The following is a 72,089-nucleotide window of genomic DNA, read 5'->3' as shown; positions in this document are numbered from 1 at the left end:
TTTACGCACCATAGGAATCAATGAAGAAATACTCTAAAAATGCATATAAAATCAGGCAATGCGTTTATCAATGCCTCGTCCTGGTTGTAGGTTGAGGTCATCGGTGGGCCTTGTGGACAAGCTAGAGAAGTTCGGGCAGCTCCCGGTTTCGGTGGGACCAGCTGTAGAAAGTCTTTGGAGCTGGTGCAAGGCCAATGCAGGGGACCACTTGGAAAAGCACTGCACAGGTAGACTTCAAGGTGAGTCCGGTGGGTCCCCTTGGAATGTCAAGGTTGCAAGCGTTGGGGGACCCATAGAACACAGCGGGATCTTCCTTGCAGGGCACAGGGCGGCCAGGTGCAGAGAGAAACGGTGAGCCAAGAGCTGTGTGCAAAGGTGCTCTTGGAAGCAGGAGGTAGATCACTTTGAGGGTTGCTTGCAGGTCAGCAGGGTCACTCTGGTCCGAGGTCCTGGTGTTTTCTGAAGTCCCTTGACTGGGACTTCCTCCTGGAGCTTTTGCTGTCTGGAGTGGACTGTCCTTCTGGGTGTCCAACATTGGGGGTCCTGTACCACTGGCTATTGCACGGTTCATCCACTTGAGGTTGCAGTGCCAGCAAATTTAGCACACATTCAGGGTTCGCCCTCGAGGTCTTCCGGGTAAAATTTGGTCTGGTTGTGTTGTCCAGTTTCTTGCTCAGTAGCTGGTCAGTGTGAATTTGGACTTTACATGCTTTTGGGTCTTTGAAGCAAAAGAGTGATGCCTTCACTCTGAAGGGAGCTCTTTGGTAATTTTTAGAGTCTGTACAATGTCCGAGCAACCCCTCAGCGGCGATTGTCAAGTCCTGGGTGCAGCAGGCAGGGTTTGGCGCCTTTTGCTTGATGCAGCAGGACTTCAGTTCTCGAACCTTTGGGTCTTCTTTGTTGCTGGTCTTCTTGTGTCCTTGGAATCTGAATCTCCGGTCTAGTGGTGCCCACTAAATAATGTATTTAGTGAGCATTTAGGGGAGTACCTAGTAGTGACCAATGGGTCATCTAACTTAGGGTGGCTACACTCACTATGTGACTACTTCTTGTGGGCAGAGGTCACTTCCCTATCCCTGATAGGCTATTTTTCTACCATGCAAGTTGGAGTTAAATGAAATGGAGGGGTCATCTCGCATGCACAAGCTAGTGGTGGCCACTCCTCCTATCCGTTGTTTGTTTTCCTGCCATTATTCCCACCAAAAGTGAGAGTTTGCATCAGGAACGGACATCTGCTGCTAGCAGCAGGCCTGGGGGTCGGGTTTTGAATGTAGTAAGCCCTTTGAAGTTCGCTATCAGGGCAGTGTACATTCCAGAGGAGGGAGTGCCTCCACCCAGGAAGGGCTTTGTTCTGGGACCCAGAGAATAGGAGCTTTGACCACAGGGTTCCAGATTGTTGTCTGGTGGTGGCAGGCTGGTTGTGATTGGCCAGCAACCATGCCAGTGTTAGCTTTGCAGGTACATTTTGCGATACATCCAATACTAGTACCAGATTGGATTTATCATTCGGATTTGTTTGATACCAAATAACCCAGGGTTCAGAGTAGCCATCATGAAGCTGTGAAACTTGCACTGATGGGTGTCCAGCACATGCATTTAAAATGGCTGCTCTGTTCACTATGTCCCGGATTTGGCAAGGACACAGTAGGGGCATATTGCCGATGCATCTATGCCCACACATACAGTATAGTGCAGCCTGCCTTAGGGGTGGAAGGCCTGCCAGAGGGGTGACTTACCTGTATTGCATGCAGTGTGTAGTAGACAGGGCACGCAGGCTGTGTGCCATGTCGAGTTTGCATTTTAGGACTGCACCAGGACACTCACAGTGCTGGATGCATCTGGATGCATGCCCCATGAGGATGGCACAATCTGTGCTTCTTCCCTCAGGGGCTTACCCTTAGTTCCCCATTCCCTGCATACCATTTACTAGGGACTTATCGTGGCAGCTAAAGGTATTACCAATTGTATCACTACTGTTGCAATTTTAAGGAAAGAACACTGGCACTGGGGACCTGGTTAGCAGGATCCCAATGCTCCCAGTCCAAGTTGCATCCAGAAACCAGGCAAAAAGTGTGGGGGTACTGCAAAGGGTACCAGTTTCCCACAGTTGATAACTGAAAGTACCGTCTTTTAAAATATAAGTGTTTGTCATGTATCTTGGAGTTCGGTGATGCAAAGGTGCAATTTCTGCGTAAGTCAGTCAATTCTTCCTTTGCGTAAACCTTTTTTTCTTGAAAATAAGCATGCATAGGGATTTTTCAGAAGAACTTGTCTACTTCTATTGGAGAAAGAGCATAGCCCAATGCCTATGTGGTTCGTCCTCACACAAACTTTCTGTGTGACTTTCTATCTCCCCTCACCCTCCACATCCCCCCCACACCCCAAGGGAGAAGATGGGGGAAAACACCTGCAATCTACTCCTAGGGTGGGACAGAAAGACTATTGTGTCTGGGGGAGCACTGGCCCAGGCCCACTGGGGGCGCTCCCACGCAAACTTGTCCATTGGTATCTAGTGGGGTGGCACCCTCCTTTAGGATCCCTCACTGATGGTAATCCACAAGCAGGGATCCCCTAGGGAGAAAGAGCATCGGAGAGGGGACATTGTCCCCTCTCCAGCGCCCCCTTTCCCATGGTGGTCGGAGCTCGGGGGCAGAATTATACCCCCGGCACCAATCAAAAGTGAAAGCGGTGTTTACTTTCATTATTTTTTGTTGCTGTGACATTAGTGCGTTTGGCACAGTGCACATCACAACAAAACAAAGTTAATCAAACTTGAAACATGAAGGAAACATTTCCCTCACGTCTCAACTTTGATTTTTAAAAAGACAATAATTTTGGTGTTTTAACTAGAAACATTTTTTTCGGTACAGTGGACGACCCCTTTGACATACATCACACAGTGAAGGTAGTGTGTGGATGTCAACAGGTCATCCACCTCACTAAAGCAGTTAGTGACCAGACAGTTCTCACTCTGTTCTTAGGTTGTACCCCTTGTTTCATACTGGCTAACCGCAGATAAAAACTAATAATTGTGGCAATCTCCATATTGAGAAGGTCAATGGCCACATCAGAGCAGATGAGAAGGCACATGTTTAATCTGCTACATTCAACCTTTCACAGTACCGAAACTCAGATATTTACATGAAGAGATTAGTCAAAGACTCTCCAAGATATATTTAACGCTTCTTTCTGTAGCTTGACTGAGCTCACAACCCACACAGGAATAAACAAACCCAATAAACACACTCAACACTGTACTAAAATATGCAGGTAAACATTGGCAACTGTGACAAAATATATTCTAAAATAAAGTTCTATTATAAGGGCCCATTAATGTTTATGGAGATAAAAAAAAAATCAGGAGAAATCAATGTGCCATTATTGGTCTTTTTAGCAGAAGCCAGGTCATGAGGGAGGCTAGGTCAAAACATGACTTGCTAAGTATGTGGCACAGTTTTGGCCTGCCAACAATAGTTACCTATTTCGATCAGTTCAATAAAGCAGAAGCAAGTCATTAGTAATATTCAGTGAAGTTTAATTTGAAATGCTGAACTTGATTAGAAGGAAGCTGAAGTGAAATAACATACTGAAGTAAAACAGCACCAACCAAATAAAAAATGAGAGCCGCAGAACAAGGGTCTCTGCCAGCTGGTTTCACAGAGGAAGGTTTTCTCTCAAGTGGAAGCTGGTCGCAGGGGGAACTTGATAAGGGCTCTACATCTGTAGAAAAATGAGACTGGGGTATACCGATTCACTCTTGAGATAATGAATACAGTTAGCTGTTCCAAACACTGCCGGAGGCTGAACCAGGGTGAACATTTATTTGTGGAGTGAAAGAGTGTGTCATGCAAGATGCTAGAGCTATAGGTATCTGGAAACAGACATACTTTCACTTGCACAGTACTTATCATAGCTCTGAAAATGGCTGGTGCCAACTTGGTACATCTCTGTATTCCTGGCACAAAGCCTCAAAGTAAATAATAGAACGCTTCTTAGGGCACTGAAGTAGATCTCGCAAAAGTACTACAAGACAACAAATCTTCACAACCTTTGCAGCAGAAATTCTCACTCTCCTGAGGGGATATTTAGACTTCCAGCACACAGACAAGTCCAAGAGCTTCAAAATTTGCTACAAAGGTGGTCTCACCCTTCTTGGTGACTGAATGGTAGAACAGACCTGGCCTAGTCTGGAAGAAAAGTGAGCCCTCTCAGAAACTTTTTGACAAGTCAACTCTTGACATGCCTAGGCTTAATCAAATTAATTAAATTGTTTCTCGCCAAAAAGGGGATAGTCAGGTTTGTTCCTACAAAGCACACTAGACATGTCTGTCTTCTAGAATCCTTCCACATCCGCATGGTACAGCAAATATAACTCCAATTTACTTGGGTCTCAATTATACTCGACAAAGCTTTGTAAACTTAGGTCTAAACAGCTGTTTTTGGAATCCTTCTCCTGAATGAAATTATTTCTTTCTGTAAACACGAGGAACCTTTCTTATTCCACCCCTAGGGCGGACAATGAAAGACCATCCCACAAACAAATCTGGTATACAAGTTAGTCGGTGTCAGATACAGAGAAAAATGAAATGTCTCTGCATTTAAAAGGCTTGGAATACAAATGAACTGAGGTTACATTCTGATACCCACACCAATGGTTAAAGGAAAAGGTAACTTTTGGAAATGGCCCTTTCTCCAGGGTTTTCCCAGTCTTTTTGGCTTTTGACCTCCTGTTTTGATCCTGTGCTGAACTTCGTTTTTGCTCGCTTTAGAACTCTGGGCACTTTGCCAGTGGTAACCAGTGCTGAAGTTCAAGTGCTCCCTGTCTAAATGGTATTGGTGATTGGTTTATCCATGATTGGATATTTGATTTACTAGAAAGGCCCTGGTAAAGTGCACTATGTGTGCCCAGGGTCTGTAATCAAATGCTACTAGTGGGCCTACAGCACTGATTGTGCCACCCATAGGAGTAGCCCTGTAAATATGTCTCAGACCTGCCACTGCAGTGTCTGTGTGTGCAGTTTTGAACTGTGAGTTCGACCTGCCAAGTGCACCCACTTGCCAGGCCCAAACCGCCCCTTTTACTACATGTAAGTTACCCATAAGGAGGGCCTATAGCAGCCCCATGGGCAGGGTGCAGTGTATTTAAAAGGTAGGACATGTAATTGTGTGTTCCACATGTCCTGACAGTGAAATACTGCTAAATCTGGTTTTCACTATTGCAAGGCCTATCTCTCCCATAGGTTAAAATGGGGATTGCCTTGAACGATCTTTCAAGTGTACTTTCCCATTGGGAGCAGATAGAGATATGGAGTTTGGGGACTCTGAACTCACAACTTAAAAATACATATTTTGGTAAAGTTGGGTTTTAAATTGTAAGTTTGAAAATGCCACTTTTAGAAAGTGGCAATTTTCTCGCTTAACCATTCTGTGCCTCTGCCAGGCTGTGGAATACACATCTGGGTCAGGATAACAGTTGGGCTATTTGTGAGTTCACCCTAGACAGTCACACAAAGGGAGCTGAGGTGTGCCCAGCATATCCTGATGGGTGTTCCTGGGCTAGAGCGGTGGGAGGAGCTGACACTTGGACCTGAATAGGGCTGTGCCTGTCCTTACACAAAGCAATCTCCAACCCCCTGGAGTGTATCTGGGGCCAAGGCAGGAAAGGCAGGGTCTTGTGCACTACAAAGACTTTCCTTTGAAGTTTGCCTACTTCAAAGGCAGAAATAAGTATAAGCACCGGACCTCCGAAATCACAAGTTTAGAATCCTTTTGGACAAAGGACATTCTGCCAGGAGGAAGAGCTGGATGCTGGTAGGAGGGAGTTCCACTCTTCCTGTTGCTTTGCTGTGCTGGCCTGCAGCTTCTATCCTGGGTCTGAAAGGACTGGACTTTGCTTTCTACATCCTGCTTCCAAAGGTTCTCCAAGGGCTTGGACTGAGCTTGTCGCCTATTAAGAAGTCTCAGGGACATCAAAGACTTAGGGTCTCATTTTGACAATGGCGGTAAGTGCCGCCTACAGCCGCGGCGACGGGCGCCAAAACACCGTTGCCGTGGCTAACAGCCGTCCACCAGATCATGACCACAGCTGGATTTCTGCCACAAGCAGGGCAGAAATCCGGCTGTGGCCGTGCTGGCGGACGGTGTTAAGGTGGTGCTGCTACCACCAGCAGCACCACGCCAGTAGACCGCCGCCAGCCGTATTATGAAAGATAATACGGCCTGGTGGTGTTCTGCTGGCGGCCGCTGCTGGCGGTAGCAGCGCCCCATCCTGTCCCCCTGCCGGAAGAGCCCCTGGATCCAGGGAAGTCGGGATTCCGACAGGGGAGGGGGATGGGGGTGTTGTGGGGGTGTGTGCATGAATGTGTGAGTGTCTGCGTGAATGCGAATGTATGTGTAGTGTTGTTTGCGTGCGTGTGCATGTGTGAGAATACGTGTATGAATGAATATGTGAATGCGTGACTGCGTGTCAGTGTGAATCTGGTACGGATGTGTGTGTGAATGAATGGATGCATGTGTGTATGAATGCATGTATGACTGTGTGAGTGAATGTGTGTATGCGTGGTGTGTGTCTGCGTGTATGTGTGTATGGGGATGGGGGATTGAAAGAGGGGAGCGTGGATGGAGGGTGGGTGGGGGGCGTCTGGGGAGTGTTAGGGCGGTTGGGCCTCCTAACAGTGACAGGGAGGGAATTCCCTGTCACTGGTAGGGCCTACTGCCACGGTTTTCGTGGCGTGACAAACGCCACGGAAACCATGGCGGTAGGCAGGGCCAAAATGCCTGAGGCAGTACAATAGCGGCTGCCGGGCTGGAGCTTGCTCTCTCCAGCCCGGCAGCTGCTACCGCCATGGCGGATGGTGTGGTACATTGGCGGTTGGCTTCAGCCAACCCGCCTATGTCATAATGTGGCAGTATGTACCACCAGCCTGTTGGCTGTACTACCGCTACATTAGCCCTGACCGCAGGGTTCATAATGACCCCCTAAATCTGCCAGCACCTGGGCTCTGTTGCTGAGAGTCCTGACTTGCCAAGTGGTGCCAAATTCAGTTCCTGGGCCCTTGGGAGTGAGTTATGGTGCAACCAAGAAAAAAACAAGCACATCGACTCTACAGCAACTTTGGAACCGGCGCCGCTGTCCAACTCTGTGCCGCTGCCTGCACTGAACCTGTGGTCCCCAATGAGTGCAAAGACTGCGACTGATTCCACAGGCCCATTGCTGTTGCAGCGTCTCAAAAGTCCTGCCACAGTGTGAATCCAGAGTGCTGTGTCACTGACGTCTGTGGCACCCGGCTCAGTGCAGCACCTGTGGCCCTGTGCTGTGATCGCAACACCATGAAGTTGACGCCTCATGTCTTGACCTGCTGGATTCATCAACCCCTCTGAATCGTAAGGGACCAATGCCTCACCACTGATGCTACATCACCTCCCCTGCAACCGTAAGGAACCGACACCTCACCTCCCCTGCCATGCATTAAGAAACCAATGCCCCGGTAGCAGTAAGAAACCAATGCGGCACCAGCTCCAGCGATGCCTCACCTCCTCGACTCCGTGCAACGTCTTTGTTTCCTCGTTTTCCAAGATAATGTACCTGGGGTCCATGCCACTCCATCACTGACCCACACTCCCTCGCGAGTGGCGTTGTACTGTTGAAAACAACTTCGTCAAGACGTCATGATAGTCCCAGTTAGAGCTTTGTGTCAATATTTTAAAATGTGTATCTTTGATTGTGTATGTTGGATTTTTGTAATTTTGGACTTGTTTTACTCAGATAAATATTGGCTATTTTTCTGAACTGGTGTGGAGTACTTTTGTAGTGTTTTCACTGTGTTACTGTATGTGTGTACAAATGCTTTACACATTACCTTCGAGATAAGCCTGACTACTCATGCCAAGCTACCAAGAGGGTGAGTAGGGGTTATCTTAGTTGTGTGGCTCCCTTACCCTGACTAGAGTGAGGGTCCCTACTTGGGCAGGGTGCACACCACTGCTAACTAGAGACTCAATTTCTAAAAGTAACATTTAAAAAACACCATATTCTGCTGAGGTAAAAATGCTAGTTAGAATGTCAGCCTTCCCCTGAAACGTCCTTTTCATTTTCACAATTAGAAGACATACAAAAATAGCCTGTGACATACCTGAGAAAGGCATGAATAAACGGTGGTGCTTGTCTTTCACTGTACGCATTAATATGATGAGGACAGCAAGAGAAGGTGAACTTACAGGGAGGCCTATATTGATAAAGGGAGGCTTACATTATGAAGACACTAATCTACCTAGTGATCAATTACTGTGTATTGTATTAAGTACTGGTACAATTTCTATTAGCTATTAATCACAATCTCCAGTTCATATACCATAGCTTTAAATTTTCAATCATAACATACATTTGACTAAGTTATTAAATCCTTAAGATTTCATCAGACTTTATTGCTTGTTTTCACTACATAGTAAAATTATAATACATACTATCCACAAATGGTCCCATATTTCTGATTCATATAAGTGCTTACCTTCAGAAAAAAATATAAAAACTGTCTGTATAATAACATGAATTCTCTGCCTTCACACTTAAACTATGTATATCCTGCCTGGAAATAAAAACACCTTCATTGGTCAATCAAATATTTAAAAAGCACCTTAAACACTGTCCCATCAAGTCTGTCAAATACTTGATGAAAATAAACTGGTGTTATTTAATAGTAATATGTAACAAATTATATTTATAATGCACGGGAGTCTTCAATCCCTGTATAAAAGCCTGTGTCTAGTTGCCTTATTACAGTCAAGATGTGACATATCTTGGCACCTGTAATAACACAATGATGTAGTTCCTCGCAGTAATAAATTACCACAGTTGAGTTGTGACATCACAATGCCAGCTGCCAGAGTCAACACAGGATAACTACAGCTGCAGTTTAAACAACGAAAATGAGAACTGATGAGAACTGGCTTTTTGCTCTTCAGATCCGTTTTCTTAAAATGAACAGTGATTCACAGAAAGGAGATATTTATGTCAATATGTTTTGTATTATGAACATTGTAGGTCATTACATAAAACATAGAATCTATTTGCATGTTTCTACACATTCTGCGCTACAACATGTTTAAACAATCTGATGTACATTAAACCAATTTTTTTTGTACCAAAATATAACATTCTTTTTGCTGTGCTTAATTTTGCACTATAGATTCTGCTCTCATTGTTCATATATGGAACAATATTATCTGTTTCTTATGAAAGAGTAAGATAACAAGGATTTCAGCATTTTGTGGAATAGGTGATGGTGTGACCATGTTTTATATGGAATGCAATATTTTCTGCCATAAGTTAAAAGGGTATTGCCCTTGTAAAGGAATTCCAAAATTCCTATAATTTAAAGCAGGTGGTACTTTATCCAATAAATATTGTCTTAAAGATGTAATGTTAAAAGAAAACATTCTATGTGCCTGGATACTCTTCATACAGAAGCCAATACAAAACACCAAGAGGAATAATCACTATATTGTACACATGGAAGACTGACACCCTTTCTTGACAAAATTCTCAAAGTGACCCGTCTCCCTCAGGAACTGGCCCTCTTTGAGCACTTTTATTGAACAAGTGCTTTAAGTGGAATCTAAATATCGCCGTAGGACCTTGCATAAAACAGGATGAGCAGTACCGGAAATGGGAAAAAAAATACTGTGGGATCCCATAAATTGGAGGGACAATGGGTGGCAGCAAAAAGAGTGTGAAGTAATGAGAAGGAGAGCCATGAAGAGATGAGTCGGACAGTCAGTTTATCTATTTTTTTTAAACTCTGCCTCAAAGAAACAGGCAACAAGGACACATGTGACAGTAAATAAGTTTTGCCTTACCCAATTAACAGGCTGCATTTTAAAATACCTTATTGGGCGGAGGCATCTGCTGTAAAGATCTTTTGTTCCTAGTAATATTTAGGTGTATAATAATACAGTAGGGTAACTCTGGTAGTTAATGTACTTGCTGGAGAGATCTGTGTGCGGCCCAGTCATAGATGAGACTCATCATGAAATATCATAGAGGGATGATCTTCCTCCTGCAGAGCATAACATGTACCATGGAGGTCACTTTGTATTTTATGTAAATAGCTGATTGGGTTACTGCTTTTGCCCCAGAGATGCTTGTTTTACCTGCAAGTCATAAGCTACAATCCTTGTTTTAGTGAGCTATGATTCTGCACCAAGGAGCTGCATACAACATATAAGATATAAGGTTAGAACTTTGTTTTTTTCTCAATCTTTTGTTTTTAGTGCAGGCAACACCAATCGTTGTGTACTGTAGACTCCACGCATGTTTTAAATCGTAACTTTGTGTTTCTGTAGATCAAGGGCTCTTAACATGTAATGCCTAGCAGTATGTTGTAACAGTTAGATTTACCCACTTTTATGATTCATTCCCTCTCTATTTGTATGAGATGTAAAGCATTTTGACATCCTACATAGCTATATAATAAATGAAATAAATACAAATAAATTATTTATTTGGTGCTATATAGATAGTTATTAGTGTAATTAGTTATAGATGTAAATAGATCTGACATTCTTACATTGCAGGCATATTCGTTACATACAGGGGTTGGAAATGCCAATATTCTGCCTCAAATCTATAGTTTATCTTTTAAGCACTGCTGCAGTGAAAAGGTGAGCTTCTCTGTTTCCTTGAGGAACGAATGGAGGAAAATAGTTTTGTCCGTCACCCCTGCAGGCTTCCTGGCATTAAAAGAGGAGTAGAACTGGAGAAAAAAGAGGAGGCTAAGGGTGCTGAATAGCCAGGTCTTATGATTCTTTATCAAGGAAAAAGTTAATTCAGGTGATGAGAATCAGAGGGAACAGATTTTCAGCTGTAAGTTAAAGGAATGAGCACCCACTCCAGTGAGTACAATGGAAATGAGGAATCAGAGAAGATCCCTGTGGAACCCCACAACATATATTGAATGAGCTGGTGCAAAATGGAGGAAGAGTAGCAGTCTGAGTGTGATCAGGGAGAAAGGGAGAGAGCCATATAACAGCATGATCATGGATACTGATAGGCAGAAGATGTGGTAGAAGAATTTAGTGTGATACTGTGTCAAATGCAGAGGAAAGGACCAAGAAGATAATGGCAGCGGAGCCTGCCTCATCCCAGACACTAGCTTCTGTGCAATGAAAGCATTTGAAACTGAGTGGTGTTAAGCATGGAATTATTTTCAATGAAGAAAGATAGACAGCAGAATCTTTCTTTTTATAGAAGGGTAGATAAAAGAGGAAGAAGCGATATAGGACAGAAGTTGCTGGGAATGGTGGTGATGCAAAAATAACAGTTGATAGACGGAATGTAGACCAAATCAAACACTCACCCCAGTCACAGATCCGGGTTTAATCCATCAGTTTTTTTGCTCACCATGACATTCCAGTTTGCATCCAGCCATATGCAAGTCAGTCTTGACCCTGTTCCCCATTGGAACAGTCCAGCCCGAAATGCCAGGACAGGTCCTTCCTATGCCAGAAACAAGCATCCTGGGACTGGTTCAAGTATCACCCCTCTTCAGCCAGGCTAGCTTGAATCTGGTGGCATAGCGAGCACGGGACCCACGTCTGGGCATACCCTTCCCACTTGGGGTGACAAATGCAAAAAGAACAGTTGATTGACAGAATTTAGACCAAATCAAACATTCACCCCCAGTCACAGATCTGGGTTTAATCCATCATTTTTTTGGCTCACCATGCCATTCCAGTTTGGACCTAGCCATATGCAAATCAGTCTTGACCCTGTACCCCATGGGAACAGTCCAGCCGGAACTGCCAGGCCAGGCCTTTCACGGGCCAGAAACAAGCATCCTGGGACCAGTTTTGGGGTATCACCCCTCTTCAGCCAGGCTAGCTTGAATCTGGTGGCAGAATGAGCACAGGACCCACGTGTTGGTGTTGGCAGTGTTTTTCTTTACAAGAGGAACTACTCAAGCATGTTTCCATGCACGTAGATTCAAGGAGAGAGAGGAGTTACATAGTTAACAATGATAGGGGCAATGATGGCAGATACAAGGGAGAAGATTCATGAAGGGCAGGGATGCAAGTGGAGCCTTGTTTACTAGAGTGCAAGAATTGTCAATTTTATCCTCAGGTAGAGGAATACGAGAGGAATATGATGAGACTACAAGGCAGAAAGTCTAGAGCACTAGCCTCTCAACAGAGAGGGGCTCAATAGAAAAAAGACTTGAGCAAAGTAAACAAGAACTGGAGTCTAGATACTCCTGGCCAGCATTGCAACTCTCCTTGAAACCATACATACTGGAAACCAAAAGGAAGTCAGCACGAGAAATAGTAAGCCATAAAATAAAGATAAAATGGAATCACTATCTGTCTATAGTTAAAATAAAAGCTAAACTAATGGTTCAGGGGCATGCACCTCCAAACTACAAGGAAAATGAAAAGAGCAAATAAAATTAAAGTCATACTCCAAAATATGGGTGTATAGGCTATGCAAACTCAATGGCACATGTATCAAGGTGTTAAGCTCTGGCTACCTCCCTTGCCATGATGAGAGCCATGATGGAACATTTGTGTTGGGCCCAGCTGGAAGTAAAAAAGACACCTTCCTCAACTCTGTAGGTCACAGCTCTGAAAGCAAAGCAGACAAAGTGTGGGTGTAGCTGAATGTGTCTTTGCGTGGGTAAATTACACAGGGCCAAAGCATATTACACTGAGGACGGACCAGTAATAGCTGCCGGATACAGGATTTTGCTAGCTCCCTGTCATTCCCATCACTGAAGACAAAGCATAACAGTAGGACAGTAAGTCATGATTTGTTTTACATATTAGTGAGGCACATAAATGCTTCCATCGAGCCCCAACGTCTTCCTCACTTGGTCTTACACAGAAAATCATGAACAAAACATAGGGCCTCTTTACGAGTCTGGCGGTCCATGGACCGCCAGACTCACAGTGGCGCTTGGCCTGCCGCTGAAAGGGGCAGTCCAGCTGACCTATTATGACCCTGGCAGACCCACCATGGCCTGATCGTCGGCACCGCCATGTTGCCACCAGCCGACAGCCTGGCGGTGCCGGCGGTCTCAATCCGCTAGGGCAGGCTGTCGCTGCTTGCAGTGGTGCCCTGGAGATTACGAGTACCCTTTCTGACAGCCTTTGCATGGTGGTAATAAAGGCTGGTGGAAAGCGGGTGTCGGGCCCCATGGGGGCCTCTGCACTGCCCATGCACTTGGCATGGGCAGTGCAGTGGCCCCTATGGACAGCCCGTCGCGCTTTTCACTGCCCGAATTACGGGCAGTAAACAAGAGGTACCTGTTTATGCGTTAGTTTGCATGGCACTGTGGAACTGAGGCTGATGTGCATGTGTATTTCTGCCATTGCACTGTGGATGGTGTGCCTTAGTGGCAGCTCACCATTAAGGCTGAGATGTTAGGGCCTGGCCCTGTGTGTTGCACACATACACTGATCCACCCAAGAGAAACAAGAATTTTTATGTTCTTTCTAAAACAAGAAAACACTATAATATGTACGTAATTCATTATATTGTTCATTCTAAAATCATCTTAATTTTTAATTGTCAATTATAAAGCACAAACAGGAACATTTCTCCATAAAGACAATTTGTATACTGTAGATTTCTTTACATGTTACTCACTGTGTAATGAATTTTGAAGGCAGTAAAATGTCATTAAGGTGCAAGAACAAGGTTACAAAAGAAGGAAGGAGAGATGTTATGAAACATTATCTATTTGGAAGTTGTATCTGCTCAGCTGCGCACAAAACTGCTTAATTCAAATATATTAGTGCAGGAACAAGCATGGAAGCGGACAGTGGTCTCTATCTGACGGAGCTTGTAGTAGACTGGGAGGCAAAAGAGATAAAAACAGATTTACAATGTAAAGTTCTTTAAGCCCATTTGCGCTCACAATGAGGACCAGGAATCAATATGATAAGCTCAGTAGGTTTATTATTAGAAATTAGTAATCACTCCAATATAGGCGCATATCAAAACCAAATTGTAAAGGTACAGAATCAGAACCGGCAAGCTGAAACGCCAGAATAAATTCAATCTCAATAGCATAAGGCAGACAGAAATTACAGTCACAGCAATACAGATACTAAAAAACAGGAATTGACATTCCTTAAAGGAATTTGGATTGCTCCTTCTAAACATGAACAAATGTAAGATCATCTATTTCAAGTTCTAACTAAAATGAGATAATGCAACCTAAAGGGTCTCAAAGTATTTGGGAATGAAGCAAGGCAGGTGTCAGCATCATAAAGCCATCAGTGGAAACCTTCAAAAGAGGGGAATCAGTGTAAGCATGAAGCCTCGCAGTGTAAGGACAAAAGAGTGCGTATAAGTGTGCACTAAGGGTGGGCAGAGCTCTCTGAGTTTTACTCCACGGAATTCCGCTGCGTTCCACCCACCCCTAGTCAGAGCCTGCAGCTGTACACTAACGTGGCACCAGTGGCACAAAGGGAGCCCTTACTCTTCGTGTCAGGAGCTGAAGTGGTATTCCATCTGCTATGGAGGCTTTTATTCTGCTATCTCTCCTCTCTCTCTCGCTGTGTTTCATTTTTCCCTTTTTACTTCTCTCATTCTTCTGTCTGTGTCGCTCACGTCCGTCGTGCTCCTTTACCTCCTTTCTGCCTTTTCCTCTTCCTCCCTATTTCGCACTCCCTATCTATGTTGATCATTCCCAACTCCCTTCAGACTCATTTATAGCACTTCACTTGAGCCGGTGAGTGGCAGATGGGGACAGCCAATAGAAGGGCCCCAGCAGTTTGCTGCATTTCCAAAGATGGGCATAGAGAAACCGCCCCTCGGCAGGGGTAATAGTAAACATGAAGAGCAGCGAAGAGGAGGCACGTGAGTAGTACTGGAGTGTAGGCTGTGGGAACTGGGGGCCGCAGGTAGCCTAGCATAGGTTAAATGGTGGGGGTGCTCGAGCGAGGGACAGTGGGCAGAGAGTTGGAACTGTTGGAGGGGAGAGAAGGAGTCAGATCAGGGTGCAAACAATCAGGTTCTGACTAGGGACTCCTGCTGTCTTGTGTGGTAGTGAGGGGAATGGCTGACAGCCGGTCCTGTCTCCGGTACCGGTGGAGGGAGATGCACCTCCTGGATAATCATAAGACTAGGGCAGCTATCAGATGCAGCACAGGAGAGGACGCAGCATGGTCAGGTCAGTGATGCAAACCCTCCTTAACTTCTGTAACAGACCGAGGACGATGACGCACAAGGATGCCACCAATTTGCGTTGTCAGTTGGTCTGTCCATGCAGTAATTGTGTTTAATGCTTGCGCAGGATAATTATAACTTTACATAAACACTTCCCACATGCTTCAAGGTTGGGCTCAATGGACATATCAGCATTTACATACATACACACCATCCTTGTGTCTTCACTGTGTGCAGTTGATTAACATGCATTTGAAAGGTTGCAATAATCCCTTGAATTATGACATGCCTCTATGCCCCTTGTGTTGGAGTTCGGCACTCACTGTCCGATGATACGAATTGTCCCATGGCTGAGAACCCTCCCTCCCCCACTGTGTTCCAAGAATTGCACATCAGACATAATGATATTGTCCTACAAAACAGAGCCACATCCCATGCACACAGCATCTCCATGGGCCTGGTCCATGTCTATATCAGCAAAGCTGCAATTCTGGCACACCTACCGCCGGCTCATGGTGGCGGGTCACCGAGGTCCAAACACCTCTAGACCCCCAAACTACCCTCGCAACACAATATTAGTGACCTTAGCCACTCGGAACAGAACACACCAGTGCCCTTAACGGATCCCCTGTCTTTCCGTTGCCACAATGTTCCTGCATTTGCCGCCAGCACTTCACAGGTGAAGCACACACGCTGCTGAGAAGCAACTCAGAGTTGGAAAGTCTCATCCAGCACAGCTACCAAACCCAACTGCTCTCGTGAGAGTTTGCACGGAGCGGCCGCTCCAGCTGAAGCCATCCAGGAAGTAGAAGGCAGAATGAACACAAAAGGAGGAGGAGAAGGGCACTAGGGAGAAAGGGTTCTTACCGATGTGCGCTGGTAAACTCCACCACACGGTGGTTGACAGAGTTTTTTCCAAGTGGAAAAACTCTGTGAACTCTCCCAGCAGATCAGAGTTTACCAACTACCCCTAGTCTGCATCTCTCCAAGACCAAATGAATCTGCTGTAACTTTAACAATGTGAACAGTGGCTTGAAATGGAAAGTTCCAAATCTTCATGTTAAAGTTAAACATTAGAACACACGCATATACATAAACTCTAGCTTCTACAGTGAATACATTTCCAATAATACTTTTTGATGCTTCAATTTACATTAATAATGTTAGGACATACAGAGTATATGATGGTAACATATTTGTATTCCTTCTGTAACGTATAACAGAAATTACGCTGCTTCATTATCCTAGCAAACTTTACCTACCAAATTGAAAATCCAATCAAATTAATTACAAATGAAGGTTCAAAATGCCATCCATTGTCTCCAAAATGTTCCATTATGAAGGTAACATGAAAGCTAAATAGAATGAGATTACATTTATGGAAAGGGAATGTCATGTTGGATATTTGAGAGAGAATCACATATTTAAGCAATTTAAAACTTTATAATGCCATAACAGACTAATCAGTGTGGCACTATAATTTGTCATTTCTAGGTCTGGCTCAAGCCAGATGTACCTGTTTTGCAGTGGCAACACGAGCGATACAGCGGGCAAAAGATCAAGTCCTCTCTACAACTAGATATGCGTCCCTCCACTGCACCGGAGGTGCATTCAGCACTTTGGCCAAAACTTACAATTGCAGCCAGTGAAGAGAATAACACCACAGCAGAGAATTACACACCAGAGCACCGGAAAGGCAAAGATGAGGTAGCCAGACTCAATGCTGCAAGTGGTGTTGGCATCACAGTGCAACTCCAACTGGAGCTTGCACCCATTCAGCCGTTTGCTCTCCTTGTCCCCTTGCCTGTATCATTATGATCTGGCTTGACAGTGCAGCTGTCACCTGGCAATTTTGTGAACAAAACAAGAAAGGGCCTTTGGCTCCGCCCACCTGTTGGGGGCCTGGACTACAGGTTTTGATTGGGCAGAAGTTGTGCGCTTCCACAAAAAAGGTGTTTACCCACACCAGTTGTGATCATTTTATATATGTATAGGGCTGCTTAGGCTTGATCTTTCAAGGGCACACATGACACTGGAATGCTATTAGAGTGCTTTAATTAACTAGATAATTTATGTTGTTTTTCTCTACCAGCAGCGGATAGAAGACAGTCATCAGCCTACATGGATTTTAAGGCCTGGCTTGACAGTGCAACCCTCACCTAACCTACACCAATATTATTCTACAGTTCTTTTCTCCACACAAACACACATCTATTCTCATGCTATGCGCTTTTGATGCTTCACATTAGCAAGGCAATAATCCTTTAAAGCCAGACTTATTGGTATTGCCAATGCTTGTTTTCACTTGTTGTCCAGATCGGCTCCATCTACCTCTTTCCCATACCTTCTGGTCCCCACCCTTACTGCCCCCCTCAGCATGATACTAAGCATCACACAAAGTTTTGAAATGTTACGCTTTTTGAAAATTAGGCCAATGCCCAAGATCACACTGAGCGTATAGCGGATTTCAGAGCAGAACCATAAACATCAGGTGGTGCATCGAGATGGCATTTACTTTCAGAAGTGCGACAGTGGGACTGCCGTGTCAAAAAGCCTGCTTTGCTGATGTACATCCCCCTTTGTCATAATAAAATTAATTAGTCAGCATAAACCGGCAAGAGGCGGGGGTCTCTTCCTGTGCCAGTGTTAAGAGCAGGACACGGACTCACTCGCCTCAGGGGGTGGAGTGTTTTAAGAAAGCAGGGCTGCGGCAGACTAGCGAGTGTGAGATCCTCACAGTGAGTGCTGAGTGTCGGGAATGTGTGTCGAGGGAGGGCATCACTGCTGCTTCCATTCCTCTGACACCCAGCGATGAGAGCTTCAGTGACTGACAGGCTTGTGCAGTCCCTGACCTCAGTGGACCTGTCTCCCATTGATAACATTATTAAACAGGAGGCCGGCACCACGCTGTGCCCTGGGGGCTAGAGGCGGCGAATGATCTCTCTGCCTCTGGCAAGCCCTGAAGCCAAGTACACAGTTCTAGGACTTGAAGATGCAGACCTGCAATTAGAAACCTCCCTTGTGTATTATTTGTTTGAGAGGCACACATTTGGCTGAGGCAGTCTGCTGTGACACCATACACCAATTTTAGATCAACAAAGCATCAAGGGGAGTGTGAGAGAGCTGCATTTTGATCGTAAGACCTTAACAAGCCATCAACCACTGAGCTCAAGCTGCCTTTGTGCTGCCTTTGAATTGTATTATACCGAGGGCACAGCGAGGAGAGAGGCGGGTTTTTGTAAGAAGTTGGTGTATTAGTTGAGAGGGGAGGAAGCCCCATTCAAATCAAAAACACAATCCGTCTCGTGTGAACCACAAAAGTAAATAAATTAACCTGTACTTCAACCTCAGGTAGGTTGGCACAAAAGCAGTCGGGCTTAACTTAGAGGCAATGTGTAAAGTATTAATGCAGTACGCCAACAGCAATAAAGTGAAAACGCAACACTAGAAAAAACCCAAACCAATTAAATAATAGAGCACATCTTAATACATAAAATGATACCAAAACAACAAAAGTTCAATCAGTAGAACCGGAGATATGGGTTTTTAAAGTTTTGGGTGAAAATAGCTTCAAAAAGCACAAATTGCTACTCGCGGTTACCTGGTCACGATAGACAGGGGAGGAGTCAGACGTTCAGGCCGACAGCAATGGAGCGAGGGTCGGACACAGGGACCAGGTTAATCCTTTTGAAGATGTATATTCTCAAGTCTGGAGCAAAGAGTTCCATTGGCGTTGGAGGGTGCTGCAAGGAGAAGGCTTTACGGTTGAGGAGCAGGTGGAGCGTCGCAGGTGATCATTCCTGTAGAGCGAAGGGCCGGTCATCTCTAGAGCTTCATGTTAGTTGATCATCACGGACGGTCGCTGTCAGCGTGAAGTGTAGGTCTCACGTTGCCAATTGCTGCACATGGTTGCTGTCAGTCCGAAGAGCAGATTCAACTAGAGCGTCTCTTTGACTGTCATCGAGGGCAGTCAATTCTCGACGCAAATAGGTCACTTGGCAGTTTCAAGGAGCCTGGAAATTGTGTGACTTCACCTTTTCTTCAAAAGGAGTTCTCACTGATGCAAGCCAAGGGTCCCGGATCTGGGGGCACCTCTTAGAGATCAAGACTCACTCCAGCAGAGGCCAGGGATAGGGCTCAGGCAGGTCCAGTTGGTGGTGGTCAGCTGGGCAGTTACAAGTAGGGCTCTGGAAGCTTGTTGTGTCCCTGTAGTTCACAAAGGAGGCCAGCTACCGAGCCTTGTAGTCACTCTGGGTAGCCTGTGATAAAGACAAGCAGGTCCAATCTTCCTTCTTGAGACAGCAAGGCAGCCCTTCCTACAGCTCAAATGCTCTTTGGGTAGCCATGCACTTTAGAAATCACAAGAATGGAGTAGAATAGAATAGCATAGAATGGAAGTATTCAGTACTAGGCAACTTCTATTAGCAAAACTTTGGTTGTTGTCTTTAATTGTTCTAACAAGCTAAGCACAAGCTGGGGTTGGGGGTATTAGTGGTTTGCTGGCAGAAGGCATGAGTATGGAGATTGACCTTTATACTGGCATGAAATCTAGTTAGGATTTGAGGTATAAATTCCTAGTGCTTTTTATGTGTCCTATGTGTGTTCATTCATTTGATGCAAAGGTCAGGTTCTGGTTGAGGCAGAGGGGTGCTATTTTTAGGTCTAGCAAAAGACATTTCTCATAAAAAGTATTAAAAAGCCTTATATAGAGAGGGACCTTAGCTTATCGTCCCTTGTTTATCTACGTTTAACGGGCATTCGACTGGGCAGCAGTTTTGTTAGCCGCCTATGAAGGAGTTTCATTACTCATAACTGATTGAGACGTTGTTAATGCAGACAGTAGTATGGGCTCACACTATGCCAAATACAGTGCGAGGGGCCCTAGTCCCCTACCTATAAAAGGGAATTGTTTGTTTTACAAATAACGTGGCACAGGCTTTTAGTTTTTCAGACGACACAACACGCTTTAAAATGCCTGCATGATCAGCATTTAAGCATGACTGATTAACTTCAACCAGGTATATTTGCCAACACTGTGGCATGAATTTTAAAATCTTGATTTATTAAAGAAATAGATCTAAAATGTCTTATCACATAGTTGTCCCTGCAGGATTTAGGAGTAACAAGTAAGGACATCCTAGAACAATCCACTTATTCATCCTCAGCTAACAAAATAAGTAAATAGCTCTGGCATAAATGGAGGAACCACGTCAGAAAGCATCTGGTAAACCTGTGCCTTCATGCCACCAGGCCCTCGTGTCATGCCACTTTAATGCCTTCATCAGTTTCTAAGAATGAGATGGGTTCCCCTAATCTTGTCTTCATCTCTTCAGTTAGTTCTGTAAATTAGATTTTTTTAGGAAAGCCTTATTTTTCAGGAGAAGTAAATTCAGTATAAAATCACTTTACAAATTAGTGCATTTGCTAACTCGCTCATCTGGTCCAGTTGTCGATTCTCCAATCCCAGTTTTAATAGCTGAAATTGCATGTTTACTCTAATATAATTAAAAAACATTCTTTATCTATTCATTCCCATAAAGGGCGGAGCTATTTTTTATACACATACTTTTTGTCATGTTTTCATATTAGCAAAACGGACTCATTACAGACATCAGCTTTTGTTGCAGTTTCTCCACAGTTGTTAATGATGCTAGGGCTTCTCCAACAAATAGAAACTCGTTAATTCACACCTCCTCCCCAAGCTGTCTCCTCTTAAGATTTGCTACACAATGATAATGAGGCACTACAGAGTCTATTAGTATGAAAGACAACAGTCAGTGGTGCTTAACGGTAATATACAGGGGCGATAGATTCAGGGGGTTAACACTGTTAACACCCACCAAATGTTGTGCCAATGGGTGAGGGATGGGGGTTCTTTCTTTTCTAGTAGTACCCCAGTTCAAGTTTTACTGCCCCCAGGCAGTGCTACGAGTGCCCTGCACCCACCTGGTGTTCAGAGCGGGAGAACATGGACAAAATGATGACAATATCCCTCAACAAGGGCTATCTAAAATATGATTCATTTTTAGCTAATACCTCATTCCAAAAGGCTTTAATATGTAGACAGTCCCACCTTGCAATGCGAACGTCACCCTGGAGGCCACAACCCTATCAGCAAAGAGAACTAGTGTTTGGATAGAAATATAGGGGCTTGACTGGATAAAAGTACCAGTACAATATCACCTTGTAGTAGGCCTTTCCTATCCAGGGTACTAGGTATGCCCTTTCACAGATCCCTCCACAATCATTCCCAAACTCAGGCCCTATATTCATATATGGCCTCCAGGGGTTAGGAGAAGCCTCCAGTAATATGGCATATATGTTGGAGAGTCCCTACAAGTGGGAATTCATTTCACAAACTGATTATTTGTTCCTATGGCTGCTTCTAATATCACTGGATCAATAAACCATGTGCCTCAGCTGTGCATTGTGAAATAATTCACCCTCGTATATATTGAAATCTTTTTTATACATGCCAATTTGGTGTGGCCTTTCTCAAACATATCAGAGACCACAGCTCAATCTCCCGTCCTCCATTTATCAAAAAGTTCCTGTAAAAGAGTGGGTGAAAAGGAAGGATTGATGTAAATCAAAGTTTGTGGCAAGGGGAAAGCCTTTATGCTTCTCAGAGGGTAGAGGGCTGCAGGTGAGCTGGAGACCCCGGAATTGCTAGCCCGACTCAGGAAAAACAATGCAGGCTGGACACACAGCGAACCTTGGCGGCAGCAGAATTCAGTCGCCCTTGCCCCAGTGACAGCACTGCAGCCGCTCGATCGCGGTTTCCTCGTGACCCCCAACAGAGACAACTTGGCATGGCTGGAGGGACAGGAAATTCATGACTCACTTCCCCGGAGAGGCCCGCAGGCTGGTGACAAGGCGTGTGGCTCCGAAGGGGGCCTTAGACAGATCAGGGGGCTCAGGGTGGACCGCATACCCTAGTGTGAACACAATCCGCACCTAGCACACAGGGGAGTCCTGCAGTGATGGAGCATTGCTGGTCTTCTGGCCTGGGGAGATGGGAGCCGTCTTAGTGACTCCTCTCAATGAGGAAGGCCTGACTGTGGAGAGGGCGGGGTACTTGCAGCATTTGTTCATGAGAGAGACCACAATTTGTGAATGCAGCCACAAGGACAGAATACTACTTCACACTATCCCTGGAACTAGTACATGGGTGGGTGTGAGCTGGGAACGATCCAGGCCTAGCGACCCTTCATAAGCAAAACGTGAACCCCTCTGGATGGGGGAGCCTTGGGTGCAACGCTGGGCTCTCTATGAACAACCCGGCTGCTACCAGCCATTGGCATCACTGTGGGACATAGCTAAAAAATCAAACTCTTCTAGAAACATGTGCATGGAGCTCTCCAGAGGCATCTCTCAACGACTCCACAACAACCCTAGGGCACAGACACCTTTGCTCTGTAGCAACTCTAGCGGACAATATGCCTGCCCCCACCCCATCAAGAACATACAAAGCCAGCTGAGGCATCTTCCCAATTGGAGACAAAAGTCACCCCATCATTGACACACTTGGCCCACCACCTCTTCGAGCACAGTCATCATGGAAAATGGCAAGCAACACAGGGAAAGCTTGGTGATCGACATATGGAGCCGCAAAGGAGAGGGGTCATACAAACAGAAAGAACGCCTACCCCATCACTCAAAGAAGCACCCAGGTCACACAAGAATATACAGACTGTTTTCTCATAAAAATACGCTCCAAAATTTGACTCCTTAGGATAGACATCGAATCATGCCTACAGGACGAAAAGAAAGTAATAACAGAGGTAGGCAAATAACAGAGGTAGATAGAGGATTTGGGGCACACAATGGATTCCAGAACCAAGGATCAAGAAATAGTCTAGCGAAAGGTACAACAACTGGAAGAACAATACATGGACATGCAAATAAAACAGAAAGACCTCGAAAAACTCAGCAGATGCAACAACATACATATTTTGGGGACCTCAAAGTAAGCAGAGGGTACAGATATCCTGAACTTCACCAAAGACCTTCTCCAGGCCACCAGAGGTAAACCAGACCTACCAGCGCCCCCAGTAAACCGTGCCCACAGGGTCCTCAGCAGCTTTGTCAAAACAGATGCAGGCCCTGACATCCTCATGCACGTGCACTACTTTAAAGAGGTAGCAGTGGAGAGAAAGAAGACATCATGTAAGTGACAAAGGGGGCATGTCAGGTCTTCCAGGCTCTCTCAGCATCTCTGCTCTGATACCATAGGAAGTTTGGCCCCATAACAGACTTTCTTAATGAACAACCAAATAAAATACCAATGGGGATGCCCCTTCAGTCTAATGTTGCTGTGGTTGGAAAATGGTGAGTGCTCTGCACTCTTGCAGAAGCAATGTCACTATAGTACATTCCCCAAGACAAGGAACCTAACCCACAAACTAAGGAGCAACCCTAAACATGGCTGAACCTATGCCCGGAGGGAAAGCAAGGACAGATCTCCAGCAGATGCGAAAGCAGACATCATCTCGCACCTACTTAGAATAAAACAAGAAACACCAGTGCCATCTGCAAGTACAACTTTCAATTGCATCAGGTGGGGATTAACCTGACTCCCTCATCCACAAACATTCGTAACAACCTTCAAAGGGGCTAGAACGAGAGTCCTGGGAACTGAGAGCTGGACACTACCATGGAACACAGAACCCCTGTTTTCCACACCTCCTTCTATTGGGACAGAGATACTAAAGACTGGCCACCCTCGGTATGGCTGTTCCATGTTTTCCATCCACAAAATGAGGGTCAAACCTCTAGTGGGTAACAACTACCACACCTACACTATCAATGGCTCAGAAACATTGGACTGGCCCTGTTGAGTCAGTAATTGTGTTTGTTTTAAGTAACACCCCTGTCTTTCCCTCACTCCCCCTTGAAAAAGAGGTGCACATCGCCACAAAGCACTACTCACATAGGCAGACACCGACACACCATGTTGGTTGCCCATGCACAGCCCACACTGCAGAGACTATACGCCGAACACCATCTGACGTTACCTCATCCCTCAACATTCTCAACTCACTCTAGAAAAGACACCAGATCTGGCACAATCTCCTTCAACAAAATGCAAATATTATATTTCTGCAGAAAACTCACCTCCTCAGACAGAATCAATGATGGGTGTGCCACCTGCCCTATACAAACAATATTAGCCTCTCCATCCTCAAAAACACTTCTCCTACTTCCTCGAAAACAGAAGGTGTTACACACCTGTGTAAGCTGCACCTTGGGCAGAAAACTTCCCATGTAATTCGAGAACCCCAAGGCCACTGTCTCAAACTGGTTATCCCCAAAGGGTCAACCTCCCTTACATCATTGAATGTCTACACCCCTAATCCAGCATAAAGCACAGTCATGTGACATATTTTATCCACTCATCTCCAGGATGTACGTGGGCAGATTATAGTAGAGGGCAATTTAAATTTAGCTGGGGACCCGGAATGTGACAGGAAAGCCAACGTATACCACAGTACAGGAGCAATGTTAGCACTCCTAAAATAGAGATAAAAGAATTATGCCTACTCGAAGCCCTGTGTCATTTACAACAGACGACAAGGACAATTCCTACTTCTCTCATGTCCCCTCCTCATGCTCCTGCATAGACTATGTCCTGATCACACAATCCCTACTGCTCACTCTAAAATTGCCACAGTCGGGCATATCGATTTTTGACTAAGCACACCTTGCTCTTACATGGAGTGACACCCTGTCCCCCAGCAAAGGTTCTCCACTCTGGCAACCTAATCCCCAGAGTCTGCAAATTTCAGTGAATAGACAGACAATATAGAAAGGCCGTAACCACAGCCATCTCAGAATACTTCACGCCTAATAGGCAGGCAACATCTAAACATGTACTATGGGATGCCTTTAAGGCAGTTATTACGGGCACCATTATCACGATTCACATAGACAAAGCAAGGGAGGCGCTACTTGAAAAATAAAGAATTACAGCAGTGGTTAAAGCACTGGAATGCACCGACAAGCAGAATCCCACTGAAGAGACACAGTGCAGATACACATTTGCTAGGGAAAGCAAGATGGCGGCCGCGTGAATGGGTCGCGAGTGTCCGCTTCGGCCCGCTCCCGTCAGAAAGTAATGACTTTCCCGTGCCTAGTACCCCCCGCGAAACCGAATTGAGGAATGTGCGCTGACTTCGGCAAGGGGAAAACCTTGCAGGCACAATCCTCCGGAGCCGCGAGGATACTTTGTTTTCTCTGACGCCTGCTTCACCGGCTACATTGTTGCGGCGTACATACCTGCTGGAGGCTCAACGCGAGAATAAATGCCGCCGGAAGGAGCGAAAGCGGCGTTCTCTGCGGTACGTGGAAAACCGCTGAGGATCAGCACGACCACCCGGCAGGGTGCAGCAATTGAGGTAAAGCGCAGTTCTGGTAAAAAAGACGAGCGCTAAAGCTAAAAATACCTCACTGGACAGGTTTTTTAAAAAAAGCAGGGAGGGAGTGCCGGGGGAAATAGGAATGAGTGCCTCATTGTTGGTGCCAGAGCAGCCTGTGCTCATCGGGACTGGTACTGGGGCAGGACCCCCCTTACAGGAAGGAGTGGGGGGGTCTAGAGATGATAAGTCAGACACGTTACAATCAAAGAACCCTTGTGACATGTTGTTACAGAAACATCATGTCACAGAAAATCAGGTGGCCGCAATGAATAAACGGCAGACTGAAATGGCACTAACACAATTAAAAATTGCACAACAACGATCCCCCGGTAGTAAAGGAGGCAGCCTAGTTGAGGACTTGGTAAACTCGGGCAATGTGGGCCTGTCAAATTATGGCAATATGGAAGCAGCACGGCTAGTTACACCCCGAGACAAGGAAGCGGTACAGAGTGATAAATTATTCTCTTTATCGGATCACTCAAGTTGGTCAAGTAATGAGCAATCGGACTTTGAGGCAGATACAATTTCCCCTGAGCCAGATTCTGAAATATCCTCTTTAGCTTCGGACAAAGAACTAGTTGAGAGTGGCAAAAGTGCCACTGTGAGGAAGAAACAGAGGAAGAGGAGCGAGCATTCAGGCTCTACTAAACATTTACCTAAACCTCAGGATACCAAGGGTCTTCAATGGGACTATTCCAAGGGAGACTTGACTCTGTATGACAATACTGAGAAACAATAAAATCCCGTTTCGTTAGAGACTATTTATCAAAGTATTATGGAGCACCGAGAGGAGTCAAAGATTGAGAGCCGCAGAACTCAACTAGCCTGTCGTAAGATGCAAACTCAAATCCGTCGGGTAGCCAAAACATGTTTGGAGTTTACAGCACGTATGGAGGAGGCGGAAACTCGGATCTCTCGTTTGGAAGATGATATTTGATCTCAGAAAATGACTCAGAAACCGTGGAGAAACAACTTGAAGATACTCAGTGGAAATTGACAGATTTAGAGGATAGATTGAGACGCAATAATTTACGAGTACTGGGTATACCTAAAGGAGTTGACGGGTCCGATCCACGTGGGTTTATGGTTGCTTTGTTTAAAGAGACCTTTCCGGATCTGCGTCAATAGGAATGGGAGAGAGAAATTCAAAGAGCTCACCGGTTCCCCTTTAACAGGGCAGGTGTATCCTCTACAGAAGAAGGCGGTAGACCAAGGGCAATGCTAATCTCTCTCCTTAATTTTCAGACGAGACAGGCTGTCTATGACCTCGCCCGACCCAATTCCAGATGTAAGGCCAGGGAAGGTGATTTTTTTGTGAGGCCAGATTTCTGTCATACGACAGTTGAAAAAAGATGGAGGCTCCGTCAATTAATTCAGCCTCTGCAAAATAAAGGCACACAGGCTTTTTTGATAAATCCTGCTAAATTAAAGGTGGGAGTGGGCAATAAAATTCAGTATTTTACGTCTGAGGTTAAAGTTAGGGATTTCCTGGGTGGTTTGGGTGTTTGATAGTGGAGTTAGGTTGAGGGGGGAGAGATGGAAGGAGGGGGGAAGGAAAGAGAAGAGAAAGGGAAAGGAAATGAAAAGAGGGAGGGAAGTGAGGCGTTCGTTTTGGCTTCTTTTTTCTCTCCCCCCCTCTCCAACGATAAGAACTAAACTTTGGGAAATATGGCATTGGGGAATAGAGTATTATGGTGATTGTAATGAGACTGATGAGGTTTTAATATATGATATGCAAACAGTTAAGTACGGGGCGGGCAGAGCGGTCACGTATCCATCATTAGGGACAGTTGGGTCCCATACTTTCCAGGAGCAGGGTGTAAGGGTCGTGGGGGGTGTTAGGGAGGGGGCAGTGGGGGAGGGTTGTAGGAGGGTATGGGGGCAGGGGTCTGGGGTGAAGGATGGGTGGGAGTTGGGTGGGGGGAGTCGGGGGGAAGTTCTGACAGCCAGTAATATACAGGATAACCAAGCAAAGACATACATGAGGTTGTTAGAGAGGATCAAGGAGAGATTCGAGCAAAGACAGCGTCTAGGTTTTAGTGAAGGAAGGAACAGAGGAGATGTGGCGATATTAAAACAAGAGGTACATTCAGATAAGGAAGAATGGCAGGCAGATTAAGAATTTGCACTGTGAACATTTGTGGTTTTAATAATCCCCCAAAAAGGAGAAAAGTGGCAGCCGGCCTTAAACTTATTCAAGCAGATTTATACTGTTTGCAAGAGACACATATTCCATGGGACAGACAGGAGGTGTTAAAGGAACTTGGACTAGAACCTTTAATTTGCACTCGCCAGAAGGTGGCGACACGGGGTGTGGCGATATTAGCCAGAGCTGGTAGTTTTCATATTAGTCGCTCGCACGCAAACAGCGATGGGTGGTGGGCTCTTGTGGAATGCTCAGTGGGTATACACAAATTTACTCTCTGCACTATCTATGGGTCAATTTTTGATGAGGCCGAGGTTTTAGATATTCTAAATGTGGAATTAACTGGGGGGCCATTACCATTGATAGTATGCAGTGATTTAAATATTCATTTAGAAGTAAGCAATAACATTACGGGTACCCAGAGCCAATATAAAGGACGGAAACCTAAAGTATGGAAGGCCTTAAGAAGACTGGTCTTGGATTATTGCTTGACTGATGTCTGGGAGAGCATTATGGCTCCAGACCCGGGCTATACCTACTATTCTTCCCCACATGCGAAATTAGTACGTTTGGATTATTTTTTTATTTCACGTAATTTAATCCATGGGGCTAGAATAGAATGTAAGCCTAGATTTTTGTCGGATCACAATCCGTTAATTCTGACTGTGTTGGTAAAGGGGCTAGTCAGCCCTCGTTGAGTCTGGACATTTGATAGGAAATTGTTGGTTGATCCGGGATATATAGGACATATGAAGGTTTGGATTCAACAATTTTTTGATATTAACAGAAATACGGCAAAGACTGGGATGGTGTGGGATTCATTTAAAGCGACTGTCAGGGGTGAAACCCTAAGCTATAGCTTGGGACTGCAGAAGGCTAAGGGGAAGGAGGTTAAAGAGCTTCAGGAAAGACTCATAGTGATGGAGAGGAAGTTAGCTTTAAAAATTACTAATACAGAGGATCATGCTCCCACACAGACCCAGATTTTGATGCTAAAAGCTCAAATTAATGTGTATTTGAATAAGGCAGCAGCAGCTGACTATCGAAGCCACAAGACTGAGTATTATGAGTACGGCGAGACAACCAGCAAAGTTTTAGCTAGGCGTATAAGGCAGAAATCTGCAAAAAAAAAATCCCAGATATTATTGACAGAAACGGCCAGAAATATGAAAAACCAGAGGAGATTATGGAGGTCTTTAAGGACTTTTATCAAGAGCTATACAGAGAAGATATAGTATATTCTGAACATCTGCAAAGGGAGGTTAGAGAATTTTTTGGAGAGCTAAGAACTAGGAGACTCCCCTTTGAGAAGCAAAGGATACTGGATACACCGATTCAAATTGAGGAGATAATGGAAGCCGTGAGTTCCCTGGCAACAGGGAAGGCTGCCGGACCAGACGCCTTACCATTGGAATTTTATAAGGTCTTTCTCACAGAAATAAAGAGGGATGTACATAACACTTTCTGTAAAGCACAAGAAGGTCAGGCACCTTTATCATGGGAACCTGCTAATATTATAGTGTTTAAAAAAAAGGATAAGCCACCAGGCCTCCCCGGTTCATACAGGCCAATTTCGCTGTTAAATGTAGATGGGAAGATCTATGCAAAGGTGCTAGCCAGTAGACTGGCAAAAGTTATATCTACTTTAGTTTGTAAAAAGCAGCATGGATTCATTCCCGGCAGAGGAACGGTTGATCATATAAGGAGAATAATCTCTTTGCTTGATCTTGCAGAGCTGCATCGAACACCTCTTGGATTATTATTCTTAGATGCTGAAAAGCATTTGATCGTGTGGCTTGGAATTTCTTATGAGAAAATTTGAAGTGGAAAGGGATAGGGACAGGATACATAACAGCTATTAAAGTTCTATATGAAGCCCCTAAAGCCAGAGTGTGTGTTGGGGGCTTGGAATCTGGTATTATATCGATCTCAAGGGGGACTAGACAGGGGTGCCCATGCTCCCCTCTGCTTTTTGCTTCGCATATAGATCCCTTCCTATCTAAATTGGAGGGATGTATAAATATTAAGCCACTGATTTACTATGAGGAAGAGTATAAGGTGTTTGCCTATGCGGATGATGTAGCTGTAATAACAAGTGATTCGGAGAGTGCCATGAAGGAAGTTGAAACGGTGGCTAGAAAGTTTGGAAGATGTTCTGGATATAAATTGAACGCGGGCAAGACACAGATAGTATGCTCTGAATATGCCTCGATAACGGATAAGCGGGTGGTATCTGATGCAATGTATTTGGGGATAAAAATCACTGCTGCTGTAAATCAACTGGTGGAGCTTAATTTTGCTCCTGTGTTAAGTAAAATAAAAAGTGATTTAGACAGAATGCATTATTTATACTTATCACTCGAAGGTCGGTGCAATGTTTTAAAAATGATGATTCTCCCAAAAGTACTATACTTATTTCGAGCCATTCCCTTGTAGGTTTCTAAAAACTGGCTTAAAAAACTTGAAAAAATGTGTAATAACTTCTTATGGGGATACGCTAAACCCAGGAGGGTAATGAAATATATGATGCTTCCCAAGTGTCGGGGAGGCTGGTCGGTTCCTAACTTCACATTGTATTACTATGCCTGTTGCCTCCAACATATGGATGAACTTACAAGGGGAGACGACAGAGAAGATATTGAAGCAATTCAACCCTCCCTATACGCAATGATGCTGGCTGGGGCAGTAAAAGGATGGCTGTCGAAATTTGAGGAACATAGTTACTTTAAAAAAGTAAGATTTAAACCTCTCCTAGCAGCCTATAAGGTTTGGGCACAGGTAAAACGAAGTCTGGGACTGGGCAAGATTACTGTTTATACGCCATTGGATTTCTCCTCTATCCCTAGTCTCATTTTTAAAGATCCTATCTTAGCCTTTTGGCGACAACAGGGAATAAGGAGTGTTGGGGATCTATATGGAAATTTAGGGTGTAAATCCTTTATGGAGCTGCAATCACAATATGGTTTACCCAGGACCCAATTTTTTAAGTTTTTGCAATTACGGGATTTTTTTTATCGCCACAGGCATGATATGCTGGTCATGGACAAGATCGCATTAGTAGAGGCCATTAGTCATGGTATATGAAATATTAGTTGACCTTCAACAAGATGACATGGTACAGCAGAATGAAAAATGGGTTAAACGGGTGGGTAAGGCGGGGAGTGGATGGGTCAATCCTTAGAAACGGCAGATGTAACCTTTCTCTCAGCTAACTTGAAAACGCAACATTGTAAAACATTGTTTGATTTATATTATACACCAGCAAAGCTGAGAAAATGGGGGAAATCAGATGGGCATTGTAATCGTTGTGGAGATGAGGAAGCAGAGATCTTGCACGTGTTTTTTTTAATGCCCCAAATTGAGATTATTGCTTTTTGAAGTAGAGTTATTTCTCAGTAAGATTACGGGATGTAACGTGAAGGTGTCATCTACACTGGTATTATTAGGAGTTATTGATTTAACGGGAGAAATAGAGCCGGCATTGGAAAAAATAAGACTTTTCTTGTATGTCGCAATGGCAATATTTCAGCTCTGTAATACCACAGACTGGATTAAAGAAGAACCCCCCACGTTTGAGGTATGGCGATCAAGACTACTAGCAACTTACAATATTGAACTGAGTCTATATAAACTTAAAGGACATAAGAAGAGACATAGGGGGGAACTAATCTGGGCACCATTGACCAAATGGCTGGAAAACCAATGCATATAGTAGAGGTCGTCTGATAATCGATTGATTCTTTCTTTTTTCTTCTTTTCTTTTCCTCCTCCTTTGTCTTTTTTTTCTTTCCTTTGCTCCTTTATGTTTTCTCTTTGTAAATGTACTGTTTCCTTTTTTGGTATGTCAGTATAAAAATAATAATAAAAAATAAAAAAAAGAAGAGACACAGTGCAAACTAGCTATAGTGAGAGGTCAATTGAGGATACACAGGACCAACCGGGCAGCAAAGATCCCTCTTCATGATGGTTCAAAAACTTTATGACAAGGAAAATAAAGTGAGCTCACTCCTTGCACACAAAATCAGGCTCCCTAGAACCAAATCTCTTATCCCACAGCTCTGCAAACCTCATCAAATGGACCAAAAGGGAACTGGACAAAAAGACCACATTCCACTCCTTCGTCCAAACCCTGTACAAAAGGGGAGAGGAAACCCCATGGACATATACACATACTTACAGGGTTGCATTTGGTCGCCCATTGATCCTCATCACAGGGTGACCTTAGAAGCTCCAATCCATTTTACAGAAGTGTGGCAAGCACTTAAATCACTCCCCATGGGGGAATCACCAGGCCCAGATCGCCTTACTCCTGAATTCCATAAAATCTTCCTTCCAGACATTCGAGACCACTTACTCTCACTGTTCAACTCTTTCTCTAAGACTAGTAGCCTTAGCCCCACAACGTGCGAGACAGAGATAACGCTAATCCTTAAACCTGGCAAAAAAATCCCACCCTCTGCACATCCTACCGTCCTATAGCTCTGTTAAATACAGATGTAAAACTGTATACGAAAATATTAGCAATGCAAACTAAAGACCCTCTTACCAGAACTGATTGACCATGATCAGGTCGGATTTATCAGCAATAGGCAGGGAGCTGATAATCTCAGAGGCCGAGCCCACCTGGTGGAAAAAGTACATAGGAGGGACATACCGGTCCTACTAGTCTCCCTAGATGCTGGAAAGGAATTTGATAGCTGGGCTTTTCAAGAAGCAGTTCTAACAAAAATACAACTAGGCCCCAGAATGACAGACAAAGTAATAGCAGCCTACACCACCCCCACAGCCCTGGTAAGGGTCAATGAGCACTGTACTTCACCAATCCAGTTAGTCAGGGCCACGAGACAGGGGTGATCTTTATCACCACTATTTGCTGTAATGGTGGAAGCCCTGGATATTAAAGTTATACAAACCTGAGAGGTTGAGGGCATCTCATTTGTGGGTCAAGAACACAAAATTGCTCTATTTGCAGATGATACCCCTCTTACACTAACCGATAACCGATGCCATGTCCTCTCTGCCTACTCTGGCCTCCACTCTGGACCAGTTTTGAATGTATCCGCAGCTTTAAGTTAAATAAGGACAGATCACACATTCTCAACCTCTCGATCAGAGCACAAGATATGCCTGCCTTATGTGCAAGAGTGTACTTTTAGTAGGCCACAGCCCCCATACCACCATGCATCTGGAGGACTGGTCGAGGATTAACGGGGTGACTTCTAGGAAAAACATTCTGGAAGACTTACAGAGATGGCACCAACTATACCTTTTGTGCCTAGAATACATTAATGTTATTAGGATGACTATCCTCCACAGGTTTCTCAATTAATCGCTGTTGGACTTTTTTGCCTTACGCAGGGTCATCCCCAGTCTTTTTGCCTCCTTCCTCCTGGTTTTTCTGACCTCTCAGTGTTGGCTCTAGGACTCTGAGCACTTTATCACTGATGACCAGTGCTAAAGTGCAGGTGCTCTCCCATCTAAAGTTGGTATGATTGGCTTATACCTAATTGGCATATTTAATTTACCTATAAGTCCCTTGTACAGTGGTATCTCTATACCCAGGGCCTGTATATTAAATACTACTAGTGGGCCTGCAGCGCTGCTTGCGCCACCCACTGAAGTAGACTTTCAAACCTGTCTCAGGCCTGCTAGCGCAGGGCCTGTGTGCGCAGTTTTCTGCCACAGGGACCTGGCATCTAAATTTACTTGCCAGGCCCAGAACTCCCCTTTTACTACATGTACGTCACCCCTAAGGTACGCCCTAGATATCCCTATGGGCAGGGTGCTATGTATGTAGAAGGCAGGACATGTGCCAGGTTGCGTGGCCTGTCCTGGTAGTAACAAACAGCCTAACTGGTGTCTCACTGCTGTGAGTGCTGCCTCCTCATAGGATTGCATTAGAAATGCCCTGCTGTATGTGCAAGTGGTATTGTCTGATTTATGAGGGGTAGCGTAGGCATGTTTGGTATGGTTGTGATGGTGATAATAAATGCTGCTACTGGTGTAGGTGTATTTTTTATTACTATCACAGAAATGCCACTTCTAGAAAGTGCGCATTTATCTGTGCTTATGACTCTGGTGTTTTGCAGCTTGACTTCAATCCACGTCTGGGCAGAGTGACAGTTGGGGCTTTGTGCATACTTTTCAGACAGCCTGTACACAGGGAGGGTGGAGGTGTCACAGAGGTGCATCTGCATACTGAATAGTCTTCCTGGGCTGAGAGAAGGGAGAGGCGGGGCACCCCTGCATTTGTAAAGACTGTGCCCTGGCCTCACACAATAGGGTCGTTAACCCCCCACTGATGTTTGGAGCCTGTGCTGAAAGGAGAGAGGGGCCACTCCCAGAACCAGTTGTAACTGGCTGGAACCTCCTCTCCCTACCATTGTAAAACACTGTAAAGAACTGACTATAAGTACAGGGGAATTTTCCCCACAATTTGGAGACTCTTAATCATCTTTGAACTGGACACAGAAATGCTGGAAGAACTCACCAGGAACCGCCATGGACTACTGCTGCTGGACTGACCTGTGACCTGCTTGGTCACTGCAGAGGACTTTCCACTTGCTGCACATTCCTTGAGCTAGCCTGTTGTTGGGCCCTCCACCTGTGGGCCTTTTCTGATAAACTTGGCTCCCCAGGGGCAGGGTGCTGTGGCCCCTGACCCCTGTATTTTTACCCTGAAGCACGAGGGGTGCTTCACCTGGTTGGAAAACTAAGCGCTTTGGAAAGCGCTCCTTAGGGGATTCCCTTAGCACTTGAAAGCGCTACCCCTTGCTGGTGCATCGCACTTGAAAAAGTGTTTATTCATCTTTCTGCCGAAGGAAATCACCGCCGCAGCCGGGCCCCTTTAATCACTCAAGCGCGTCAGAGCGTGCTGTGTTTGTAGTCCCGGGGCACTCCAGGAAATGGAGAGGAGCCGGCGCGATCCTCTCAGTGCCCCCGGGGCACCTTCAGGCAAAATATCGGAGCGAACGCGCTCCTAGAGTGCCCCCGGGGCGAGGTTCGCTCTAGGGAGCGCCCCGGGGTCACAAGCAGGCACCTACTGGGGTGCCTGCCGTCGGCTGCAGCCCAGACGGGCCGCAGCGTCCAAATTGAAGGTGGGTAGGAGGAGAAGCCTCGTCGGAGGCTCCCTGCCCCACCACAACCCTCATGTGGGCCGCGCCAGATGACAAGATAGTCTATGGCACTTTATTAATGTCATTGTATTTGATTATGGTCTATGTATATTCTCTGATGCATCCACAGTTATATACTTGAAAACCAATAAAGAGTTTTGATACAAAAATGTATCAAAAAGTTTCACTACTAAAGGCGTAAAGAAGGATGGAAATGGGGCAGCTCTACCTCATACCCCTACTCAAAGGTAGGTACACCACTATTTAGGCTTATCCTGACGGTAGGGGTGGGGGATGGATTGCCCACCATTTGTATCCAGGCTAATTTTCTGTTTCTACCTTAATAAGGAAGCGCCTGAGCATCCGGTTAAAATCTTTCTCTGCATCTAAAGAAACAGAGAATGACAGATCCTGTTCTTTTTATTAAGCAAGCCCATGCACTTAGGCCCGTATTTATACTTTTTGACACAAAACTGCGGTGGCGCAGTTTTGCGTCAAAAAGCATAGTGCGGGCTTGTGCCATTCCAGGACGCCAGCCGGGCGCCAAATTTATGGAATGGCACAATCCGGCGCAAAGAGTGGGCTAGCATAAAAAAATGACGTTAGCCGGGTGGCGGTGGATGTATGGGAGAAGGGGGTTTTGCACCAGGGAAATGGGTTCACGTGTCCCCTATCGCCTGGTCTGACCCAAGCGTTAAATAATGGTGCAAAGCAAGCTTTGCACCATTCCTCCCACACGTGTGTCATTTTAGCCCAGGGGAGATAAATATGGGGCTATGGGGTTAGCACCATTTTTTAGATGGGAACACCTACCTTGCATCTCATTGAAGCAAGATAGGTTCATGCATCTAAGAAATAGTGCAAACTACAATATTTTGATGTTAGACGGGTCTAACGTCAAAATATAACTATGGAGTACGTTTTGCTCTAAATTTGAGTAAAAAAAAATACGCAAATTAGGTGCAAATGGGGTATAAATATGCCCCCAAATGTTTTAAAAACAGTATTCTCACCACGTCAAAGGACTAACTCATTCTAAAGTATTTGGGTTTATGGAAAAGGCTCATTTGCAGCATTCATTTAAAGAGCCATGCATAGTAGAACATGTTCAACATTAGTTGACACACCACTCAAAATTTGGACACATAATATAATTCTCCGTCCCGACCCTAATTTAACAACAACTAAAGTAACAGGGCCAGGCATTATGAGCTGGGCCGGCCTCCAAATATTAAAAAATGTAACATAACACAGTAGAGGGAGGGATAGAACCTTTGTCTGCCATCTTCTTGTTCGATAATAAAGGGGGGACAACAGGAACTTTCTCCCTCATCCCCAAGCATACAACTTGGTAAGAAAAATCCTAATTATCCAGCTGGTTATTCCAACTGTTAACAAATTGACAGGAAACTGGAGTTTGCTTACCATGCATCTCAGTACCCACTTCCTATGCAAGCCAATGTAAACACATTCATTGGCTATCGGACATAAATGGGAAACTACCTGACGTCACTTGTTTCTATCTTTCCATCTGGTTCTGTTCCTCACAGCCTTCGTGTGCATGCACATTTTCTCCCATCTCATCGATTTGACAGTCATACTCCACTGCTTGCTGTGACATGTGTTACTGGATACAACAATTCTCCTTCACACAGCATCTCTAAATCCAGTGATTCTCATAGCAACCTTGCCACATACTTTGCATTTGTGAAATGGCTAACCTTGGTTTGAATTTGTCTGTAATGGCTCTAAACTGCTGTCATCTTAGTACAGTTGTGGGGGCAATGTTCTGAAAAAGGGAACATTCAAAGTGTTAAAATTAAAACTAGACAGTTCCTTTAGACCTCGCTGCTTTCAGTTTCCTTACAGGTGTGAAATTTGGCCAGGACATTTCTGGACTTCTGTGACTACTCTTTCCCAAGATGGCCCACACTATGGACCCATTCTAGGCGGACTTTGGGGAAATAATCACCCAGAAGACCGTAAACAAGCCCATCATGAAGGCTTTTAGATCTTCATTCTTCAATGTTGCAGCAGACACTTTGGCTTGTAGGAATTTGGGGGCCTGCTTCAAGGATTTTTTACCTTCCTTATAACCTGTAATAATACTCTTGACACCAATTGAGGCTATATAAGATGGGAGGATATCAATTTTGTAGCCCAACTTTGTGTTTGGATTTCAAAGGCCCGTAGAGGGGCCTAACTTGATTTACATGTTTAGTTTTAAAGAAACTAAGATGAGCAACAAGGCCCTCTTTGGTGGTAATAAAACTCTCAAAAACATGAACATTGCTTTAGATACACCACTGAGGAGCAAGTGGCGTGTCCTCCTTCCTTGCATGCATTTCCCATATAAGGCACCCCATCCCATCTCCCAACTACACTACTGGTATAGTGACATTGCTCAAGAAGGGCTGGGAAAGGAACCTAAGGATTTCCAGAGGTAATGTAATAGCCTTTGTGCTAGGCCTCACTTGCAAAACAGCACAACAGATTCACAAGGCGAACAACCACCATGAACTGCTGAAGAGGTTGTATGACCAGAAAACGATAACTGGGTAATGAAATATTTTTGTCCCAAGGCCCTTAAGGACAAACAAACCAGACCCGTCAATGTTCTGAAGATTAATGAGGTCAGCTAAATGACTGACTTGGATGCTAGATGTAAACCCCACAAACTGCATTAGGTTAACACCCTTAAGGCATATCACTGTTATATGGAGAAGGCATTGATTCTGCTTTTAGCAGAGAATGATGAGAACAGGGAACCCATCCCAGACATGATAAGCAGTGATCATAAAGATGACTCATTAGTGGAAGAAACTCTCTCTCCCTAACTGACATCTGACAACTGATATCTGAGCAGCAAAAAGAGTACCTGGTGGTTCTGAGACAGTCCTCTGGCTGCTAATCTATGACCCCAGGTTAGACGCCAGTGTGCACATAGGGGTAGATAACAAAAGAGAGAAACCTCGCAGTATCAAGGGGATAGGGTTATACATTTAGAAAGGTCCCCCCAGATATTTTTCAAACATCATTTGAAAACAGGAATTCACTCACTTGTTTTTCACTCATCAAATATCCTCAATCAACTTCCAAAATCGTCTAGACAAGTTATATTATTATTGATCAAGGCTATGGCCGAAAGTGTTAGCGGAGACAGTGTGTTGGTAATAAAGTGTGCTTCACTGAATCCAGATGTGTCTGAGGCACTTCCTTGGAGATATTTGAGGAATGTGAGCAATATATGTTTATATATATAATATATATATATTTTTTTATTTAAGTAAAACATTCTCAAATCACATTTATAAAAAAACATATATGTGCTGATAGACATCACAAAACAAATTACGCATTAAACAACAGAAGAATTAAAAAACGGGCACTTTGATATTTCTTAAAACCTATCACATCTAACAATTAACATTGCTGTCCAATTCTGAATCTATTCATCATCTACAATTCATTAGTGCAAAGAGACTGCAAAATTATAGGTGTGGATGTGTTTTGTTGGGGAGAGTTTATATATACACCTTTTGCAGGACACTCCGGCCCTCATTATGAGTGTGGCGGTCTGAAGACCACCATACTTGCAGTGGCGGTCTTACCGCTGCCGGCCCGCCAGTTAAGAAAACTGTATTATGACTTTGGCGGTTTGGCCGAAGCCAAACTGCCATAACACTGCCAGTCCCGCCAGTGCGGTCGGTCTGGCGCGGCTGGCAGTGAGCTCCTCCCAGCAGGCGGCATGCCTAAGACCGCTGGCCGTATTAGGAGGCAGCAAACCGCCAGACTTTTCGCGGTGGGCACCCCGCCACGAAAACCCTGGCGGTTACTCATCCGGCAGTAGGAATCCCCATTCCTGTCACAGGCACACACATGCCCACACGTTCCCACACTTGCAGACACACAGGCCCACACTTGCAGACACACCCCCCCACATGTCTGCATACATCCAGACACCCCCACCCAACCGCACGCATACATCCGGACACCCCCACCCAACCACACGCATACATCCTGACACCCCCACTCGCTCACACACAAACAGACACGCACCCCACCCAAGTGAACACAAACATACATGCACCTCCACTCGCTTGCACGCATACGCAGCCCCCTCCGCATTCATGCACACCCCCACCCTCCGCATACATTCTCTCACACACACACCCTCCTCATTCATACACACTCCCATCCCCACCATCTGCATACATTCACTTACACACACCCTCCGCATTCATACACACCCCCACCCCCCTCCCCGCACATTCACTCACACACATCCTCTCTGCATTCATACACATCCACACCCTCTCCATACATTCACTCATACACACCCCCACCGCATTCATACACACCCACACCCTACCCTCCCCATACATTCACACACACACCCTCCTCATTCATACACACCCCCTCGCTCCGCATAATTCACTCACATACATACCCTCCGCATTCATACACCCCCCCACCCCCACGCTCCTCATCGATTCACACACACACCACCACACACATATACAGTCACACACACACATGCACACCCATTCCGACACACACACATGCTTGCACACATACACCACACACATGCATCTACCACACACACACCGTGCAAGGACTGCCGTGCCATATTACTGCTCATAATATGGTGGGCGGAGTACTTGCAGCGTGGCGGTACTGACGGTGGACCTGCCTTTCACCCGACGTCGGTCAGGGTGACAGTGTCAGATTTCCACCTGTTTATGAGCGGAAATCCGTTGGTGCCTCGTAATATGGCAGCCTTTTGGCACCCGCTTCAATGGCGGTCTTGGAAAAAGACTGCCAAAGTCGAAATGAGGACCTCAATCCCTTTTATTCTTTAGGACAGTCTAAAAACCACAACATACTAAATAATTATTATTCAATTCATGATAAATCACAACACAATGCCACTGCCTTTCTATTTCATAGCCAATTTCGATATTAAACTTACAAAAATCTATACATCAATTAGTTAATTTGCTTTTCAACAACAGACCCAGTATTTTTTATACAGACACACATTTTTTCTTACACCTATATCTACTATGTTCTCCAGGTATCCGTCAGCCAACACCATGACCATTATTGCTGCAACAAATGGATTTTATAATATTCAAGATTCCATTGTGGTTGGGCCAACTCTAAGAATCTATATTACTCAGTAGTACTTTCAGTATTATATTACCACCATTTGAAATTCTCTTACATACAAATTTAGATTACTCATGTAAGAAATTGGGTTTTGGTTTGGGTGTGGGGGTGAAAATACTTCTCAAGCAACAACCATAATCGTTGTACGGGTGAGCCCAAAAAAGTGTCTAAGTGACTCTGTGCTTAACCCTCTGGTAGCTTGGCACAAAAGCAGTCAGGTGTTACTTAGAGACACTGTGTTATGTATTTATGCAGTATACAAACAGTAATAAAGTGAAAATACAAAAGATATCCCACATCAATTTTTTTTTAAATAGAGTAAAATGTAACAAATAAAATAAGACCAGAACAACAACAAAACAATCAGTAGAACCAGAGATATGCAATTTAAATGTTTAACTAAAATAGCACAACAAAACAGAAAGTGCTAACTGTGGGTATCTGGTCGCGCTAGACTGGGACAAATCCACAAATTCAGGCTGACCTCCAGCTACAGGGACCAGGTTAGTCCTGATGAAAAAGTTAACTTCTGGTGCGCAGAGCTCAACTGGTGCTAGCCAAGGGTCCAGGACCTGGGGAGACACCACTTGGGGATCAGGAAATCACTCTACCAGAAGCCAGCAGGACTCAGGTAGGGACATTTGCAGGTCCAGGAATGTCTAGTTAAAGGTTCAGGCAGAGCCAGTTGCAGCAGGTCAGCCTGGCAGTTCCAGGGAGGCCTCTGGAGCTTGCTGTGTCCCTGTAACTCAGAAGAGCTGGTCAGTCAACTGACTCTTTAAGTCACTCAGGTTAGCCTGGGATAAAGGAAGCAGGTCCAGTCTTCCTTCTCAGAGAGCAGGGCAGGCATCAAGCAGCAGGGCAACCCTCTGAAGAACAAGACAGACCTCAAGCAGCAGGGCAGTTGTCTGAAGAACAAAGCTGCCCTCACGCAGCAGGGCAGTCCTCTAAAGAACAAGGCTGACCTTAAGCAGCAGGGCAGTCCTCTGGGGAACAAGGCAGGCCTCAAGCAGCAGGGCAGACCTCTGGGAAACTTTTTCTGTAATATGCACAGGTCCAGGAGTGTACCGATGAGGGACTCAGGAGGTCCAATATTTATACCTGGTGTCAACATTCGAAGTGGTGATAACCTTTAGTCCACCCTCACATTTGGTTCGGGAAAGTTCCTTCCTGCCCAGGCTCAAAGTGGTCTAAGGTAAAAAAAGGCTGGTGCCAAGTTCCTTTGGGAGTTTGCTGGAGGGAGCCCTTTGAAGTGTAAGTGGAGCAGGGAACAGCTCCTCCTCACCCAACCTGGAAGGATGGCCCTCTCCCAACTACACCCAGGTTTTATTGTTCACTGGGCCCAATATGCATTCCTAATGAGGGAGCAATGACCAGGCCCAGGCAGCTGGAAACTCCTAGAAGGCCTCAGGAAATTTAAGTTTGGAAAATGCCAATTTTCTAAAAGTGGCATTTTCCAATGTATAATATAAAATCCAACTTTACCACTAAAGATAGTTTTCAATTATAATTCATTTGTGTTCAAACATAATATTTATACCTGCCCCAAATCAAAAGTTAGCACTTATTAAATGTAATAAGGTAATCCAATGCTATCCTGTGGGAGAGGTAGGCCTTATAGCAGTGAAAAACGAATTTAGATGTTTATCACTATCAGGACATATAAACCTCACAAACATATGCCCTACTTTTTAAATACACTGTAGCCTGCCCTGTGGTCTGTTTAGAGCCTACTGTGGGGGTGGCTTATATGTACTAAAAAGGAATGCTTAGGTCTGGCAAAAGGTTTATTTTGCCAGGTTGAAGTGGCAGTTTAAAACTGCACTACAGGCTGCAATGTCAAGCCTGAAACATGTGTTAAAAGGCTACTTTTATTGGGTGCCACAATGGGTGCTGCTGCCCAGTAGTGTCATTTTATTTACAGGCCCTGGGTACCTGTAGGACTTAAACATAAAGTAAATGTGCAATTAGCTGTAAGCTAAATGTACCATATTTTAGGGGCAGAGCACAAACACTTTAGCACCACTGGTTATCACTGACAATATGCACAGAGTCCTAAAAGCCAGAAAACACATAAGTTTAAAAAAAAGGAGGGGTGAAGGCAAAAGGTTTGTGGGCGACCCTGCAGGGTGGGCCAAGTCTAACAGCTCACAATTATCATTTCATATGTAGTCTTAAGAGCAACCATAATGCACTGAATATTATAAAGTCCCTTGGCATTAATGTTGGTATATTTGGTGTAAGAAATCTGGTGATGATGTTAGATGGCGGATAATTGGTAGACATGCTACAGACAGATGTGAAAGAGAAGGTGTGAGTATGTACCTAACATACTGGGTCCATTGACGAAAAGAGAATGAACTAATTGATGTATGGGCTTTTGTACGTTTAATATCGAGTTTGGCCAAGGAATATAGTAAGAAGAACTATGCAATTTCATACAGAATAATCAGTGCAATTATATTGTGGACTATGATGATTTGTATAGTAGTTGTGAAAGGCTTTCCCAAACATTTACTAAATCACAAAACAGAGAGACTCATGGACAGGAGTAGTCTCTAGAAGTCTGGTTTGGGAGGGGCAAGATATATGGTTGAACATTCCTTGGTATACTATCCACATGACATCCTACGCCACATTTTATTATTCTAGCAGATCCAACATGTTTTCTGATGCAACAGGCTTGTATGGTAAGTCTTTTGACATGTGATCATGACATGTTGCTGATCAACAGTATGCTACACTCGTTTGATATATTGGGTTCCCAATAACGTGGCCTCCTGTCAATATGGGTGACTTCATCCCATGAACAAAATATGGGACTAGTGGACAGGTTACTCAGTCACAATGGTGATGGATATCCCGTCCAACAAAATCTAAATCCCATAGAACATAATGGGAAACAGATTTCGGTGGACAGGCTATCTGTCACCATTGCAATGGAGTAACCCGTCCGCCAAGTTCTAAATCAGGCCCAATGACACTATGACTATTATAATCAGCTACCATGATAGCTGATTATAGTAGAGTGGCACTGGACTTTCCACCTAAACCCCAATTAAGAGACTCCATACTAGTGCTCCCTGTTAAATTTGTGTAGTATTTCATGGCTGGATCCTATCATTCTCCCTGATTTTTCGTGTAGCGTGCTTCTGTAATATGTAAGGTAGTGTATCTGTTTAGGACCCCCATAATTATGTATTTTTTAAAGTTGTATTGTGCTCCATAATAGGGGTAATGCCAGCCAGTGTTAGCCTTCTCTCCTCTCTCTGCAAGCATTACATGAGCTGGTGGTCCCTACATACCCCTCACACTGGATTTCTCTAAAAAGTCAAGTTCAGGGTCTGGAATGATCACAAAGGGAATTAACCTTTATTCCAAGTGACTGAAACAGAACTAGTTCAGCAGCTCTGGAAGTGACCTGGCCGGACAACAACAACACCAAGACAATACCAGTGGTCTGAGAGTATGACCAGTGACAAGCCCCTTATAGAAACACTTGGGCTCCTTACCCATCCCCCATATCCATTGCTATGTGCTCTGGGTAGAGATAATCTACCTGCAATCCACAAGAGGAAATGTTTTAGCTCACTTCCATATTGTTGCCACAGAACTAAGGCCAACCAAAACTAAAAGTCACTTCAGTGTGATTCCTTCCCCCTACATTTTTTGTGCAAAATCTGAACTTGATTGGATGCTTGAGGCAACTGTCCTCAGGAATGTGGATAAGCTGGCCTCTCCTAGTATCCAGTGTTAGTCTTTTTACTCCCAATTACTCTGTGCAGCAGTGGAAAGGAAGCAATGATTGAAGACAACATTTGTAACAGTTTTCCTTTGCTACTGTAGAATCTCTACCGCTGCTAAAGGACACAGAAGCTAGACTTCCCAGCGTGGAGAAAACAAGCCTTTTCAACCAGACAGATTTCAGTAGGAGCACCTTGCTAAGAGGCTGAGCATGCCAGGACCAAGAGATGTGAACTGGCACTCTGCCTGACCTGCATACTCTATTGTATGCAGCCTTGAAGCCAACTTCCTTCATGGGTTTCATCGTGTGCACCTGAACCAGGCATTGCATGTCCTCCTTTTTACCCAATGGTCCCAAGATGCCTGTGCATCTGAGCCCTACATTGCTGATCCCTGGTCTACATTCAAAGACTGGGAGAGGCTTGTGCATGTGAACCCTGTGTCACTGCACCCAACGATCTTGAGAGGTCCATGCGCCTGAAGTCTGCATGGTCTCTTCCTGTCCTACACCAATGATTGTGAGGGTCTGCTGCACCTGAGACCACTCCGATGAGCAGGGACTACCACCAGTCAAGAACTGTGAGACTCCGATGGCAACTGCTGATTGCCACATGACCCCAGTCTACAAGAGACTGTCTGGTACTGAAGTTTGTCCAAACACAGCTCTTACGAACAGATGCTGTGATTGGCTGCTGAGTAAGAATTAACCCTATTTATGCATCCCTTGCCCACAAGCACAACAGTAAAATGCAGCTCAGTTACATAGTAACTTAAGATAGAAAGAGAACGTGGATACCATAAAACGTAGAAAACACTGAGCATATTACCTTAAAACCTGATCCTAGAGTAGGCCTCAATTGTTCCATTCAGTGGCTCTCAGGTGCAGAGCATTAACTAACAGAGGTTTCATAATGTGCAATAGTGCATTTCCCACTGATTAACATAATTTCCATTTAATTTTCATCTAAGCCGTGTATTATTTTATATGTAGTTACCTGAAGGTGAAAGACATAAAAAATTACAGAATATTCAGTTGTTTTTTTTGTCACGCCTCTGAGCACGCCCCTATTCTCACTTATCACTCCCCCCCCACTACGCGCAGCATCACAGTTTTAATGCACTTCGACCACTGGATGCCCCAGGGCGTGGGGTCTGGCCTGGTAAACTGTAAAGCAGGGGTGGGTGGTCTGGAACAATTGCAACCTCTGGATACACAGCGTCTCTTCGTGGATTCAGGGGAACGAATGCTGCATGCGACTTTTGTACGTTGGACACGGGGAATGTAATAAAACGATCAGCCTGAGTTTCTCACCCACCTACAAAAAAAAACAGGATTGCCAGTTCTCCACTCCTCCCTCGTACTCATAGCGCTTAGTTGCATTGTCTGAATTATTCGGCCTACTTAGACACTTTCCGTATTGCACATGGTTTTGTCATTAGTGTCTCAACTTTCCATTGCTCACTGGAAAACTACAATGCACCTGTGTAAATCGGCATCATTCGCCTGCCAGGTGACGGAGTAGTGTGAAGACCCAAGAACAAAAAGTGCTGAATGCGCACAAGGGCGAGAGGAGCCAGAGTGGAGGCGGGAAGCACCAGTGCTTAATTTGGGCCGGTGGGGGACACCGGCACTTATTTTTAAGGGCCGGCACTTATTTTTCTGCATCAGGTACTTACTGCGAACAAAAGACACATTTGGGAAAGACGGAGGAAGGGAACGACGGAATAACGTCACAAAGGGAGAAAACAGAAAGCCACAAGAGTGAGCTGAAGGACAGGGAGTGGCTGTAAATAGATTAAAGAGGCCTGAGATGGCTTCAGGATCACGCCGCCTCAGTAGTCTGTGGTCGCACATATATTTGCAGCAGCCACGTGTTGTAGAGGGCTTTGGGCACCGGCACGTTTCTATTTACAAATTAACCACTGGGAAGCACAGCCAGCAGTTCTCAATGACACACCTCTTTAAAGCTCAGTTAATCAGATGCCATTTAGGAACCAGTTGAGGTCTAGTATTGTTCTGGGTTCCAGCCCGTTCCGTCACTTGCGCACCGAGCATGTCCTTGTGTCAATTGTGCAAGGCAGGTTGATCCATACTCGTGCAGTTTAAAGAATTCATGAGCTGACTACTTACCAGTAGCCCTTTGTGGACACAGCCCCCCTCATTCAGGTCACCATGCAAACGAGATAAATAAACGGCAACCTAATTAATATGTAATCCTCCCATTGGGGTAGACTTTGAGTTGTGTGGTACCAACGCAGTGTGTCCTGCGGTAATGGAGCATCTTTGACATGGACCTCATTTAGGGGTCGCTAGGGATCTCAGCTGCGACCCCTGGCTTGCACCCTTAGGGCTGCTTTCGCATTGGTTTTCGATCCCTGGCCTCAGATGTGGCAATTGCAGTACCAAGCACAGAAGATTAAATTTACTTTTTCCAGATCCCACACAGATATTATAATTAAAGTTAAAAATAAATGAATTCATACTCGCTGTTTATAATCGAAAATAAAATCAAACAATTTAAAAATACGTACATTTTAAAATAAAAGGTAGAGATAGTCTAATATTGTGAATTTGTGCTCCAGAAGTTGATAGTTTCTTACAAGCAACAATAAGTCAAAACGCATTAACAATGAAAAATAGTAAATAAAACCAAAAAAGTTCATATGCAACGTATAGTACCTATACATTAGTGGCCTGACCACAATTTTTAAAATTTCTTTTTTAGTGCACCCCCCTGCGAATTAGGAATACTTTTTCTTTTTGAGTTATATACTAGGCTTCAGTGATGTCAATTATTATGATGTCATCAGGTTCAGGGTCTTGCGGCATCATTTTCTGGGATTCAGGGGCAAAGGTCACATGATGTCACTTCCCCTGATGTCATTGAGGTCCAGAAGAGTGTGTGTGGTCACTTATGCTACCCATGGTGGTGTGGCGAATAGATGTTCATAATCTTTGATGCGCTAAAATCAAATGTCATGTCCCGTTACCACCAGCAAAAGGCTCACAGTAACTTTGCGCAAATAAAAATGCGAAAATGGGTAGGAATAGCGCTACCTCCAATTATCCATCATTTATTTATTTATGTAATATGTAAATTCAGGAGCAAACAGCTAGCAGTAACCCGACTGCAGCTACAGGACATGACACGCATGGGACCCTACATGCGGGGGCGTAGCCTGGTCAGTAAGACAATATAATGTTAAATTACATTATATCACAAGCAGACCGCATGGAAGTGGCAGTGGAAAGGGCGAGGAATGGGAACTGGTAGGAGTACTAAGAGAGAAATTACAATATTTTGTAAAATAATCAACATTTTTCAAGACTTTCAAAACCGAGATGGAGAGAACGTGTATGCGTTTTTGTCTGAAAGCACCTGTACCCAACTATTTACCATAAAATACATTTAATCGGGGGGTGTAACCCCTCAAACACCCCCCTGAAGCTAACCCCTGCCTACACGACCCCCATTGTGTTACTCGCCCATGCCTGTACTTTAAATACAACCATGACCGACTGCACCGGATTATAAACCCTACTATTAGTCATGATCTCTAGGAGAGATGCGCTTGTGACCTTTACACACCATGTACAATGTTTATCCATAATCCTCATTCACAACGTGCCACCCTCTGCCCTGATCCCATCACACCAGGTTACTGCCAGTCCCCGTGTCTGCCTGGTCTCATTTTCAAATATGATATCCAGATAATTTCCCAAACATTCTTTACCTTTTAGTTGTCTTCGGCAGCAGAATCCCAGGAGCCAGGAGTGCAGTCAGGGTCTGATTTGCAGCAAGATATTAAACGGGCGATGATGCCCAAAGAAACGAACTGCACAGTTTCTTGGCAGCATCCGCAAGAAGTAGATGCCCCTTTTAAGTTGAAAATGAATTCTTGCGCTCAGCGGCTGAAGATCCATGGAGCCTCACCGTGTGATCTATTGATCAGGAACCCTCTCCCAGGATCGCAGTCAATATCAATTATGTAGCAGTATCCCCTCTTTGGAGACGGCATCCGTTGAGCCTAGAGGCGAGAAAATAGGGATGCATTTCATGCAATCGATACTGTCCATTTTAATTCAAATTTAATCTTCCGGTCTAAGTGCTGAGACAACATCACAAGTTTCTTTTTTACAACTGAGCTCCGCGCTCAGAGTACCGCGTGTGCTTATCATCTGCTCTGGCCAAGGTGCTGGACTTACGCATTGTAGCGCCTACACTTGGAAAGCTGGATGTCTATGTAACTGCCTTTAGGGAGGGCGTCACTGAGGTGTCTTGGGCGTTTGTTAGGGATGGTATTGCCAGAGTTGTGGATGACATCTGTCTGCTGAAACACTTATGCACACATCTTTGAACGGACACGTCTGATGTGGAAAGTCCACAGCTGTAGCCATGATTCAGTAAAAAAACATCTAATCTAGAGAGGACAGTTGTAATCAAAAAGGCGAAATGCATTCTAGTGGCTGGCCAGACCCAGAAGGTATGCTAAAGAAGGTTCCTATATTGTACGTGTACAGAAGACAAAGACAGCCTCCCTGCATAGCCCCCTCTTTTCTCTCTAGCTGCCTTTCTCACATTTAGGCCCATATTTATACTTTTTGACGCAAAACTGGTTTGTGTAGTTTTGCATCAAAAAGTATAGCGCCGGCTCGTGCCATTTCTGGACGCCAGCCGAATGCCAAATTTATGGAATGGCACAATCCGCCGCAAAGGGTGGAGTAGCATTAAAAAAAAATATGAAGTTAGCCGGGCGGCAGTGGCAGTATGGGAGAAGGGGTTTTTGCACCAAAAAATGATGTTAGGCTGGTTAGAGTAAAAAATAGATGATTCTAACCAGCCTAGCGTCATTTCTTGACACAAAAACATCAATACCACATGTCTCCTGTCTTACAAAAGACAGGAGTCATGCCCAGCACCCCAATGGCCAGCACAGGGGACAAGGGTCCCCTAAGCATGGCCATTTCACCCAGTGCCATGTAGGGGGGCCATTTCAGGGCCCCCAATGACACTTTTAAAAAAATGTAAATACTTACCTCTACTTACCTATACTTACCTGGGAAGGTGCCCCCCATCCTGTGGTGTCCTTCTGGCGTGGGTGAGGGTATTCCTGAGGCTTGGGGAGGGCACCTGTGGGCTCTTTCCATGGAGTTTGACCATAGAAATGGGTCCACAGGTCCCCTACCACCTGCCCAGACCCAGGCGTTAAATAATGGTGCTAAGCAGGCTTAGCAGCATTATTAAGGCCCGCCTCCCTCCTGTGTACCATTTTTGCATGGGAGGATAAATAAGGCGTTAGGGCCATAGAGTCAGTTTTTGGATGGGAACGCCCACCCTGCATCTCATTGACGCAAGGTGGGTTCACGCATCCAAAAAATGACTTGAACTCCAATATTTTGACGTTAGACTAGTCCAGCATCAAAATATAAATATGGAGTTGAGTTTGCGCTGAATTAGCTTTAAAAAATGATGCTAATTCAGAGCAAACAGGGTATAGATCTGGGCCTCAGTGCCCCCCACATAAATCCACGTAAGAGCATAGGCTGAGCAGACCAGGAATGGAAATACACAGAAGAGAAAAACATAATGCAGGGTAGACTGCATGATTCCCAGTGACACAAACACACTAAAGGGTACACAATAAGGCCAGTAAGTAGGCCACCCATAGTGCATCAAGTATGCTCTAATGACAACCAGATATCTCACACCCCTCAAACTGCGCAGAGTCTGCACTACAGGCACACAGTAAAACACCAGTTTGAGGGCTAACAACCTATTGCATGCTCCGTGTAAACTCATGCACAGAAGACAAAGGGTGTAATTAAACCCCTACTCAGCCCTGCAAACAAGTGACCTCTTCTGCAGCAACGTAGATGATATCTCGCCATGGTTTTGACACACCTTGTGTATAGATAGGAAAAGGAGTCTAGCAACCCATACTCAACTCATGTTCCAGGGTATCTTAGGTTCAGCAAATACAAGGTAATCACCCTCAACCCAACTTCAAATGTATAAAATGTATATTTTAAACTTCAAATATCTCACACCTCAAATTTAGCAATCTCCAACCAGGCTATCCGGTGTACAGGATCTCTAACCAGGCTATCCTATGTGCAGAAAAGACAATCTATGTACAATTATGGCAATTCCTACAGTCTCTATGGCACGGTGTGGACAAATGTACAGCTACGCAGTGCTTATTAATAATTTGTAAATAAAAAGGTGCTGGTGCCCAAACCTCGCCTCTTAAACACGCGCCTGCTGCAATTAAATGTGTGAACTTGGAATACTGAGTCAGCGTAATCCTGAAGCCATCTCAGGCCTCTTCAATCCATTTACAGCCACTCCTTGCCCCTTCAGCTCACTCTTGCAGCTTGCTGCTTTTCCCCTTTGTGGCGCTTTTTCGTTTTTCTCTTCCTCCGTCCTTCTCATGTGTGTCTTTTGCTCGCAGTAAATGCTTGGGGCAGAAAAATAAGCCCCGGCCCTCAAAAATAAACGCCGGGCCTCAGAAATAAGTGCTGGTGCTCTGCACTGGAAATAACAAGCACAAATTAAGCACTGCACCTATGTACAACACATTCTAAATAAACCATTTCTACATTTACAAGTCACAAAGCCCAGAATTCAAAATCCCTGCTATCCAGTGCATGGTCATCTCCCAGTTAATATTAATATTAATAAGAACATACAGCACAAGAACCAAAACACAAATATAAAGCATCAAACATTAATCAAACCTGGTTTGCCCTTGTCCAACTACAATATGTATATATGTATCCAATGGAATTTCTTTTTAGATCTGACCTAAAGACGGCTTTACCTGTCTTGCAAGCCTCATGTTTTCCCACAAATATCATACACAAATACATACGAGTATGGAGGCTCCCACCACAACACAAAGTATAGGTCAATGGAACAGCCCACATCAGCCACTGGATACCTTCACTTTCAGTGAATGCATTTGTTTTTTACACATATATACATACATCTAGAAGACAGTTCCCTAAGATTAGAACTTTTTGGACACCTGTACTGTCCAGTGATGCTGGTTCCTATGTATAGTAGGGTGTCATCAGCTACTTCCAAAACACTTAAAACATTCATTATAAGTTGCAACACTGACTCATCACTATCAACCGGCTTTGGTATATGTATTTATCCTTCAGGAAAATAAGTACAAATCATTAGAGTAGCAAAAGCATATATGTACATTTCTAGGTTGGTGCAACCCCCTCAAGCTTTGTGACTTACATTTTGTGCAATTGCATTTGATTTGAGAGGGAACACTGGTACCAACTTGAGGAACTGCCGCAGCTTTGCAGCCCTTGTACTTCTTTTCAATACACCTCTGTTGCAGTTACGTGTATTTATTGTGTGCAGAAATGCCAGGATGTTAGAGTCAACTGGAATAGTTGTGCAAGTGACAGTCTCCATTGGGGTGCATAGCCTAGTTCCTATAAAATTAGCCTGGCACATTGCCCAGATGGAAAATATGCTAGCCTGTGTACAAAAGAAAACAGACTAGCATTCACCAATGGGTACACATTCAGTGGAAGTTCTATCTAGTTGTGGTATGATTTATCTGCTGACAGTGTATAACACAACAGACAAGGCTTACTTAATATTACTAAAGAAGAAGCCAATAGATCAACATATCAGGAGAAAACAATAGGTTTTTGTTTACAGCCACTGGGATGAAATGAGAGAGGTAATCCAAACAGGTGATCAAATGAAATCGTCCATAATGAGCATGATTGTGAAGGACACTTGGATAACTTATCTCAATAGTTTGTTTGGCTTGTCTGCTTTGCAGGTCCCTCCACGATCACACACTAGTGATGATAGACATTCCAAATGGTTTTCATTGAAAGAAATTCAATTTACAATTGCATCCCTAAAACTGAGTAGAGCGGCAGGCCCAGACAATATCCCGTGATAATTATCAAGTCTAACAGTGACTGGGGAGCAAGTATATTTTTACACTTGTTTCAGTGTATAGCTAAAACTGGGTTATTTTTCGGCACGTGGAAAGGCTCTGTACTAAAACCAATTGTTAAGATAGGCGATGGAAGCTTGTAATCAAATTACAGGCTAATAAGTCTGCTTGATGTTTCAGAGATACGTTTTTCAAAGATCTTACTGAGTCACTTTGCAGAACGGGGTTTAGACAATAGTCTTCTCCCCATTGAACAAAGCGGGTTTCGGGAAGGTCACTCAACCAATGACCACTATTCTTTCATTGACCTCCGCACAGCCTTTGATACGATTGAAAGAGAACAGATCTGGGAAAAACTGAGAGCCTGGAAAATACTCCAAGACCTTTTTATTTTTTGATAAAGGCACTACAGACATCCAGTTTGACACAGGTGAACCTGGGTAAGTTGGTACATTTATCAAAGAAAATCAGGATATTGACTGGCTTGTGTCAAGGCTGCATCCTGGTGGCAATTCTTTTTAGTTTATATGTGTGGGATTTGACTGCATCTTTAAAAATAGCTACATTTTTTTCACCCAAAATGGGCTCCACTTATATTTCATGCATCGTTTAAGCGGACAATCTAATTCTTTTAGATTACACAGCGTTATGTATTCAGAGGAAACATGAGTTATCAGCATTAAGGAAAAAGCTCTGAAAATAAACTTAGAAAAACAAAAATGATGATTTTCTGAAAAAAGTGACATATTTTAAAAGGTTATTTGATGCCAAACAGATGAAGGTAGTAAACTTCATCTTGAATTTGGCTTTAAGGAAATATTCAGGAGCTGAAGAACCAAACTTCGTCTGAGCCCGCCGTCTTTCTTGGCGCTAAGAAGTAGTTCCAGCTCTCGCTCCTCTCCATCTTGGTGACCCTCTCTATTGCCCTTTGGCCAGCAACAAATGGACCTCCTTGGCAAGGATGGTCACATGATTTGCCATAGTTTGAACTAAAATGATCCACCACAGTTTGAACACAAATGGGAGGAAGGGCGGGCGGGCCAAGACAGGAAAAGAAAGGAGAGAGTAACCATGTTGAACACTATGCAAGACCAATTAGTCTGAAGCAATTGCTCCCTACGGGCCACACCTGTCCACTGGAGGGGGAATCCAAGTGGCTTGTTGGCAGTGGCAGCAGATGATAAGGAAGCGGCAGACTGACCTTTCTGGTGGCCAAGGCTTCTGCCTGTACTACATTATCTTAAGCCAAACTGTCTGCGATGCTGTTGCACTGGTTGTGAAGGGTTGGCTCTGGCAGTAAACAAGGACCGACATGTAACCTCAGAACTTTCAATATTATTTGTGAAATTAGCAGGATGGAGATTGCAAGTGTCCCAAGGATTCAGCAATAGCAGAGCTATCTTTGAACTGTACCAATCCTAAGTCTACCATGTCCACAAACACCTTGTCCATAAGGGACACCTGCATGTCCCCAGAAAAGTCTGTGGTGCAAATCAAAGCAGGAGGCTAAATCACCACACAGGTGCCCATAGAGCGGCCAAGACAGTATGTAGTGTCCAGATCTGCCAGTAAAATGTATTTGGCCACATCGTATCCATTCTCGTCCATTTGGGCAAAGGTTTTGTGTAACTCTTTTAGGGGAGTAGGCAAGATCTTGCTTGCTATGTCCCAAACAGCAAGAGTATAGCATCCGTACAAGCACACTGCACAGAGAGACCTCAAAGCCAACCCAATGGAGAAAATCACCTGACCAAATGCATTAGTGTCCTTCGATTCCCTGTCAGGGGCTGCAGTAGGGAAGGCATAAGACATCTGAATTCACCTTGCTGGCTGAAGCCTGAACAACAAGGCTTTCTGCTGTTGAGTGCTGCACCAAAAAGCATGGGTCCCCAGGCTTTGTGGCGTGTGGTGCCTCAGAATGGGGTGATACACTCTCTGGTGGTGCTGAACATGGTTTCGACCTACTGTCACCAAACTCTCTGTCAAGGGGTTGTTGAAGGGTAGCAAAGATGCCAGAGTAGAAGGGCCAGGCAGCAAGATTTCTGCAACCAGATTTGAATTGGTCTCCACAGTATGTAACTACAGTCCCAGCACCTCTGAGGCTCAGTGAGCCACAACCACAAAATAAGTGCTTTTCAGTCAGGAGCACCAATGAGGTGTCCAGTTTCATTTCAGGAGATGTATGAAGGCCTCTGGTATTCTGGAGGTCCTAACATAGACCAGCATCAGCATAACTAAGATATAGCAAGTTGTCTGCCTCCTCCTCCTCAATATCATCATGTGAAGCATCCTTTGCATTCGAATTTGAACCAAAAGCTGCCTCTAGTAGATAATAGTTTTGACGTTGAAGCAAAGACACAGCTGCAGAATACTCCGTTACCAGGGGCTGTCTTTGTAATCAGCCAAGGTATGGTCGAACTCGGCTCTTAAGCTGAAACGTGCATTGAGTCTGAGCCAAAACCGGCACGTCCAGAAGAGAGGTAGGCACCAAACTGGCCAGAATTGGTGTGGCCTTCATGAAAAGTGAGGAGGTGAAGCCTAGCACCAGTCAAAAGCCAATAGGGCCAGTTAGTTAGAGGGCAGACCCTGCTGACAGGAGTCTGACTGGGGGCACCAAGAGATCTACTGGGCCTAAGGTGGTCAAGAGGAACCTGGAATCGTCTGAAAAAACTGCAGCATAGACTCCTAAAAGGCCTCAGCCTGCTGCAGAGTGGACGATGGACTACAAATTGTGGGGTACATCAGTTCCAGTGGGAAATGCAGCTGAGTCAGAGGACAGATATAGAGTCGGGCCCTTGGCATGCCAACTGTGTGATGTCTCCCTTGAGTGAGAGAAGTGAGGGCAGGGCTCCTGTCTGTGCGTCTTGTGCTTGCACTGAGACTTGTCTTCGGACTTCACCTTGGACTTACCCGAGAATGGCAACCTGGATCAGGACTTGGATTGGGAGCAGGCACACGACTTGGGGCATGGCCATTCTTGTTTCTTTTTCTCTGGGAAATACAGCTTGATCTTTCACTCCTCAATAGCCCTTGGCTACATTAGGGAATATTTGCTGCATAATCCAAAATCATGCCTGGATTTGTGGCCCACAGGTAAGCGCTGCATGGGTCCATAACTAATATTTGATTCTGGCATGTGCAGTATGAGTTGAAGTAGGTGGTCTGTGGGGAAGACTTATGCCTTTGCACACGATGATGAAGAATAATCTTTCTGATGTTGGTAATCTATCAACAAACTGCTGGGAGTGGAGCTGCGGGTCCACGTCCAAAGGAGCAGCAGAATTAGAACTGGAATCAGTGTGTAGGTGTGGCGCCTACATTTGGCTACTGCCTGCCACTTATATATGGAGATCAGGCTACGGTGGAGTCAAATGGCACCACCTATTGTGGAAGCAATTGCTGAAAAAGATTTTGAATCCAGTCTGGTGGATCTGATGTGTCAAGCGTCAAATGCCACCAAGAGATCGAGTAAGATCAGTGCCGCCTTCCTACCCTGATCGAGGGTTATCTTGATGCAGTCGGTTACTTCAAGCAATGGTGGCTCGGTGCTATGTCTTGGGACAAAACCAGATTGACTAGGATACAGCAGTTTATTGGTCTCCAAGTAATCCAATAACTGCCTATTCATTAGTTTCTCTAGGCACTTGGATATCAGAGGAAGATGGGTGTAAAATATGAATGAACATTGGAGTGTGTAATCATTTTAGCCTGTTTACAAGATATAAGGCAGTGTGGCAGTTAGACATAACATATTTCATTTTTATTGAAACATAAAACATGTGGTAATATTCAATCAGCATGTGTATTTACAAAGGATACCAATGACTGAGAGCCACCTTTTCGGGTAGGTAGTTTTTATTCTTCTGCACCTACAGGATTGATGTTTCACTTCTATTCAAAGATGGCTGCAGAGGATGCACATTTATTATCCATGATGGATCTTTCCATGGACTTTCTTAAATTATGCAAACATATTCAAAAGTGGCCACGTTGGATGTGTGTGCACTTGCATGCACATGAGTGAATTTTCTTATACTTTAAGAAAATCCATTGAAAGATGGGCGCTACAGAAGCATAGCTGTGCTGCAGCCATCTTTGAAAGGATTCTCCTAAACCATATAAAGAAAATTCAAAGATGGCTGACGCACATGGGTGCACATACACGGACAGCCCTTATGCAATGGGTAAATAAATAATTTGAATATGGCTGAAGGTGACAGGTGGCGCTTAGAATGTGAGGGAGCTGCCAGAGTAAGCAGGTGCTAGGGGTTGATTTTTAACAAACAGGAGGAGAGAGCAGGGGGCCACGAGAAGGAAAGAAAAGAGCCCCTCATGTGCACCAATATGCGAGAACAGATTTCAGAAAGATTCTTCAAATCTATTCAAAACACTGTGAGATTGAAGTACTCCTTTGCTGGGATAAATACAAAAATAGAGGAAAGCCATTGAATCAAGAGCAGGGACGTGATACAGAGAATAAAATACATCCAATCATAAGCAAGAGACTGATCTAAAGCCCACTCTGTATTGTATTGTTAACAATAGGCCATCAACAACAACAGCTAAAGGCAAGACCTAAACATCATTAGAAGCCAGTCATTTAGGAACGTAGCAGGAAGAAGAGCATTTGTGACAGGCAGTTTCTAAGGGCCTGCAGCTTCAAGTGCCTAAAGCACTCAAAAGCGTGAGAAATGTGTCCTTGCTAAGTCTGCTTGGCTCTCTGGGTAGAAATGGACCAGAATTCAAAGCATTGCTCAAGGGAAGTGTTTTAGTGCGACTCTAGGGTAGCACATCACAACTATCACAGTTGTAATAAATGTGTACCATAGTTTAATAACACTTCAAGAGTTTATATGTTTACAGTGTAAATGGTAACACACTACAGAAGGAAATAATGGTTTAACACAATATAGCACTGAAACCTGGGCACCTGATTGTGCACTATATGTATGTTCCATGATCAATAGATGGTAATGAACATTTACCACAATGCAGCAGTAACAATCTCAGTATCACAACACATCAGTGTGATTAAACCAGATTCACAAATAACAGGTGATTATGATCACTAGCTGAATGCAATCTGTACACTTCACAATGGTGGATTTGCAATCCTTCTAGCACAATGGTTACTTTGTTACAAGTCGGAGAGGGTAACTGTTCCCAACCCTAAAACTGAGTAAGAACAAATCATAAGTGAGGACAAATAATACACAGTGAACCTGATATCCTACAAAAGGCCCAGTCTTTCAAATGTCAAAAGTGTGTTAACTGGCTCCGTACCCTGTGGGTTTAGGATTGGTGGTGTTATCACCTAAAAAGAGGACAGCTTGCTCTCTAAGGGCGTGGCTGCAAAAGAGGGGCTAGCTCCGATTATAATGGTGGGAGGGAGTCAGTTCAATGGGTCATAGAAATGGAAATGCATTGTGGCTACACAAGCCTGTTTCAATCCCGTTAGCTAACTAGCCGACTAGCTGTGGGACCAATGGAGCATCATGATATATGTAGAAAACAAAGGGGCAGATTTACAAGGCCGTAGCACCACTGGAGCATCACTTTTTACAATGCTCTGGTGGCGCTAACCACTTCTCCATATATACGAGGTGTAACGCCACTTTTTGTGGCGTTACGCCTCCTTGTAAATGTGGGCCACTCCGACTCAGTTTTCTGCGTCAGAGGGGCGTGCAATGGGTGTTGCAGTAGGCGTTCCACCACAACACCCATTGCTTTTGACAATGCTTCAGATTTAGAATTCGTAAATCTGAGGCAGCACCAGAGTCTAATGCCACCCCAGGGGTGACGTTAGCACGGCACAACGAGGAGGAATACTTCTCAAAATGCCATGGATGATTGTTTATGTGCAGCAAGGCATACCTTCCTGCATATAAACAAGGCAGACACCCTTGCACTATGGTGAAAGGATGCCTGGGTTGGCACAAGCTGCTTAATTTAGCGCCGGTGGAAAAGCAGCGGTGCGCTGATTTCTTGTAAATACGGCGCATCCCTGTGTTTCAAAAATGGTGCGGCAATGCAAATTTTGGTGCAGCACCGCGCTGCACCAGTTTCTTGTATATCTAGCCCAAAATATTAAAAGGTGGTGCAAAGAGGGAGTATGCTCACCAGGCAAAGTCACCACTCTGCTTATCTGAGCGGATATTTAATGAGTTCTGGGCGGCTCTTCCGTTTATGAAGAGGGACAGGCACTGCTACATGGCACAGTGTGTACACCATTGGAATGTTTCAGTTAGATGGAAGCATCCATATAGGCATGTCAGTAGCATAACAGGCCAATCCAACTTCAGCGGGGGCCCTGTGGCTAATTCTTACCAGAGAGGAAATGAGCAGCACACAGCTTTATATTCTGGAAACACTGGCGGCAGCAGAGTCCACAAATATGTGACATAAAGCTGGTGGTAAACTCCAACTTATGTGTTTAAGTTCAAGCAGTTTGGTAAGTACCAATGCCAGTTCTCCCGATTCAAAGGGGGCTTATGTGCACATCATCCACTATACCTTCCAGATTGCTGCTCCAACAAAAAACCTTGAGCGTTCCTTCTAACAGACCTCAAAACAAACCAGAGCAGAGGATGAAGTGCACCGTGCAACTGTAATGCTTATAAAAATAAATGTCTGTGATCAGCTTTGGACACCCCTAACGACAGATGCATGGGTAGTGCTAGTGAAGAATTTACCATGCACACACTTTCAAATGACTATAGATTCATAATCAATACTGCGGAAGGTGTGCATATATTGTTCGCAAACATCTACAAATGTATACAAGATCAAACACATGACAGTCCAAATGTGCCCCTGGCTCTGGACTTCATATGTGTAGGCAGACTGCTAACTTGTTTGCAACTATGTACTCGAAAAACTATGAATATGCTGCCATATGCCAGGGCTTGTGCAGAGGGAGTCAAAGGGGGCCACCCCAGAGGAACTGCAAGGGTGTAGGAGCTCTCCTCTCAAGTATGCCAGAGGTGTTCCAGAGGAGCAACAGTTTGCAGTTCAGGAGATCAGAGTTCCCACAAATTATTGCCAAAAAAGATGGGAACTTTCAGAGACAAACAATAAATAATGGCATAGCACACCTGCACAGGTAGCTGGGGACTTTGTCCCTAAAACATGCAATAGGAAACGTCGATGACGCAAGAACGTGGATTACAATCCAACTGCTGTACTTCTGGTCTTGTTTTGACAGTTTCAAGGTTATTATGTACTGATTTAGTTTCAGATTATATGAGAGTCAATGGCTGGAAATTTGGACTCGAACACTTGTTACATTTAAATTTGCCAACTCACAATCATGTAATCACATAAATCAGACTTTTCAGTGGCCATTTGTACTGGAAAGAGAGGAGGTTTTCAGGCGGGTGATCCTTTTGAATTCAATAGGATTAATCTAGCTTGTTGGGAGGGGATGATGAGTCCAAAGAGAACCAAAAAAGGTTGAAGATTTATATATGTATTCAAACGTGTTCATGTTTTGGACTAATTTGTTGGATTTTTACCTCTTATAAAGATGTAAAACATGAATGTAGGCATACTTCTATTAAAGTATCATGAGCGTAATTGTGCATCGCATTTTTCAGTGAACAAAGCTTATGTTTGTTATGCAAGTTTATGCTTCTTCTAAGTTTGCTGTAAGCTTTTCTGATTGTGACAAGGCGCTGCTAAAATGACATGTTGCCATTACAATACAGAAATTACTGGAGTTTCTGGATTTAACAGACTCAGGGGGTTATTACAACTTTGGAGGAGGCGTTAATCCGTCCCAAAAGTGACGGTAAAGTGACGGATATACCACCAGCCGTATTACGAGTCCATTATATCCTATGGAACTCGTAATACGGCTGGTGGTATATCCGTCACTTTACCGTCACTTTTGGGACGGATTAACACCTCCTCCAAAGTTGTAATAACCCCCTCAGTCTGCATTTTCTGTTTATTTATAAACAGGGTCAGATAAATACTAGAAAACTCAGAGGCTTCCCAATAGTATTGGTACTAGAAAGTGACTTAACGTTGACAGTCAAGTATATGTTTGCACATGACTTCAGAAGCCAAGCCTACCGTCATACAGTATCTCAATTTTGAGTGTGGGTACCATCTTCACAATTTATAAAGCACTCTGGTCAGAAAGTAGCAAAACAGTACCTGTTTTAGTATTGTAAGGTATGTAAATTTAGGAAAGTGCTTAGGAAAGTGAAGAATTCTATTTATGTTTTGTCCAGCAACTTTTCTCACATTCCAATTAACAAATGCACATTCTAGCTATTATAACTGTAGGGCAAAACACCAGGCACTTACAGTGCATGTACCTGTGGAGAGGCGTCCTCTGGGTCGGCTCTGACTTTTACCTTCGGACCAGTTGCAGCCTCTCCTTTTCCTTTAATAATCAATTGGTGGCTTTTTAGGCAAGACAGCCTTCCAGCTCCTCGTAGCATCACATACTAGAGTGTCAGCCTCTGTAAATTAGTTTTAGGATTGGTTCGAAACTGAGGTAGAAGCATCTGATTAATCAGATCCTCTGCCAAAAGCAAAAGTAGGCTGGCCCACCAATACTCACTCGCTGTAATGATGATGTTACATTCTGATGATGGCTTGCACATTGAGGGCTACTGATGCGATTTGTGGACAATGTGTGAGGGCTGGTGGTCCTACTGAGAAAACCACTGTGTCAGCAGCCATGGCATTTATGGGGCTCCTGATCACAACAAAAAAGGCCCTGCACAGTTGCACTTATCTTAGGACCTCTAGTAGTCGGCGCATCACTAGCAGTCTTTGAAGTCTCAGCGTTCCTGGCAGACCCCACCATCTGGGACACCACCTTTCATACTAGAAGCCTCCAGAAATCTGGTGTTTGTGGCAAGGTAAGAAACTCAATGTAGTCAATGTAGACTAATTCTATTTCAGAGGATGACAAATATTTCCTCTGCACAATGTCCCCACCTGACAACTGAAGTCTATGAAATGTACTTGGTTTACTGAGGACGTGGAAGGGTGGCCATGGCGGAGGCGGTGGTGTTTCAAGCAAAGCCGGAGACTCCCCCACAAAAAGGAGGCCGCGAGTTTGTTTGTATGCTGCTGATCCAGTTTCAGTTGTTAAGCAAAAGTTCAGTCAAGCAAACCCCAGCGAGCACGTGCTTTTCACTTTCGTTCACAACGTGCAATCTTTAATTTCAACAAGTAAAAAAGGTAACTGGGCCAGTGCTTAATTTGTAAATAAAAAGGTGCCAGTGCCCAAAGGCCTCCTCTTAAACACGCGGCTGCTGCAATTAAATGTGTGAACATGGAATACTGAGGCAGCGTAATACTGAAGCCATCTCGGACCTTTTCAATCCATTTAAGCCACTACCTGCCCCTTCAGCTCACTCTTGCAGCTTTCTGCTTTCTCCTTTTGTGACGCTTTTTCGTTTTTCTCTTCCTCCGTCTTTCCCAAACGTGTGCTTTGCTCGCATTAAATGCTTGAGGCAGAAGACTAAGCTCCGGCCCTAAAAAATAAGTGCCGGTGCTCAGCACCGGAAACAATAAGCACAAATTAAGCACTGAACTGGGCGAGTAGGTTCCACCATAAGCAGACTCATTTATTACACTACTAGAACTAATAGTTTTAGGTATTTTGAAGTGCCCTTTTTGTCAGAGCTTGCAGACTTTAAAGACTTTCTTTCCAAGGGAAAAGAGAATATAATCCAAAGCATAACTTTCACATAAACTTTGTTTTGAAACTCAGCCTTAATAAGGCCAACACAAATTTTTCTTGGTTCACTCGACAGAAATATTAGTTGCTACATTTCGAAGTGGCAAGGAGAGTATACCTGACATTTTTGTAAAACTGTGGGCTTCAGCCGACAACTTTAGAAAATCAAATAGCCAGTTCTGCACTGTTAGTAAATCAGTGCCTACGATTATATATCTCGAATGAATAAACTGTATTAATTTGACTCGCATTTGAGTTGCAGATGACAGAAATGTATTACAGCATCTGCAGCTTTGCACAGTAATTGAGGGGTAATCTTCTTTCCTGAATAGCAAGGCTCTATCAAGTTAAGTGGTGGGTCTCATACAAAAGGAAACACATTTCAGAGTAGGATGTTCAATATCCTCACATTTAAAATGCACTTTGCATGTTCATGCATACAGTTTATTCAGTGGAAATAACATAATTCCTTTATTAGTAAACCAAGAAACTGGCTTTCCAGAGGTCCTCAACTCATTCTTCTCAACATTAAAAAACAATTTAACGTGCTGTAAGAAAACAGTTAAACTTTTCCCTGTAACTGTGTCCTTTCATCAATGCCTAGAAAAGCCCATGTTAGTGCTGGTGTTTTGTCTTGTCCTAAGCTCAGAAAATGAGGTTTCACTGATGCCCTGGAATGCTGTATTGCATCAATGGCTTGAAGTAAGGGCAGCTCATACATTGGCTCACGCCAGAACAAGGTTGCCACAAATTAGAGGATGCTTAGGATGTTCATTTTGTAGCAGAGAAATGCTTTTACACATTTCAAACAAATTAACTAACATTAATAGAAAAGCCTTTAATGTTTCACTTAGAGCAATAAGGCAGGATGTTGGCACAACAGTTTGCTAGAAGAATCACAAATGGTATTTAAGTAGCTTAAACATAGGCTGTTGCCACCTAGAATTCTCATTTGCATTGTCATCACAGATTGGGGCTAGGTTCTTTAATTTTAAGTCATGTTCCAGTTATGTTGTTGTAATCAGCTCTCCAACTATGTCATAGTCTTGGCAGCAACCACCACAAAGGTCCTCAAAGTGTAGGTCACCGAAACAAAACTGAATTGTCTCAACAAAAGCGGTTTTCATGTTTTCCCTGCTGGATGTATCACTGCCAACTAAGAAATATCCAAGTTATAGGTCTTCATAAACATGGTGGTGATATCAGGCCCCAGAACTGATAGTCTATTCAGAAGGCAGCAGCAGCCTTGAAACGTGATCTTCAGTAAGAGAACCACAGGATGCTCTTATTTTCATATGTCAGTGCTGTGATGGAAGACAAAAGATGCTACCCCATGGAGACATGTAGAGAATTACTTGCTATAAGAGTGTCAGCAACAACACCGAACTGAACTCGGCAAAATAGAGCTTCCTGGGAGGGGGAATAAATGTTGTTTACAGGCCCGCTAGGCGTCTCACTGATTTAATGCAGGAGTAAACAAAATGGGTTCAGGCAGCAGAGCTCAGAAACACACAGCACTTATTGCCTCTTTGTGTTTCCAACACTGCTGTCAGTAAAACTTGCACTAATTCAGAGATTTTTTTGAGAAAATAAACGTGCCGAAGACACAAAAAAGAAAGACAGACTCCTCTGCTGATGCTGACATCAGGATCATGATCCGACCCAAGCTGTTTGAGAGAGAATTTGGTAAGCACCTGGGTGAACTTGTAGAAGCAGCTTTAAACCCAGAGGATACGGGCAAAGCAACACTGATCTTGTAGGCATGTTTTACATGGAAGTGATGTTTAAAGGACAAAAAAGATGAGAATGTGTATGTTGCCAAAAGGAGTAATAACGTGTTCGGGTAGTGACATCAACAAGACCTTAGGATAACACTGAGCCTGAATGCCAAGAAGCATGTGATCTTGTTATAATACATGGAATTCTGCAATCCCTGTATAAATGCACATCTCTAATTTCTTAATATATGGCAACTAGTGACACACTCAATCATTGATTATAAAGAAAAGATATAAGAAATGGACTTTAATAAGTTACTGTAGTTGAGCTTGGACTTGACGATGCCTGCTGCCAGAGCCAGCAGCCAAGATGAAGAGCAGGTCAGGTGACGGAGCAGCTGTTTAAAGCAATACAAATGTAACACTTGTTTTCTTTTTTCTGCTCTATGTTTCTCTCTTACAGTTGCTAGCAGAAAGAGCATGATCATTTTTCGCATTCCTTTGATAATTATAGAAAAGTCAGAATCTTTCTGCATGTCTCTACACATTCTGAATTATTGCAGCTTTTTTTTTTTTTTTAAAAAGGACTTGTATTTAACTATTTCTAATATCTTTTTAAAACAAATATCTAACAGGTTTTTGATGTGTTTAATTTTGCACTAGTGGTTTTATTTTTATTCTTCATGTTTGCAAACATGCTCTCTCATTCTGAGAGAGCTATGCACCAAGGTTTTAAGTGGTTTGTGGGAAAGGTGATGGTGTAACCATGTATTATATGAGATAAAGTACCCCCGATAAGGATATTGCAAGTCTCCTCGAAATTCCACAACCTTATAAATATGGTTTTGGAACTTCTCTGTGACTTGCAATATCCTTACAAAATACTGTAGGGGAGACTTTATCCTCTATATTATCAAGGTTCAGAGGGTGACGGCATGGTAAAGATCTCACCTTTAGTTTTTTACCACTGACTGAGTGTAGGAAGGTAGCCTCTTTCTAGCCTTGTTACCCCCACTTTTGGCCTGTTTGTGAGTGTATGTCAGGGTGTTTTTACTGTCTCACTGGGATCCTGCTAGCCAGGGCCCAGTGCTCATAGTGAAAACTCTATGTTGTCAGTGTGTTTGTTATGTGTCACTGGGATCCTGCTAGCCAGGACCCCAGTGCTCATAAGTTTGTGGCCTATATGTGTTCCCTGTGTGGTGCCTAACTGTATCACTGAGGCTCTGCTAACCAGAACCTCAGTGTTTATGCTCTCTCTGCTTTCCAAATTTGTCACTACAGGCTAGTGACTAAATTTACCAATTCACATTGGCATACTGGTACACCCATATAATTCCCTTGTATATGGTACTGAGGTACCCAGGGTTTTGGGGTTCCAGGAGATCCCTATGGGCTGCAGCATTTCTTTTGCCACCCATAGGGAGCTCTGACAATTCTTACACAGGCCTGCCACTGCAGCCTGCGTGAAATAACGTCCATGTTATTTCACAGCCATTTACCACTGCACATAAGTAACTTATAAGTCACCTATATGTCTAACCTTCACCTGGTAAAGGTTGGGTGCAAAGTTACTTAGTGTGTGGGCACCCTGGCACTAGCCAAGGTGCCCCCACATCGTTCAGGGTAAATTCCCCGGACTTTGTGAGTGCGGGGACACCATTACACGCGTGCACTATACATAGGTCACTATCTATGTATAGCGTCACAATGGTAACTCCGAACATGGCCATGTAACATGTCTAAGATCATGGAAGTGTCCCCCAATACCATTTTGGTATTGGGGGGACAATTCCATGATCCCCCGGGTCTCTAGCACAGAACCCGGGTACTGCCAAACTGCCTTTCCGGGGTCTCCACCGCAGCTGCTGCTGCCAACCCCTCAGACGGGTTTCTGCCCTCCTGGGGTCCAGGCAGCCCTGGCCCAGGAAGGCAGAACAAAGGATTTCCTCTAAGAGAGGGTGTTACACCCTCTCCCTTTGGAAATAGGTGTGAAGGGCTGGAAGGAGTAGACTCCTCCAGCCTCTGGAAATGCTTTGATGGGCACAGATGGTGCCCATCTCTGCATAAGCCAGTCTACACCGGTTCAGGGATCCCCCAGCCCTGCTCTGGCGTGAAACTGGACAAAGGAAAGAGGAGTGACCACTCCCCTGACCAGTACCTCCCAGGGGAGGTGCCCAGAGCTCCTCCAGTGTGTCCCAGACCTCTTCCATCTTGGAAACAGAGGTGTTGGGGGCACACTGGATTGCTCTGAGTGCCCAGTGCCAGCAGGTGACGTCAGAGGCTCCTTCTGATAGGCTCTTACCTCTCTTGGTAGCCAATCCTCCTAACTTGGTAGCCAAACCTCCTTTTCTGGCTATTTAGGGTCTCTGCTTTGGGAAATTCTTCAGATAACGAATGCAAGAGCTCACCAGAGTTCCTCTGCATCTCCCTCTTCGCCTTCTACCAAGGATCGACCGCTGACTGCTCCAGGATGCCTGCAAAACCGCAACAAAGTAGCAAGACGACTACCAGCAACATTGTAGCGCCTAATCCTGCCAGCTTTCTCGACTATTTCCAGGTGGTTTATGCTCTGGGGGTAGCCTGCCTTCACCCTGCACCAGAAGCTCCGAAGAAATCTGCAGTGGGTCGATGGAATCTTCCCCCTGCTAAAGCAGGCACCAAAAGACTGCATCACTGGTCCTCTGGGTCCCCTCTCATCCTGACGAGCGTGGTCCCTGGAACACAGCAACTCTGTCCAAGTGACTCCCACAGTCCAGTGACTCTACTGTCCAAGTTTGGTGGAGGTAAGTCCTTGCCTCCCCACGCTAGACTGCAAAGCTGTGTACTGCGTGATTTGCAGCTGCTCCGGCTCCTGTGCACTCTTCCAGGATTTCCTTCGTGCTCAGCCTAGCCTGGGTCCCCAGCACTCCGTCCTGCAGTGCACAACCCTCTGAGTTGGCCTCCGAAGTCGTGGGACCCTCTTTTGTAACTTCAGGTGGACTCCGGTTCACTAATCTTCTAAGTGCCTGTTGGAGTACTTCTGTGGGTGCTGCCTGCCTCTGTGAGGGCTCTCTGAGTTGCTGAGCGTCCCCTCTGTCTCCTCCTCCAAAAGGTGACATCCTGGTCCTTCCTGGTCCTCAGCAGCGCCCAAAAACCTCTACCACAACCCTTGCAGCTAGTAAGGCTTGTTTGCGGTATTTCTGCGTGGGAATACCTCTGCAAGCTTCATCGCGACGTGGGACATCTGTCTTCCAAAGGAGAAGTTCCTAGTCCTCTTCTTTCTTGCAGAATTCCAAGCTTCTTCCATCCGGAGGCAGCTTCCTTGCACCTTCATCCGGGGTTTCCTGGGCTCCTACCCCCCCTCCCCCCCGGACACTGTTGCGACTATTGGACTTGGTCCCATTGCCTTGCGGGTCCTCAGGTCCGGAAATCCGTTGTCAGTGCACTGCTGGTGTTTATTGTTCTTGCAGGATCCCCCTATCACGACTATTGTGCTCTCTAGGGGTAGTAGGTGCACTTTACTCCTACCTTTCAGGGTCTTGGGGTGGGGTATCTTGGACACCCTGACTGTTTTCTTACAGTCCCAGCGACCCTCTACAAGCTCCCATAGGTCTGGGGTCCAACTGTGATTCGCATTCCACTTTTGGAGTATATGGTTTGTGTTGCCCCTATACCTATGCTTGCCTATTGCAACCTATTGTAATTCTACACTGTTTGCATTACTTTTCTGACTCTTACTTACCTGATTTTGGTTTGTGTACATATAACTTGTGTATAGTACTTACCTTCTTACTGAGGGTACTCACTGAGATACTTGTGGCATATTGTCATAAAAATAAAATACCTTTATTTTTAGTAACTCTGTGTATTGTGTTTTCTTATGATATTGTGCATATGATATAAGTGGTATAGTAGGAGCTTTGTATGTCTCCTAGTTCATCCTAAGCTGCTTTGCCATAGCTACCTTCTATCAGCATAAGCTGCTAGAAACACCTCTATTCTACTAATAAGGGATAACTGGACCTGGCACAAGGTGTAAGTACCTTTGGTACCCACTACAAGCCAGGCCTGCCTCCTACATTGGTCGTGCAGCGGTGGGATAAGTACTTGTAACTACTTTACTACTTTGTCATTTTGTACTTTTCATAAGAGACTCATATACCAAACAGTTCAGTGTATGTACACTTAAACCAAAAAGTTTGCATTTCTTCTCTTAAACTTTTTACAAAGTTCTGAAAAGTTTCTTAAAACTTCTAAAAGTTTTCTAAAAGTTAGAACACGTTTTTTTCTCTGTAATTTCTCAAGTTCTAAAACTTTTTCTCTCTTCTCCCTATCTCTAAACCTTTTGCTATCATGTCTGTGGTAGATTCTGCTCCCAAAACTGTCAATGCTACTTATGACATTTTGAACTACAAGAGCCTAATGAGTCTCTGCTTAGATAGAGGTTTAGTTATAGGAAAGAACCCTACAAAAGAGTTTCTGTTTAACATGCTTATGGTGGATGACCAGAACCAGTCTGGCCCATCCAATGAGAGGTTAGTAGAAGCTTCGCAGTCTGATTCAGAGGAACCCCTTGAGGAAGCTGGGGAGGGTTCAGATAAGGGTCTGCCCCCTAGCAGGGCACCTAGTAATGCTGGTAGTAATGGAGGTTCCCATCACAGTAGTGCATCCTTTATTCCTAGAGGCCAGGTTACCAGGGTCCAGACAGTTAGGGACAGGTCCCCCTCTGAACTTTCCAATTTGTCATCTGTGTCAAAGCATTCCCAGCCCACCCACCCTGAGGATAACTTGTTAGAAAGGGAACTCAAAAAGTTGAGGGTTGAAGAGACCAGGCTGAAGCTTAAACAGCAGCAGCTGGCCTTAGATAGGGAATCCCTAGACATTGAGAAGGAAAGACAGAGGTTGCGGTTAGGACCCCATGGTGGCAGCAGCAGTATTCCTGATAGTAATCCTGTTAGAGAGCATGATTCCAGGAATCTGCACAAGATAGTCCCCCCTTACAAGGAGGGGGATGACATCAACAAGTGGCTTGCTGCACTTGAGAGGGCCTGTATGTTACAGTTGGTCCCTCAAAGACAGTGGGCTGCTATTTTGTGGCTATCTTTCACTGGAAAGGGTAGGGATAGGCTCCTTACTGTTAGAGAAAGTGAAGCTAACAACTACACAGTATTGAAGGATGCACTCTTTGATGGATTTGTCTTAACCACTGAACAATACAGGATTAAGTTCAGAGACACCAGAAAAGAGTCCTCTCAAGACTGGACAGATTTTGTAGACTGTTCAGTGAAGGCCTTGGAAGGCTGGTTACATGGCAGTAAGGTATCTGACTATGAAAGCCTGTATAATCTTATTCTGAGAGAGCATATTCTGAACAACTGTGTGTCTGACTTGTTGCACCAATACCTAGTAGACTCGGATCTGACCTCTCCCCAAGAATTGGGAAAGAAGGCAGACAAGTGGGCCAGAACAAGGGTGAACAGAAAAGTTCATACAGGGGGTGACAGGGATGGCAAGAAGAAAGATGGTGAGAAATCTCAGGATAAGCATGGGGATAAGAGTAAAACCAAAGATCCTTCTTCAAATCCTAAACACTCTTCAGGGGGTGGGGATAAATCAAATTCTTCCTCTTCTTCATAACATACACACATTAAAAAGCCTTGGTGCTTTGTGTGTAAAAATAAAGGCCATAGCCTTGTCCTGTCCAGGTAAACACCCTGAGCCTACCACCACTAATACATCAAACTCTACTGCCCCTAGCAGTAGTGGTAATAGTGGTGGGACTGCTGGCAACAGTCAAAATAAGGGTGTAGGTGGGTTCACTTATGGGTCCATCATAGAAACTGGGGTAGTCAGTCCCAAGACAGTTTCTGTCACACCTGGTGGCATTGGCCTTGCCACACTGGCTGCTTGTCCCCTTACAATGGATAAGTACAGGCAGACAGTTTCAATAAATGGTGTTGAGGCCCAGGCCTACAGGGACACAGGTGCCATTATCACTTTGGTGACTGAAAACCTAGTGTCTCCTGAACAACACATCATTGGACAACAGTACAAGATTATTTATGTCCATAAATCCACTAAGTTTCTTCCCTTAGCTATAGTTCAGCTTAGTTGGGGTGGAGTTACTGGTCCTAAGCAGGTGGTAGTATCACCTAGCTTACCTTAGACTGTCTCTCAGGTAATGACCTAGAGGCCTCAGGTTGGGCTGAGGTAGAGTTTAATATCCGTGCAGCCATGCTGGGTATCCCTGAGGAATTGCTTCCTCTCATTTCATCTGAAATGAAAAAGCAAAGGAGAGAAAAAGGCCTGAAAACTCAGGATCCTTATCCAACAACAGGTAAAAAGGGCATCACAGTATCCCCTACCCACCCTGCCATTCAGGATACCATTCCTGTGGTAGGAGAAACCTCTCCTGGGGTGGCACCTGTACCAAGGGAACCATCAGCTGGCACAGCTGAACTCCCTGAGGTAAAAGTACCTCTCTGTGGGATAACTAATATTGGTGAGGAAAAGGGCACCATTTTAGTTAACATGGAGCATCCCTCCAACCCTCCCAGAGAAACTTTAGTGCAGAAACCCTGCACTGCCTCACAACACTTAGGACAGCAGCCCTGCCCTAGTGTGGTGCTCATAGGACAGCATCCCTGCCCTGCTCCAACTCAAGAGAAACAGCAACCCTGTTCTCTCTTACAGCCATATGGACAAAGTTTTTGCCCAGCTATGGCTTTACTGAGACAGCATCCCAGTCTGGCATTCTCATCATTAGATATAGGTCCAGTGGACAATTCCCACTGCTCTAAACTAAAACATACTAATAGGAACTCTGAAAATATAACTTCACATTGTTGGCTAGCTAAGAAAATTTCAAACAGGGTGGTTTACATCCCCACAGGGAAGTAACCATATAGTGGATGATAAAGGAAGTAACCAAGCTACTGCAGAGCTACTCTCTACTTATCACCACTTAGACAATAAAGACTCAACTGGCCAAGGTTAGCCTTATTGTCCTTCGTTTGGGGGGGTTGTGTAGGAAGGTAGCCCCTTTCTAGCCTTGTTACCCCCACTTTTGGCCTGTTTGTGAGTGTATGTCAGGGTGTTTTTACTGTCTCACTGGGATCCTGCTAGCCAGGGCCCAGTGCTCATAGTGAAAACCCTATGTTGTCAGTGTGTTTGTTATGAGTCACTGGGATCCTGCTAGCCAGGACCCCAGTGCTCATACGTTTGTGGCCTACATGTGTTCCCTGTGTGGAGCCTAACTGTATCACTGAGGCTCTGCTAACCAGAACCTCAGTGTTTATGCTCTCTCTGCTTTCCAAATTTGTCACTACAGGCTAGTGACTAAATTTACCAATTCACATTGGCATACTGGTACACACATATAATTCCCTTGTATATGGTACTGAGGTACCCAGGGTATTGGGGTTCCAGGAGATCCCTATGGGCTGCAGCATTTCTTTTGCCACCCATAGGGAGCTCTGACAATTCTTACACAGGCCTGCCACTGCAGCCTGCGTGAAATAACGTCCACGTTATTTCACAGCCATTTACCACTGCACATAAGTAACTTATAAGTCACCTATATGTCTAACCTTCACCTGGTAAAGGTTGGGTGCAAAGTTACTTAGTGTGTGGGCACCCTGGCACTAGCCAAGGTGCCCCCACATCGTTCAGGGTAAATTCCCCGGACTTTGTGAGTGCGGGGACACCATTACACGCGTGCACTATACATAGGTCACTACCTATGTATAGCGTCACAATGGTAACTCCGAACATGGCCATGTAACATGTCTAAGATCATGGAAGTGTCCCCCAATACCATTTTGGTATTGGGGGGACAATTCCATGATCCCCCGGGTCTCTAGCACAGAACCCGGGTACTGCCAAACTGCCTCTCCGGGGTCTCCACCGCAGCTGCTGCTGCTGCCAACCGCTCAGACAGGTTTATGCCCTCCTGGGGTCCAGGCAGCCCTGGCACAGGAAGGCAGAACAAAGGATTTCTTCTGAGAGAGGGTGTTACACCCTCTCCCTTTGGAAATAGGTGTGAAGGGCTGGGGAGGAGTAGCCTCCCCCAGCCTCTGGAAATGCTTTGATGGGCACAGATGGTGCCCATCTCTGCATAAGCCAGTCTACACCGGTTCAGGGATCCCACAGCCCTGCTCTGGCGTGAAACTGGACAAAGGAAAGGGGAGCGGCCACTCCCCTGAGCAGTACCTCCCAGGGGAGGTGCCCAGAGCTCCTCCAGTGTGTCCCAGACCTCTGCCAACTTGGAAACAGAGGTGTTGGGGGCACACTGGACTGCTTTAAGTGGCCAGTGCCAGCTGGTGACGTCAGAGGCTCCTTCTGATAGGCTCTTACCTCTTTTGGTAGCCAATCCTCCTAACTTGGTAGCCAAACCTCCTTTTCTGGCTATTTAGGGTCTCTGCTTTGGGGAATTCTTCAGATAACGAATGCAAGAGCTCAGCAGAGTTCCTCTGCATCTCCCTCTTCGCCTTCTACCAAGGATCGACCGCTGACTGCTCCAGGACGCCTGCAAAACCACAACAAAGTAGCAAGACGACTACCAGCAACATTGTAGCGCCTAATCCTGCAGGCTTTCTCGACTGTTTCCAGGTGGTGCATGCTCTGGGGGTAGCCTGCCTTCACCCTGCACCAGAAGCTCCAAAGAAATCTCCCGTAGGTCGACGGAATCTTCCCCCTGCTAACGCAGGCACCAAAAGACTGCATCACTGGTCCTCTGGGTCCCCTCTCATCCTGACGAGCGTGGTCCCTGGAACACAGCAACTCTGTCCAAGTGACTCCCACAGTCCAGTGACTCTACAGTCCAAGTTTGGTGGAGGTAAGTCCTTGCCTCCCCACACTAGACTGCAAAGCTGTGTACTGCGTGATTTGCAGCTGCTCCGGCTCCTGTGCACTCTTCCAGGATTTCCTTCAAGCACAGCCTAGCCTGGGTCCCCAGCACTCCGTCCTGCAGTGCACAACCCTCTGAGTTGGCC

Source organism: Pleurodeles waltl, chromosome 5 (assembly GCF_031143425.1).
Source record: "Pleurodeles waltl isolate 20211129_DDA chromosome 5, aPleWal1.hap1.20221129, whole genome shotgun sequence".
Taxonomy (NCBI): domain Eukaryota; kingdom Metazoa; phylum Chordata; class Amphibia; order Caudata; family Salamandridae; genus Pleurodeles; species Pleurodeles waltl.
Note: the sequence above shows the minus strand (reverse complement) of the source record.